This window comes from Primulina eburnea, chromosome 17 (genome assembly GCF_022965805.1).
Source record: "Primulina eburnea isolate SZY01 chromosome 17, ASM2296580v1, whole genome shotgun sequence".
Lineage (NCBI taxonomy): Eukaryota > Viridiplantae > Streptophyta > Magnoliopsida > Lamiales > Gesneriaceae > Primulina > Primulina eburnea.
The window spans coordinates 5421782-5493870 of NC_133117.1; the positions used below are offsets into that span (position 1 = coordinate 5421782).

At 34.9% G+C, this 72089-nt stretch overlaps 2 protein-coding genes and 1 long non-coding RNA gene across 5 annotated transcripts; all 3 read right to left on the reverse strand.

Annotated features, from left to right (window-relative positions):
* Window positions 1-2742: 2742 nt before the first annotated feature.
* LOC140818400 (uncharacterized) lies at window positions 2743-4229 on the reverse strand. The gene is made up of 3 exons (XR_012114975.1): window positions 3860-4229; window positions 3739-3762; window positions 2743-3373 (listed from the first exon to the last, which is right to left on the reverse strand). It is a non-coding gene; the product is annotated as an uncharacterized lncRNA (long non-coding RNA).
* Window positions 4230-5277: 1048 nt separating this feature from the next.
* Window positions 5278-30989, reverse strand: LOC140817710 (uncharacterized). Of its 2 annotated transcripts, none has more exons than XM_073177443.1 (6): window positions 30550-30989; window positions 29941-30429; window positions 29723-29869; window positions 29419-29538; window positions 6407-6843; window positions 5278-6252 (listed from the first exon to the last, which is right to left on the reverse strand). In XM_073177443.1, exons 1-6 carry the CDS (start codon window positions 30938-30940, stop codon window positions 5638-5640), a joined length of 2199 nt encoding a protein of 732 aa, XP_073033544.1. In that variant the 5' UTR covers window positions 30941-30989; the 3' UTR covers window positions 5278-5637. The 2 variants fall into 2 exon arrangements, with proteins under 2 accessions (XP_073033544.1, XP_073033543.1); XM_073177442.1 differs by having other exon boundaries at window positions 29419-29547.
* A 24573-nt stretch (window positions 30990-55562) lies between these two features.
* Window positions 55563-66906, reverse strand: LOC140817709 (uncharacterized). 2 transcript variants are annotated; one of them, XM_073177441.1, is made up of 6 exons: window positions 66414-66906; window positions 65810-66295; window positions 65568-65738; window positions 65182-65298; window positions 56358-56794; window positions 55563-56207 (listed from the first exon to the last, which is right to left on the reverse strand). In XM_073177441.1, the coding sequence occupies exons 1-6, from the start codon at window positions 66802-66804 to the stop codon at window positions 55593-55595; spliced, it is 2217 nt and encodes a 738-aa protein (XP_073033542.1). In that variant the 5' UTR covers window positions 66805-66906; the 3' UTR covers window positions 55563-55592. The 2 variants fall into 2 exon arrangements, with proteins under 2 accessions (XP_073033542.1, XP_073033541.1); XM_073177440.1 differs by having other exon boundaries at window positions 65182-65307.
* Window positions 66907-72089: the final 5183 nt, after the last annotated feature.

Consider the following 72089-nt stretch of genomic DNA (forward strand, 5'->3'; position numbering starts at 1 on the left):
AGAACGAGTAAACGGAGACCGGGAAGTTATCAGAAAAATATTTTTATTGAAATTATTTTTAATTATTTAATATGATGTGTTTTAAATTTTATTTTTAAAAATGGACCTTGGTTGGGTATTTTTACCCACCGGATTATAATTCTAGCCGGTACGCAAATTTTAACGATTCGGGGGATTTTTGAGGGCTCGGGCGATATTTTCAAAAATGTACCAAAACAAAATATTTTTTAGGCTTGATGGATTTGTTTTAAAGATTAATGGGCTCAAATCCCTTTAAAACCATTTAATTTTCAATGTAGACCCATTAGTGCATAATAACCCACTTAATTATCACCTAAACTAAAGATTAAACCTAATCTACAATCATTAGCCGCCCACTCCACCTATCAGCAACCTCTCCCACGTTATTTTCAGCAGCATACACCAGCAACCTACGGCCCTTCAGTTTTTTTTCAAGGAAAACTTCCTCCCCGCTTCTCCGGTTTACGTCTCGCACGTAGTTCTTCGGATTTTCGATCGCGTTATCGCTAAGGCACGCTTTGTATCATTCTTTTTCTCATCATTCACGTCATATATGTTCTGATATGTGTGCTGAATATGTTTATTTTTCGGTCCTTGCATGATAAAATGTTTATGCATTCGGTTTGACAAGAAATATGTATGGTTTGATTCATAACTCACGTTTTCAATGAATTTCATGTAAGGGGCTGCTAGGGTGTCGATTTTAGGAGCTGTACAACTGTATAAGGTGGCGTCTCGGGGGATGGAATTTGCTTAGTGTCGAAAGCATTGATGGCCGATCAATGCTTAACGTTTTTGGCTCGGTTTTGGTGAGTTTGAAGTCTATGGGTTGGGCAGCCGTGCACGGTTCAATCCTTGTCTAGAAGCTGACCCTCTTGGGTCCGTGACGGGGCTAGGAGAGAGCCGTGAGCCGCTGGCCTTGGTTCAGCAGCTGATCGAAGGGGTAAGTTGGGGGAGTGGCTCGGTTGGTTGTCGAGGGTTTTAGGGGTAACACGCCAGGTTAGTTGTTTGGGCAGTAGGGTGAGATAAGATGGTTCAAGGAGGGTCTCCTGAGTTCAGTCTTGGTTCTAGAATAGCTGTTTAGGCGCTGGCCACGTTGGATTTAACTAGAGTCGATAGAACCGCGGCTTGGTTGCATTAGGGTGCGGTCATGGCACTTGCTGGAAATTCCAGCAGCGTGTGGCCTCGTTTTCGTGGGTCATAGTATGCTGGAATATGAGGTTTAGGGGCTGATATGATGTATTTTAAGCATGGTTTGAGTTTGGAAAAATTTGGTTAAGTTTCGGTTCGATTCGGGTTAAAACCGGGACCCCGGTCCAAGTTTTAAAACGAATCGGTTAAGTTTTGAAACGAGCTCGAGTTTACGTCTAAGAAATATTTATAAATATGTTTTGGGATGTTTTAAGGAGTTTGGTAAGCTTCGGGTCAATTTTACAGGTCCAGAGGTGAAATGATAATTTTTGGGTTCCAGGGGCAAAATGGTCATTTTGCACCCGGGATGGGGTTTTGGTCCTGGCAGCGCCCTGAACACAAATATATGATATTTTAAATGTTTATGCATCATTTTTAAGATTTTTACGCAATTACGATAAATACGTTGCATGCTTGGTTTAAAGGAAAAGTTACGCATATGCATGTTTTTATTAAGTGATGAAAATAATGATATTTTTGAAGGATGTGAATTGGTTGTGACTGACGATGTATATGTATACGATGACATGAGATATGATGAGCTGAGGCCCGGGCTCAGTGGGCGGGTAATGCTGTCGCTGATGTCCCCCGCCGCCGGGTACCACGGTTTTTATAGATGGATCCATCGATAGAGCTGATACGATAGAGCTGATACGAAAGTCACAACTAATGAACTGAATTCAATTAAAAGAAAATGTTTAAGTTTATGATGACATGATGAGCTGTTTTGACACGTATATGATGATATGAGATGACATGATATGAGACGACATGAGTTGACACGACATGATTTTATACGACACGTTTACGTTATGCTTTTAAGTTCATGAAATATATGTTGAGTATGATATTTTTCACTGCTGTGTGCCATGTATATGTACTTGTTATTAACGGTACAGGTGTGTTGAGTCTTTAGACTCACTAGGCGTGTGTGATGCAGGTGAGCTTGTTATTGAAAGAACTGGAGGTGCTGAACACTGAGTAGACAGACCTGGTGGGGTGACACGACCCGAGGACCACATGTTTTCCGCATTTTGTTTTTATGAGATTTGAGATGATATGAACATTTTTATACGCTGGGTTTGATACGCTGCTGATTTTCATAATTTTTACTCGTTTATGTTTACGCACTATTTTTATTGTCAAATACTTAATATCATTTTCAAATGTTATTTCGAAAATGCGAGCTTTTATTTAAAAAAAAAATATTTCCGCGCTTTTAAAATTAGTAGATGTTTCATATATACTCGAAATAAAGTCAGAACATCAATTTACAACCTATAGCCGCACTGGCCAGGACTAAACACATGCAGAGCCGGCAAGGCTCGATCACACAACTATCCATTCAAAACATCGTAAAACAACAGTACAGCTACACGGGCATCTCCCCGGTAAATATATGACTCCATAATATAGTGTATATATATATCTGGGAAACTCTCAACCACGACTCGACGACTGGGCACCACTACCTGACGCTCCACCAGACGCGTCAAATCCTCCTGGATAACCTGCTATGGCATCAAAAACAACCACAGCATAAAAGAAACGAGGGGTCGGGCCCCAGTACTACGAACCAGTAATATTACGACAAATATAACTGACATGAAATAAAATCAAGTACAATACGATGCGATGCAATGTAATGCAATGCGTGAAAGGTAACAACAAAATAATGGATACCAAAGCGGAGTCCAAATGAAACGCATCAGCAACAAGAACAGTGGCCACCCGTGCCAGGACTGCAGCAACGTAATAGCATGCCGCCGCTCATCCATGCACGTAGCATCGAGGGTCCGGTAGCGACCCGGTCAGTCCTCGAGCAGTCATCAGGAGAGTGCTAATCCTATCACTCGTTCCATCGATAAGATGTCAGGAGTGATCTATCCTATCACGCGCTCCATAGATGACGCAACATCTCAACAGATCAGCAATGATAGCAATCAACGGAGTCAAGGCTCGAAATGCTATGTATCAACTCAAATAAAATGCATGAGTGCAATCACGTATTCACAGAAGCACATAAAGCACGCCACAACTCATTACAATATACTTAACGTCATTCCACATCGCTATAGACGTCATAAGAAAACGGTTCATACGTACCTCAACTGACTTTAATTTACCACAAAATCTTAAATATTTCTCGAAAACTCCAATCCTGTGGCAAATAATACATTTCATATCAAGTTCCATTTATTTTTCCAATATTCACTAATTTAGCCTAAAATTCCAAAAATCCATAATTTAGGCTTTACAATTTCTAAAACTCAACGCAAAGTCAAATATAATGATTTATTTAACTTAAATCTCTCAATACCGGACAACTTGAACTTTCGAAAATTCGATCATATCGAATCTGAAATTTTTCGATATTTACTAGGAATTTCCAAAATGTTCATTTTTTATTTCTAATGCTATAAACACATCCCAATAACGATTTAACATTCACAATTCATAAATTCCCAAATTAATAGGCTAAATTCGAAATATTATCTAAATAAATTTCGAAAATTAGCTTAATACCTCCAATCGGCTCCGATATAACACCTACAATCAATATTCCAATATATATTAATTATTGGAACTCGAATTATTCAAAATACCCAAAATTCGAAACCCTAAAATCTGAATTTTTTTTTTTTACCTCAAACACTTCAAATCTCGTGTACAACAATACAATCAGTTGTCCAAGCTCGAAATAACACTAAATAAAAGCGAAGAGCAAAAATTCGAACAAGCCACGACCGAAGGGTTCGAACAGGGTTGTGGAAAAACCTTGCAAAATGGGTATCAATAGGTAGCCCTTGTCGAGAGGAGTCCAAATATATATTTATTGAAATTTTTCGGCGACCGGTGAGGCCACAATCGGCGGTCGAAGTGACGAAAATGGTTGAAGAAATGAAGAACAGAAAGTCACGGGAGATGGCGCACGGTTTCCAAGGAAAAATTTGAGGATGATTATGGATTTTCATTTTTCCATTTTTTTTAAAATTGTTTTATATGATTTACTTAATTAATAAAACAAATGGGCTGGGCTTACCAATGGGTTGGACTCTCACAAATCTTTTAAACTCAAGCACCACGGTTCGATCACTCTACCAAACAGTAATAATTATTGCACCCAACACAGATTTTCCACCTCGCGCAATGAGATGTACAAATAGCAAAACCACAATTAAAAAATAATTCATTAAAAAATAATATGAGGAAATTATTGCCAAACTGCAATCACGGAATAATTCAATTAATATTTTATGTTAAAAAATATTCTTACAAATAATCTTTAACATATTTCAATATGTACATCATGTATGATGCTTCTTAATTCATATTTAAAAATCAACTTGTTTTAAAAATGATGTATTTATATGTAAAAATAAAAGAAAAGATAAGATAGAAATATTAAATATTCATTAACAACCATGAAGAAATCCACTAATTTATTAACCAATTTCAGTAACAAAAAAAAAATCATTGGTAAATTGATGAATTCAATAAACATTAATGTCCAAAAGTCATTTAATATGGATAATGAATTACAAAAGAACATATTTTAAAAAAACTATTGATTGAATTTACTAACTTAAATGAACAAAGATATATATTAGAAAATCACAATTAGAAGTCATATATTTATATGTATGCTAGATATTAATTTTGACCCGACACAAAATTTTTAGCTTCTATCTCTGTGTTTGTCATATCACATTGAAGCTAAAATACAATTCACCCTAATATAGGATCATTTGCAAAATTTGGAGTCAATAGAAGAATACAATAAGCAACAATATTCCAACAAGAATAGATTATTTTGGAATGTGCTAGTTTTCCTTCATCATCACGCTAATTACAAAATCGACATTCTTTATTGATTCGAATTACGCGGAGGCATTCGAGTTATATTCAGAAAACAATGGTTCTGGACTTGGTCTGAACAATTTAGAACAATGGTTTTCTATGATATGTTAATATTATATCTCACCACATCAAGATCAAAACAACAAGAATCGATATTCAATGTAAATTTCGACTCGGGGCAAATTGATATTCAAAAAAATTGGGTGATTAAAATTAATTTATAATATATGGAAAAATATAAATCTATAGATACATTTCAACTTTTTAGAAACAATTGTCTTGCCAATCCTCATTTGGCTCTGAGACCCAAATGGTTGATGAACCCACTGATCACAAGTGTATGTATTTCCCAACTCCCTAGTTTACGTATTACTGATAAAATTCCAAAACATGTTATTGCAATAAATAATCAAAATCTTTAATGTACCACAAGTCGATACATCCCTCACATTGATTAAAATCAGGCTGCGTAAAATATATTCATAGAAAAAACACACACACACACAACATATATCTTTGCTATCAAACTGAAGTGGAAAGCCCTTGCTTTTCTTGTTTCTTGTTTTAATACAATGTTCGATCACTCTTTTTTCCGAAAATGCCGGGTCCATAGGTGCAATACATCACATCGACGAGAAGTGGGAATTGCAATAATGCAAAGGATGTGACTGGAAGACAAGCCAATACGGTCATTGGTACAAGAAACAACTTAGATTTCTCCTTCAATGTAATAAATATAGCTGCACTGAAGGCGACCATCATGAACGTGATTGAAGTGAAGAGGGTAAGTAGACCGATGCATAATCTCTTGGGTAGAACGTAAAGAAAGTCTTGTTCGGCATAACGGGAAGTAAGGATCGATAGGAACATGAGCAGTGAAGTGGTGGATGTGAACAAGGAAACAGAGTCTGAGATAGCAAATAAAACGAATGAAGTTTTTCTTACGAAAATCGGTACTCCGGTGTCACTACGAAGTCCTCCTGGAACTGTGAAGGCTGCAGCAAATACGACTGTAGCAATCAATGCAGCGGCAATGGTACATGAGGTGGCAGTGTCTTTCATCCATTTCTCTCCTTGAGATTTTAACTCTTTGTGCTTTTCGGAAAACAACATTTGAGGAGTCTTGTCGTCATTGTTTAACCATGTCCTACGAGAAGGGTTAACAAAATTTTCCATTTCCTGTTCGGTGCATGTTGATGAAATTATCACCACAAAAATGTGATCAGGTAAACAAACAAGCTAGAATTGCCGAAGTGATCCGCCAAATTAATTATAATTGCTAGTGGTGGACATGCATATATTTAAGAAGAATGTTATGCAAGATGTCGAGTACCTTAAACCATTGTAACTCACGCTGCATCTGTAAAGCTGCACCAGAAACTAGATTGAGTTTATGAGGAGGTGCTAGTTCTCCGCATATGTGCATAAAGTTGTTACCCGAAGAGTCCGTCTTGTCGTAAAAATATTTTTTTCGTTCATTCATATGATAAATGAGATTGAAAATATTTTCAACGCGTTCTCTTGCTGCTATGTGAAAAATGGAACTTGTAGTTTCTGATTCTTCAGCATAAATGGCATCCGGAAACATCTCTATGATCACCTCCACAACCTCGTGTATGCCTTCCCCTGCAGCCTTAAGCATGGCACTATGATAGACAGGTGAAGCATCACTATAAGGCAAAGATTCCAGTGCCCTGCACAAGCATTTGACGAGTTCAAGTGTCTGTCGGTGCATTACTTTCTTTTTCTTGATGCTCTTCACTCCAGGAACTGTGTGTATATATTAATAGCCAAAAGTAAGAAGATAAACAAATACATGCATCGTATATTTTAACTTGTAATGATGACAAGGAGTAGAGTAGCTTCGATAGCTCATCTCAACATATATGTTCGTTCGGTAATCTTTGTATATTAAAAGAAATTTAATGGTGGCTGAGTTTAATATATTGATATAGCAGAGAAACAACGAACGACAAAAAGAAAACACAAAATATTATTGATAAACAGATCGAGTTACATGATTTTCAAAAATACTAGACTTTAGCTTTCATAGTCAATGACAGGTGTAGGATGACAATTAACTGAGTTTAAACCCGATCAGATTATCGGGTCTATAACTTGGTAGGAAGGTGTAACGGGTTTTAGTGAAACTGTCACACACACACACATATATATATATATATATATATATATATATAAATATATATTGACAATTCGTGTTAATTAGCATATGTAACTAATTTAAAAAAAAACATATTTTTTTAATTTTAAAAAATGATTTGGACTAATAAAAATTTTCTCATATCTTTTTTATCATATTGTTTTCTTTTGTTATTTGTCATATTCTCTCAATAATGCATATATTTTATTATAATATTCAATTATTACAATCTTTTTTGACAATCAATGATATGCAATTTTTTATATACAATGTTGTTTGATTATTATTCTCTTTCATGTAAATTGACAACAATTTCTACTAGATGCTTTTACTTTCCTAGTCACCTTTAATTTATTGGACATTTATACTTGAAAACATATAAACTAAACATTATTATTAGGGGTGAGCAAAATTTCGGTTAAACGGAATTAATCGATCGAACCGAGTCAATTCGAAAATTCGGTTCGCTTATTTCGGAAATTCGGTTTTCAAATAAAAAAATTCGTTTATATCGGTTAATTTGGTTCGGTTATGGTTTTCAAAATTTTGAAATCGACTAACTGAATTAACCGATATAATAAATACTATTATTTAACAAATTTTTATTATTTATCAATTTTAATATATTTTTTAATTTTTAATTTTAAAACCAGCCCTAATTCTAAAGAAAAATTTGTGATTTAATGTTTTTATGCATTTGTGTAGATTGTAGTGTTCAAAAAAAGTACATATATAATAAAAGTTAAATCACAATTTTTTTTTTAAAACTAATCGGTTAATTCGGTCACCGATTTTAATTTGGTTCGGTTTTACTCGGTTATGAAAATTAATTCGATCGGTTCGATTATTGCTAAATATTTCGGTTCGGTCCGGTTATGACTAATTTGGTTCGGTTGGTAACAGAACCAACCGAATGCTCACTGTTAGACTTAATTTTATTGTGGTGATGAGAATCAAAACCAGTAGGAATAGCACCAACCAGAAGATGATGCAAAGCAGAAAATATTGATTCGCCTAAACAGAAGCAGTACTTTAGTTAGTACTCAACGGCTTAGTAAAACAGAAGCAGAACTTAGCTTTACTGGATCAGTACGTAACGACATTTTACTCAATCGTTTCTATCTTAAATGTTACCGTTACTTTATCTAGTACTAAGCATTAATTGCACCATTAAATGCTGTACGAAGTCATTTAATTAGCTTTACCAGTTTTGGTATAAAACAAGACTGATTGTGTTGAAAGCTTTTTGCAGGATCCTCTTAGGAAATAAAGCTGTTTCTATCAGAAGTCAAAAAGAGCCGTTCGTTTATTGTAGACGTTGGATTCAAGTTATCTATATATATGGATCAAATCCATTTAGAGAACAAGAACGCTGAACATTTTACTACTCAACGTTATATTGAGCAACCGCGAACCACTCTTAATATTTTAGCTCAATTTGCAGAAAAGGAGTACACGCTTCATTTTTACATCTGATCTTTGGAGATCATTTTGTATCGCTGTTTCTTCGCCTCTTCAAACAAAACATGATTTCATATTTTTTGAAGAAGAGTTTGTAATCTAGAAAATAGTATTTTCCAGAAATCTTTGATATATTGAATCATACTGTGTTGAGATACTAAGAGTTTCAGTAGGCAAGGGATAAGTCCTGCTGAAGTGGGTGTGTACAAGTGTGTACTGTAAAATCCAAAGTCTTTTAGTGATACTTTCTAGAAACAGAAGAAGGGGATACGTAGAAGATTTTATCTTCGAACTTCCAGAAACAACTGCTGTTTTATTGCCTACTGTTAATACTATTTTCACCCTACTCCATCGGATCGTTTCCGCGCTTATTATTGTGATCTACTGGACTTACACTCGAACAAAGAAAAGCTATAATCTCTAACAGGATTATAGCACCCTTTGCAAAAACTATTATCAAAGGAAAGAGTTTATTCACCCCCCCCCCTCTAAACTCTACATCGATCCCCAACAAGTGGTATCACAGCAGGTTTCTATTATTCTGAAAATTTGCAACAGTTATGGCACATTTTAGCAAGGTTCCCATGTTCTCGAAAGAAGATTTTGATGACTGGAAGATCCGGATGCAAACTCATCTTGTAGCCCAAGATGATGACATGTGATATATCATCATAGACGGCCCATTAAAGATCTTAAAGCCAAATACAGCTATTGTTGTTACTGACGGTGCACCACAAATGGTTGAAAAACCAAAAAATGAATGGACTGGCGAAGATAAGAAGAAATCCAATCTTGATAATGTTGCGAAGGACATTCTTTATAAAACTCTTGATAAGAACATCGGGAAAAGCTCATTCAGATATGTGAATAAAATGAGTAGACAAAAGAAAATAAACTGTCTGTAGCAATGCAGAATTTTGAAAACCTAAAAATGAAGGCTGTGAAACTCTAAATGAGTTTGATGAATGTTTCAGCAGCTAAATCAATGAGCTAGCAGCTCTGGGTAAAGAGTACGGCAACCGAGAGATAGTGCTCAAAGTAATGAGAGCTTTACCCAGAGAGTGGGATGTGAAAACCATGGCTATGAGAGTATCTAAAGACCTGAACAAGTTAGAACTGCATGACTTGTTTGCAGACTTAAAAGCCTATGAGTTCGAACTGGAAGTGAGAAGCGAAGAAGAGCCCTCATCAAATCTACCTACCAAGGCTCTTGCTGCCACTACTACTGCTACTACTTCTTCTACTGCTGCTGTAGTTGTTCCACAAGCTTTACCTGCTGTCATCATTGATAGCACATCTGAAAAGACTGTTGAACAGATCAACATTGACGCAATGTCATTGTTCGTAAAGAAGTTTTCCAGATTTATGAAAAAGAATCATCGAGCCTACCAGGGTCCCAATCGTAATTTCAAGAAGGATTCACCATCTGCTGACATGGCGTGTTTTAACTGTGGAAAGATCGGTCATTTTATTGCTGATTGTCCAAAGCCAAAGAAGGATGATCAGAAGAAAAAGGATCACAAGAGGAATGACAAGAAGTCCAGAAGAGAGCGAAAAGCAATGATTGCCGAAGAGAGCAAATCAAAATGGGCGGACTCTAGTTCTAAATCTTCAGACTTAGAAAGTCATTCCAGTGACAACGATGCAGAAGAAGTCAAATGTATTATGGCAGATACTGATTCAACCTCGAAATCTGGAGAGGTATTTGACTTTGACTCTGACGAGTTTACACGAACTGATCTGATTAATGCATTGCATGATATGCTAAAAGAGTATTCATGACTTTCTCAATCATTCGAGGAATTTAAAACTGAAAATCAAAACCTAAAGGATCAAATCAGTAAGTTTGCTTGCTTGCAAGAAAACAGCTGTAATGATCTAAAGGTTGAGATTAATAGGTTGAGAACTGAGAAAATGATAGGATTAGACTTGTCAAAACGGGCTGGCCCGCCTCCCGCCACCCGCCGTAACCCACCAATAGGCAAGGCGAGGCGGGGCGGGGCGGGCCAGCCCGCGTTTTGGCGGGCCTGTAAATGGCCAACCCAGCCCAACCCACCTTGGGCCGCGGGTTATGCGAGCCGACCCGCTTGTTTTTTTAAGAAAAAAATATTAAACATTATTATAGTAAATATATAATAAAAATATACTTGGATCAAATAATTTCATAAAATATTTACAAACTTGTCCGGATGAATCCTGGCTGGACACGATCAACTATTGTAGGAGCAACCAGCCAGATCCGGAAGCAGATGTCAATAGCATAAGAGAGGCATTATCATTTTATCCAATACAATTTGTTAAAGAAATTAAGATTAGCTGCATATCTAAATATTCAGAAACTATTGATTATAATTGATACCCTTGTAAGAGCCCGGGTCATGGATGACCCGGAATATCAAATGGATTCCCAAATCCGAGTGAGTCTGCAGATGGATTCTTCTGGAGCCGGGCAGGTGAAGGCCCATGCTCTACTCTCCGGACAGTCATAGGCCCGGGCTCTTGTATAAATCTCCAGGGAGGCATTCTACCCGGCCACCTCGATATGAGCACCGCACTCGAGTATACTAGCAGAATAGGATGTGGGCGACTGTCCCATCTCTGACACCGTGCCGATGAGTTGACATGTCAGAATATAGGGTGTGCTCAGCCGTCCTACTATAATTAGTAGCTAGGTAGCACGGAGAACGAGGTCATCATTACTCCTCATATTATAAATACCAGGTTTTCTCTTTACATTTGAAGGGGATTCATTCATTCATTCACACCAATCACACAGCCATCACTTGGCTACATTGGTTTTATTGCTTGAGTACCCTGCTGACTTAAGCATCGGAGTGGCCACGCCGGGGACCCCCTCCGGCGCCCATTCACGTGGTTGTTTTTCTTATTGGCAGATCTTTCAAAGGTCAACGAAGAATCTTCTTCCCAGTCCGCCGTCTTAGCTCATATTTCTTCCCGTATTCTTGATAGCTTACCTGGTAGAGTTACCGACCCGACTCCACTGTTCGACCCGGGTGGCATCATTGGCGCCGTCTGTGGGAAACTTGAGCTCAAGACGTAGATATGGTTTCCATTCGAAGCAAGTCCGACCTTGCTCGGCACCACAGTAAGCCCAACTCTCCTTGGCAAACATAGAAGTCCGACCAGCTCGGCATTCAGATCTTATATGTGGATTTTATATGAGCTCGAAGCTCAGCAGCTATTCCGGATTGACGTGGAAGAGTATTTGCTATGTACTCAGTAGCATACAGCTGTAGTCTAGCTCAACTAGAGAATTTCACTCTACCGAAAATGAATTCGGATTCAGTATTTCTAGGTTAGTGATTTGGTTTTTAATAAAACTAATATAGCAGGAGAAACAAAATCTTTTAAGTCCGGGAGATACTAGGCCCCGGCACTCATATTCAGAGCCCGGGAGGTATGAGGCCCCGGCATCCGGCACTCATATTCAAAGTCCGGGAGATACTAGGCCCCGGCACTCATATTCAGAGCCCGGGAGGTATGAGGCCCCGGCATTCGGCACATTATATTAAGTCCAGGGATCCGTACTCTGGCTCGGGGCTCCGCACCTCGACCATTCCAAGTCCCGGGACCTGCTCCCCGGCCCAAGGCTCCGCACCTTGGTTATTGATAAGCCCAGGGCACTACACCCTGGCTCGGGGCTCCGTACCTCGACCATTTATGAAGGCCAGGGCTCCGCACCCTGGTTATCTATTAAGTCCAGGGATCCGTACCCTGGCTCGGGGCTCCGCACCTCGACCATTTATGAAGGCCAGGGCTCCGCACCCTGGTTATCTATTAAGTCCAGGGATCCGTACCCTGGCTCGGGGCTCCGCACCTCGACCATTCCAAGTCCCGGGACCTGCTCCCCGGCCCAAGGCTCCGCACCTTGGTTATTGATAAGCCCAGGGCACTACACCCTGGCTCGGGGCTCCGCACCTCGACCATTCCAAGTCCCGGGACCTGCTCCCCGGCCCAAGGCTCCGCACCTTGGTTATTGATAAGCCCAGGGCACTACACCCTGGCTCGGGGCTCCGCACCTCGACCATTCCAAGTCCCGGGACCTGCTCCCCGGCCCAAGGCTCCGCACCTTGGTTATTGATAAGCCCAGGGCACTACACCCTGGCTCGGGGCTCCGCACCTCGACCATTCAAAGTCCCGGGAACTGCTCCCCGGCCCAAGGCTCCGCACCTTGGTTATTGATAAGCCCAGGGCACTACACCCTGGCTCGGGGCTCCGCACCTCGACCATTCCAAGTCCCGGGACCTGCTCCCCGGCCCAAGGCTCCGCACCTTGGTTATTGATAAGCCCAGGGCACTACACCCTGGCTCGGGGCTCCGCACCTCGACCATTCCAAGTCTCGGGACATGCTCCCCGGCCCAAGGATCCGCACCTTGGATATTTATAAGCCCAGGGTTCTCAAACCTGGCTCGGGCTCCGCACCTCGACCATTCCTAAGTCTCGGGACATGCTCCCCGGCCCAAGGCTCCGCACCTTGGTTATTGATAAGCCCAGGGCACTACACCCTGGCTCGGGGCTCCGCACCTCGACCATTCCAAGTCCCGGGACCTGCTCCCCGGCCCAAGGCTCCGCACCTTGGTTATTCAGTAAGTCCGAGAGACAAAAGGCCTCGGCATCTTATCTCAAGTCCATGAGACACGATACTCCGGCATTTCTTCTCATTTCTGGGAGACATGAAGCCCCCGATGCTTTTATAGAACAAAATTGATTGTCTCTTTGGGAATCCAAGCATGACTGATCGGGACAGCGAGTATGACTCTAGCCCGACTATTTAAGGGATGTGTGATGATACCCTTGTAAGAGCCCGGGTCATGGATGACCCGGAATATCAAATGGATTCCCAAATCCGAGTGAGTCTGCAGATGGATTCTTCTGGAGCCGGGCAGGTGAAGGCCCATGCTCTACTCTCCGGACAGTCATAGGCCCGGGCTCTTGTATAAATCTCCAGGGAGGCATTCTACCCGGCCACCTCGATATGAGCACCGCACTCGAGTATACTAGCAGAATAGGATGTGGGCGACTGTCCCATCTCTGACACCGTGCCGATGAGTTGACATGTCAGAATATAGGGTGTGCTCAGCCGTCCTACTATAATTAGTAGCTAGGTAGCACGGAGAACGAGGTCATCATTACTCCTCATATTATAAATACCAGGTTTTCTCTTTACATTTGAAGGGGATTCATTCATTCATTCACACCAATCACACAGCCATCACTTGGCTACATTGGTTTTATTGCTTGAGTACCCTGCTGACTTAAGCATCGGAGTGGCCACGCCGGGGACCCCCTCCGGCGCCCATTCACGTGGTTGTTTTTCTTATTGGCAGATCTTTCAAAGGTCAACGAAGAATCTTCTTCCCAGTCCGCCGTCTTAGCTCATATTTCTTCCCGTATTCTTGATAGCTTACCTGGTAGAGTTACCGACCCGACTCCACTGTTCGACCCGGGTGGCATCAATAATAAAAAATTAAGATAATTTTAATTCTAACATATGAGGTAGATGGGCTTAAATTTATTCTAAAATGAAAACTGTCCAAATTTGGCGGGCCAACCCGCCCTGTCTAGGCCCGCCCCCCAAACGGTCAGCCCGTTTGGCCCCCCTCCAAATGGGCTGATATTTTATCAACCCAACCCGCTCAATTTTTATAGCGGGGTGGGCTGGCCCAACGGGCCTGACCCAATTTGACAAGTCTAGATAGGATGAACACAGATTACTAGACGCTGAAGTCTGAAAACCAGAGGCTATCTGTTCTGGTAAATGCTTGGAATAAGTCCTCAGTTTCATTAGAGAAGATGCAGAAATTGCAAAAGCAATCTGGAGACAGAAGTGGTCTCGGATTCAGCAATAATGAAAGCACTTCTGGAACCAGTACTAAGCCAGAACTGGATACAAGCAAAGAGAAATACATTCGTTTTGTAAAATCCAGTTTGGTATATGAACCGGAACTACCAAGTGTTCGAGTTAAAAGGAATGTAGATCAGATGAACAAAAGAAAGCATTATGGTCTGGGTTATGTTGAACCTAAGGGAAGAGTTCACCAGAGTTCTGGATCCAGTAGAAGATTCAACTCAGGAGGACAACCCCCTATGAAGGTTAAAAACTACCAATACTATAATTCTAGACTTGTTCAGAAGAGATACATGCCAGACAACAAAAACAGAAGGGAAGAACAACACTCTAAAATGAATACTGTTACAAATAACAGACCTTCTGTTGTACACACATCTTTGGATACCCGAAGTACAAGGTCACCAAGAATTGTACAAATATGGGTCCCCAAAGGACTGATAAGGCTTGGACCCAAATAGATTTGGGTACCAGATACTAAAATTTATGTTTGCTGGAATAGGAGAAGAAAACCAAAATCAGTAACTCCACATGGTATCTGGACAGTGGATGTTCCAGACACATGATTGGACAGAAAAATCTACTTTCAGAAATAATGAGTTGTACTGGACCAAAGATAAATTTTGGGATAACTCAAAAAGTAAAATCGTGGGTAAGGGTAAGATTATCCATGGTAACATCACTATTAATGATGTACTCCTGGTTGAGAATCTCTGTTATAATTTAATTAGCATTAGTCAGCTATGTGATAATGGTTACTTTGTAGCTTTTCAAAAGCACACATGCACAGTGAAAGATTCTGCTGAGTCTAGTGTATTGACTGGAAAGAGAGAAGGCAACACTTACAAAGTTTCATGGAACTTAGATTATGTTAATGTTCCTACATGTTCAGTTGCCTCTCTTAGTGATAAGCATTGGCTATGGCACAAGAGATTGAATCATCTGAATTTTAAGTCAATCAACAATCTCAAGAAGCAGAACATAGTTGATGGTTTGCCTGATATAAAGTTTGTTAAAGATCGTGTATGTTCTGCATGCCAACTTGGGAAGAAAATCAGATCTAGCTTCAAGAACAAAGGAAGTAAGTCAACTTCAAGGTGTTTGGAATTATTGCATATGGATTTATTCGGTACAATCCCTATCATGAGCTTAGGGAGAATGAAATACACCCTTGTTGTTATTAATGATTTTTCTAGATTTACGTGGGTAATATTTCTTACTGGAAAAGATCAAACCAGTAGCCTTTTGATCAAGCTTCTGAAAAAGATTCAAAATGAAAAATCTGTTTCATCATTAAATCAGAAGTGATCGGGGTACTGAGTTTACTAACAAAACTATTGAGTTATATTTAGATGAACATGGCATTCATCATGAATATTCAGCAGCCAGGACGCCTCAACAAAACGGAGTAGCTGAGAGGAGCAACATAACTCTTAAAGAAGCTGCTAGAACAATGCTAGCAGATGCAGACATATCTCAGCGCTTCTGGGCAGAAGCAATCAATACAGAATGCTACACGGAGAACAGAACAATGGTCAACAAAAGGCAAAATCAAACTCCATATGAGATATGGAAAGGGAGTAAGCCTGATGTATTTTATTTTCATGTATTTGGTTGCAATTGCTTTGTGCTTAATAATGGTAAAAACTATTTGTCTGCATTGGATTCAAAATCAGATGCTGGACTCTTTCTTGGTTATTCAGCAGTAAGCAAAGCTTTCAGAATCTTCAATAATAGAACTCTTAATGTTGAAGAATCTCTTCATATTGTCTTCGATGAAGACAGCAGTGCTCCTGAAGTTTCTAATATGCCAAATTTGAGTAACAGGTTAGACAGGATTCATCTGGAATTGGATAGTGAAGACGATGCAGAACCAAGGATCAAATATGTCCAAAATCCAGAACCAGACATTCCAATAGTGGAACCAGCAGTACAGACACCAGATATACTAGTACCAGCAGCTGACATTCAAGAACCTGCTACTGGTTCAGCTGAGATTAATCCAAATATGTCGAACCAGCAAGAAATCCCTCTAAACCCTTTTATTTGGAAAAAATCTCATCCTCTATCTTTAATTATTGGAAATCCAGCAGCGCCTTTGAGAACCAGAAGACAAATGATTTATGAATATATGCATGCTGCATTTATTTCTCAAGAAGAACCGAAGAAAATTGAAGAAGCTCTTCTAGATCCAAGCTGGATTGAAGCAATGCAAGAAGAACTAAATCAATTTAAAAAGAATGAAGTTTGGTTCCTAGTGCCTAGACCATCTCACCAAGCTGTTATTGGAACCCAGTGTGTATTTAGGAACAAATTAAATGAATAAGGCACTGTGATCAGAAATAAAGCAAGACTGGTGGCCCAAGGTTTCCGACAAGAAGAATGAATAGACTATCATGAAACCTATGCACTAGTGGCAAGGCTTGAAGCTATCAGAATATGTTTAGCCTTTGCTGCTTTTAAGAATTTCAAAGTCTATCAAATGGATGTGAAGAGTGCCTTCCTAAATGGTCTACTACAAGAAGAGGTCTACGTCGAACAACCTCCATGTTTTACTGATCATTTCTTACCACATCATGTATTCAAATTACACAAAGCCCTGTATGATCTAAAACAGGCACCTAGAGCGTGGTATGACACCCTCTCACAATTCTTGTCAATCATGATTTCACAATTGGCACAGTGGACAAGACTTTGTTCACTTTAGTCAAGAATAAGCACATTCTATTAGTACAGATTTATGTTGATGACATTATATTTGGGTGAACTAACCCCAAGCTATGTGAAAAGTTTGCTAAATTGATGCATGATCAAATCGAAATGAGTGTGATGGGAGAATTAACATTCTTCCTAGGACTGCAAATCAAACAACTTGATACTGGAATTTTCATAAATCAAGCTAAGTATACTAAGGAGCTACTGAAATAGTTTGGTATGGAAGCATGCTCTGCTGTTTCCACTCCAATGAGCTCATCTACCAAGCTTGATAAGGATGAAAGTGGGATTCTAGTAGAGGTAACCCAGTATCGTGGTCTGTTGGCTCACTATTATATCTTACTGCCAGTAGACCTGATATTTTATTTGCTGTTTGCATTTGTGCAAGATTTCAACCTAACCCCAGCAATCACATTATATTGCTGCAAAACGTATACTGAAGTACTTAAAAAGAACTCAAAATGTCGGCTTATGGTATCCCAATGATTCATCTTTTAATCTTATTGGATATTCAGATGATGATTATGCAGGTTGCAAATTAGACAGAAAAAGCACAAGTGGTTTTTGTCAGTTCCTCGGTGATAGGCTAATCTCCTGGTTTAGCGAAAAGCAGACTTCCATAGCTATGTCTACTGCAGAAGAAGAATACCTTGCTGCTGGAAGTTGCTGCTCTCAAACACTATGGATACAACAACAACTCAAAGATTATGGAATTCAAGCCTCTGAATCACCCATCTTCTGTGACAATACCAGTGCTATTGCAATCACGCAAAATCCAGTACTTCATTCCAGAATGAAGCACATCGACATTAGACACCATTTCATTAGAGATCATGTGCAGAAAAAGGATATTCGTCTGGAATACGTTTCTACTGATTTACAGGCAGCAGACATCTTTACAAAACCACTGCCTGAGAATAAGTTTTCATACTTTTGGAATATATTGGGTTTAATTGATTTAACTTGATTATATATTATCAGTTATTTGAATAACATTGATTTATTTGCAGAGGAGTAAGGAGACAACTTGTGACAATCATTGTTATTTCATTAAGTATTTAATCGAAACTAGGTTACACGAGCCAGTTCAGACCCTACAGAATCTTGCCACTCAGAAATCCATTTGTTCAAATCATGACTCCTAATATTTTTAAAGGACTCTGTGCTGGAAATCTTCTCTAGCTGATGTCATTCCTTCCAGAGTATCACATGAAGCAGAACTCTATCAGAAGCAAGTTCAGAAATATGATCAACTTCAAACTGCCGTTTGTACTTCCTTGATGTTGCTCTCTGTGCAGCAGTAGGAGTCACACCATCTCGTTGCATATTCTGAAGATCTTGCACTTTGAACCATGAAGACATTACTTTTATCCAGACATACTCCTCAATGGTTTTCTTCAAGGCTTCCAGATGAGGAAGTGTTTCTGGTGTTATTAGAAAAAAAGGGTACTACTACAAGCATCTGAATTACTTGAATCAGACATAGTGAACTACTGTTGTTTAACATGTGTTGTTGTCTTATTTATAGACAGGTTACATTTAATGATGAAGAAGTTGAAGAGTCTCAAGCCAACCGAAACGTATTCTGATTTACACAGACTGAGTTTTTCTTACTCGAACTGTTTTATCATTCATTCAATGAAAGCAGTAGATAAACAAAATATGACAAAATGAGCAGTAAGATCTACTACATTTGTTGATATCAGCAGCTTAAAGTACTTTTATGGTACAAAGTACTTCAGCAGGAACCTAACTAAGGACTGCTGGGATTCCCTCAATCTGAATGATTGTGGTTGTGGAAGAGGTTATTCCACAGATTAGTCCTAATAAGAACAGACAATCTAACTGATTGTTCATATTATAGGCTAAGGAATTTCTTCCAAGTCTTCGTATCTTGAAAAAGGATGTCTTCAAACATCTTCTTACGAGACGCTGGAAATTGTCTTTGGGAATCCTCTGCTGATTCAGACTCTGGAGAAGACTCCGAGAGAATTCTTGTACTATCCATTTGTTCTGATTTGATAAAGTGTAAATGACTTTGTTTGTAAACTTGCAGTCACTTATATAGAGTCTCAGGAAGCTGAAGAGACGGCTATCTGATTTCACGACTACCAAGATTCATCTGTCTTTCCCTCAAATATCGTATCTTCGCATTTATTAATTGCATTAATTTAGGGGGAACAATATCTTTTTCAGACTATTATTTTCGTGTTTTGTCAGAAGCAGAATGGATGTTTGTCTTTTCGATAAAACAATGTGTCTACTGATTTTCATAAAAATTCTGGAAATATATAAGTACTTTATGACTTCCAGTAGATATTATCATAAAACAACAAATCCCCTTATGGTTATTTTCAGTAACCAATTGGACAGCCCGCTCTTTTCGAAATTTTAAATCATTATTCTCTTTGACACCATCTGTTTAACTTTTCAAATACTCAACCGCAAACATATTGACACGTGTCCTTATGTTTCACTGACGGCTGTACCTTTTTTGAATATTAACCGCCTCTTTCATCTCATTTTACTATTTACGCTTCAGAATTTTTGCCTACCTGCTACTGATTTCTCTTGCACTCATTTCACTCACAGATCTTACTTCAATTTATCTTGATTATAGAAATGGCCGAAGCTTACACCTTGAACGCCTATCAAGTTAACTTTTCATCCGTCCTCACTATCAAGGATGAAAATCTTCTCAAGATGTTTCAAGCTATTGAGAAATCTGGTCTCACAAAATTTTTGGAAGTACCTGATGTGATTTACAAAACTGCTCTTCTGGAATTTTATGTCAAGGCAACTGTGGAAGAAGGGAAAATCATGTATTTCCATGGTGATGTATTTATTTCCATCGATGCTGCTTTATTGGGATCGACATTCTTTCTCCCATTTTCAGGCATCCATTAATTTTGTGGAATCTCCAAGGAGGACATGTCTACTGCTCTACTGAATTTCTCAGCTTCTGGAGAAGAACTGTCTCCATCTTGTTTTAAGAAGCTGTTGAAAATGGAATTTCAAGTGCTCGCTGATATCGTTGCCAAAGCACTGCTGGTCAAAACCGGAACATTTGATCGGCTGACAAAAGAAAAGGTTCAAGTGATGATTGCCATCACTTCTGAGTATAAAGTGGACTGGAGTCGATTTCTATTCAAAGTAATGAAGGATATGGTGGTAAGGAAGATATCTGGATTTGCTGTGCAGATCAGTCAAATGCTGAAGGATGCTGGTTTTCCTTTCACTTCTGATCAGGACGCTTCGTACGTCACAATGGTAGATGCTGACAACGTGGTTGCTCTAAGGCCAAAGCCAATTGTGCCAGAGTTTATTGCTTTGAAAAAGGAAGTGGGAGATGCTCAAACTGAAGCTTCAGGTCCTCAGAAGAAAATTAAGAGAAAAAGAGTGGTTATATCTACTGATTCTGATAAGACCGTTTCTGAGGAGTTTGCTGCTCCTATTCAGGTTTCTCTGCCACCCACTCTCAGCAAGAAGAAAACTCGTACTGTTCTTCGAATCAAGAAGACATCAGCCATCTATGAGTTGGACACGGTTCCGTTGAGACAAGTGTTTCCAGAAGCCGTTCCTTCTGCACCAGCAACCACCTCTGTCACAAAACCAATTGCTGCCTCTGCTGCAACAACATCTACTGCAACAACTTTCAGACCCGCGTTTGGAGTTGTTATTCGTGAATCTACTGTAGGATCTTCTGCTTTTCGACCCGTAATGACTGCCTCATCTTCAGGAAAATACAAAGGTAAATTGATTGAAGAACCGCAATTTCAAGCCATCAAATCATCTGTCTCTACTGGTATTGATCTTCATTTGGAGGAAATTGAGAATTCTGCCAATGAGGAATTGAATTTCTTTGATGAATTGCATAAGGTTTGGTTATTCCATCCCCTCACGTTTTTCAGAACAGAAGGTGTTTTTGGAAGAATGGTGAAATATGATAGAAATGTCTTTGAATTTGCAAAGACTGAAAATGTGATTGATGCGATGAGACGCCGCAGCTTCATTTTTGAGCAACTTAAACGCAAGAAGCTGGAATCAGTATTGAAGACTCTTCAATCCAATTTGATGCCTTGATTCCCATTGCTGCTCAGGATCAGAATGTGATCCTTGCACTGACTGATCGTTTAAGGATGATGGATGAGCAACTTCTTGCTCAGGAACAGACTTTTGGAGATTCTGAACCATATTCAGTAGGCTTCGTTCCAGACCTTGATCAAACTAAGCGAGTTGAGGAAAGACCCATAGCTCCTCCAGAATCTAAGGTTTCTAGTACTCCTGCATCACCCAAGTTGCCTACTCAATCCTCGTCTCTCATCTCTGTTCGTGAACTGGCTTCAGTGGATGAAGTCATTCAATCTATTGCTCGTGATGTCTCTGCTGCACCAGAAGCAAATCAGGCTGATGACATGGTTCCACAGGAAACTTCTCCAGCAGCCCAACCATTAGCAGAATCGGATACTGCCAAATCTCCTTCACTGCTAAATTTGGAGATTTTCTCCACTGAACATCAAGAGGAGATGGTCACAATCTTGAATGATCCGATTCCACCCGCTGAACAATTGGAGGCCATGGAAGCTGAGAGACCAGAAGAAAGAGCACTTTCTGAACCCTCTGCTGCTGCTGTTGATGAAAGACTCTCTGCTGAACCATCTACTGCTATCGTTACTGCTCCCACAGATCCTGCTTCTTCTACTGCATTAATTTTCCTTACTCTTGATTCACCCTCTCAAATTTCTCGCATTGTGAATATTGCTGAAGTCAGAAAACGTTTGCGTCCCAGAAGCCCTTCCTCGCACGAAGAAAAATTCAATCTTGAATCTGAGATTGATAATCTTAGACGGACTATTGATAGCCTCTCAGAAACTGTCAAGAGTTTATCTCATGAACATGCTGGTGAGGTCTATGCCCCCACGAACTTCAGAGAATGAGTCATGAAGTATGTCAGCAACATCGCAGAATCTTTGGCAAAAATTAAGGTTGGAACTGACCTCTTCAGGAAAAATGTCCTGAAAAGCCATGCTGATCTTGTACTCGGACAATCTGATGTTCTTCAGAGGATCTCTGCTCATGATGCGTATCTTCAAAAAGTTGAACCTATGGACTCCAGACTCGAAACGATCAATGCTCAGATTGCGTCGCAATCTCAATCGATTCAGGCCTTGAATGAACATGTTTCGAGTCACACACCGACTCTGGAGATTCTGCATAATAGCTACACTTACTGGACGAGTGGATCTTTTACTCACTTGAGCTCAAATTGCTGATGCCAAAAAGGAGGAAACAGAAGGCATGATGGAAGCAGAAGTAAGAAGACAAGAAGAAGGAAGGATTGGAGGAAATCAAGCAGAACCATCCCACAGAAATCAAGATCCTCAGGATGAGGAAACTCTGTTCCGAGATATTGGAACAGATGACTAAAATTTCTTGCTGGTCTACAAACTCTGTTCAGACTGATTATTTAATTATTAATCATCTGGGTTGCTTTATTATTTATCGTTACTAACTTCCAGGTTTTGGCATCACCGCAAAAGGGGAAATTGTTAGACTTAATTTTATTGTGGTGATGAGAATCAAAACCAGTAGGAATAGCACCAACCAAAAGATAATGCAAAGCAGAAAAAATTGATTCGCCTAAACAGAAGCAGTACTTTAGTTAGTACTCAACGGTTTAGTAAAACAGAAGCAGAACTTAGTTTTACTGGATCAGTAGTTAACGACATTTTACTCAATCGTTTCTATCTTAAATGTTACCATTACTTTATCTAGTACTAAGCATTAATTGCACCATTAAATGATGTACGAAGTCATTTAATTAGCTTTACCAGTTTTGGTATAAAACAAGACTGATTGTGTTGAAAGCTTTTTGCAGAATCCTCTTTAGAAAATAAAGTTGTTTCTATCAGAAGTCAAAAAGAGCCGTTCATTTATTGTAGACGTTGGATTCAAGTTTATCTATATATATGGATCAAATCCATTTAGAGAACAAGAACGCTGAACATTTTACTACTCAACGTTATATTGAGCAACCGCGAACCACTCTTAATATTTTATCTCAATTTGCAGAAAAGCAGTACACGCTTCATTGTTACATCTGATATTTGGAGATCATTTTGTACTGCTGTTTCTTCGCCTCTTCAAGCAAAACATAATTTCATATTTTTTGAAGAAGAGTTTGTAATCTGGAAAAGAGTTTTTCCAGAAATCTCTGATATATTGAATCATATTGTGTTGAGATACTAAGAGTTTCAGTAGGCAAGGGATAAGTCTTGCTGAAGTGGGTGTGTACAAGTGTGTACTGTAAAATCCAAAGTCTTTTAGTGATACCTTCTGGAAACAGAAGAAGGGGAGACGTAGAAAATTTTATCTTCGAACTTCCAGAAACAACTGCTGTTTTATTGCCTGCTGTTATTACTATTTTCACCCTACTCCATCGGATCGTTTTCGCACTTATTATTGTGATCTGTTAGAGATGGATTGATTTAAAAAAATATTGATTAAATGTTGTCATTTATTTGCAATTTATAATAATAATATTTTTGATAATAAATCATCTTTTTACTGACTCTTATGACACTTATTTTAATATTTCATATTGACTCATAAGTATAATTAGCACAATCAAATTATTAATGTCATATTGGTATTAACTTCAGAAAAATAATATATTTAATTTTTCTAATTGTTTAAATATCTTAACGATAACATTTGTGTACCCTTATCTTGAGAAGAATTCATTGTATTTATAAAGTTTGAACGATAAATATAACTTTATAGTATACATTTTATTTGGAAACAGAATTCATTGTATGACAAACACTTCTTCCATTTCTATTTTTTTGTGTAACCCAAAAGAGTTAATATTTTTTCTCTTTTATCTTCTCCAACTCATTGTAAAAAGTTATAATATATATATATATATATATATATATATATATATATAGAAAAATATTTTTATTTATTGTTTTTCTTGTCTATATATTTTGTTATATGTGAACATATATTCTATTTCATTGTCTTAATTTTCATATATCTTTACTATATAATTTGTGTACATTGAAGATGAATAAGTTCATTTTGTAGTTTTTTGTTACCTGGACTTAGGTTGATATATTAATATGTGATATACATAGATATAAGAATTTTCAAATTCAATTTATTCACAGTGATTTTTCATAACAAATGCCAACTCAAAATAATAAAAATTAGGATTCATAATTATTTTAAATATGATATAAAAATAATATATGGAAACGTTTTTTGACATTTTAGTTGCAAAATAAAGTGATAAATGCATATAGGTGCACTATTTCATTGTGGCAATTATAACTTTATTTAAATATTTTATTTCTCACTCAAGGATCAAAATTTGTTTATTTCTTATTTTGATTATCGACAAATCCAATATTTCATTTAAATGTTTTTGTTAATAATATTTACATGAATTTTAGTACATAGTGGCATCCACTCTCACCGACTTCAATCTTTAGAAGTCGGTATTAGTAGTTTATAAGTAATAGACAATTATTTATTTTTTATTTTCTGTCTTTTGATTAATTGTGTAATTTTTTTATGTTTTACCTAATTCATTTTTAGAATTTTTATTGAATTTTTATAATCATGATTAGAAGTGTTGCACGCACACAATATAAAATTAATATATTTTAAAATGTTAATATTGAAGTGTCGAATAAATGTATTAAATCATTATATAAGAACTTTTAGAAAAACAATATACATTATAATTCAGATTTAAAGATTAACATACAAATAAAGAATTGCGATGAATATCTTATAAAATAAATGGTGTTAGCCCAAAAAGATTAAATATGATTATTGTAAATTAATTTTTCATAATTAATTAGAAAATTTTCTCCAAATGCGCTGAATTAATTAGAATGTTTTCAATATAGTATGTCGATAAATGTTTTTTCATATGAGTTAGTGATTGAGTCCTTATGAACATTTTAAAAAAATATATCTTTAGTTATAGTAACGGTGTCTTATAATTTAAAATATTAAATGAAACAAATTATCAAGATAAAAAATTAATTAGGAAATTCAAGAATATGTGATTACTCAATTAATTTAATTGACACGCTCTTTAATTTGCTGATTTAATAGATGTTAAATTCACAATCATTGAGTTTGACAAGAATTCTTGTGAATAAAATACAATTATAATAAATTACTTGATTGTATATGTAATAAAATTTTGTATATTTCATATATGTTTGATTTATTTCATTTATAAGGTTGAAATTTTATATATTATTATATATGATTTGTTATACATCTTAACATTATATATTAATTTCTGCTACCATATAATTCTGGTTTCGCCCAGACTTTTGTGTATCCTTTTGTTTGAATTTATTATTCCTCATTTTACCAAGACCCATAATATGTCAAACATGAAAATATGGTATTTATATATTGTAATAAACATATTTACCCCTCACAATACTGATAAAATTAACTTAAAAATAATATGTTGACGAACATATTGTCAGGAATTCAAAAATACAACTCAAATGTTGTTGGGTGCAATAATTGTCCCTGTTTAGTAGATCGAACCGTGGTGCTTGAGCTGCTGTGTGGTTTAAAAGATTTGAGTTGCACCATTACCACTAGCTATAGCTTTTGGTAAAGCGACAAACGCTCGGTCCTACAAATGTCAACTTTGACACTCAATTTTGAGTGACTACCAAAATGTCTCAACAACCCACAATTATTGGACAAGATAGTAACATCACAATTTTGAAATCAAACTGATATTTTCCATTTTATATCAAGAATTCATGATTGAAAATTGATAATATTGAATATATAGATATTTAATATAAACTCGTGCGAGCTCATTTAGGCTCACCTTTAAATGAGTCGACAAAATTTCAACCCAACTCACTTACGCTGTTTGGCGGTGCAGGCCAAACCGACAGACCCAACCCAAATTGACAGCTCAAATCACAACGATCTTTAATTTAAACATATAAATTCTAGCAAACTGTCACACGAGGACATGGAAAAAAATTAATAAGACACCAAAGAAAAATCACAATTCGATAATGAGTTATTTCTAAACTTTAATTAGTTTAATTTACATAATGAAAAGATAAATAAAAAATCTAAATCATTGGATTAAAAATAACATATTATAATGTGGGTAGGCATAAAAAAACCAAATACTAATTTACATAATGAAAAGATATCATTGGATAAAATAACATATTATAATGTGGGTAGACATAAAAAATTAAATACTAATAATCACACACATTTAAAATATGAATAAGGAGAAAGAAAAAACACATTTAAAGTAAGAAATTAATGTAAAGCAAGCAATTAATAAGGAGATAAATGGAAATTCACATATAATAGGGAGATAATGGAAATTCACATATAAAGTCACATATATATATATACACACTAATAATAATATATTTATATTTTATATTATATTAAATAATAAATATTTTAATATAAAATTTTATTTAACAATATTATATTGTCGTCTTTAGTCACATATATAAGAAAAGACACATTTAAAGTAAGCAATTAAAGTAAAGCAAGCAATTAATAAGGAGATAAATGGAAATTCACATATAAAGTCACATATATGTATATACAAATAATAATATATATATATTTTATATTATATTAAATAATAAATATTTTAATATAAAATTTCATTTCACAATATTACATTGTCGTCTTTAGTCACATATATAAAAAAAGACACATTTAAAGTAAGCAATTAATGTAAAGCAAGCAATTAATAAGGAGATAAATGAAAATTCACATATAAAGTCACATATTTATACAGATAATAGATATACTAATAATAATATATTTATATTTTATATTATATTAAATAATAAATATTTTAATATAAAATTTTATTTCACAATATTATATTGTCGTCTTTAGTCACATATATAAGAAAAGACACATTTAAAGTAAGCAATTAATGTAAAACAAGCAATTAATAAGGAGATAAATGGAAATTCACATATAAAGTTACACACACACACACACACACACATATATATATATATATATATATATATATATATATTTATATATAAGAAAAGACACATTTAAAGTAAGCAATTAATGTAAAACAAGCAATTAATAAGGAGATAATGGAAATTCACATATAAAGTCACATATTTATATAGATAATAGATATATATATATATATACACTAATAATAATATATTTATATTTTATATTATATTAAATAATAAATATTTTAATATAAAATTTTATTTCACAATATTATATTGTCGTCTTTAGTCAAATATATAAGAAAAGTCACATTTAAAGTAAGCAATTAATGTAAAGCAAGCAATTAATAAGGAGATAAATGGAAATTCACATATAAAGTCACACACACACATATATATATATATACACTAATAATAATATATTTATATTTTATATTATATTAAATAGTTAATATTTTAATATAAAATTTTATTTCACAATATTATATTGTCGTCTTTTATACCAAATTATTATTAAATATTATGATTTGGAAATAAGTTTGATGGGTTTATTAATTTTTGGATATTTCTATTATATATTTGCTAGAATTAAATTCGTTTTTAATACTTAATGGATTAACGAGTCCAACCCGGATTTTTGTGTCTCGCTTGGGTTAAAAACTAAAGTTTAAAATATTTTATAAGGGCTTTCAATGGATTTCTTTGACAACTTTGGTTAACCATTTTCATAAAGCGAAGGTGAATATGAATTTGGAATAGGAGCTCATTGTGCAGGTCGCATTTGTGCGAGTTTGGGTACGCGGTGCGACAAAATGATATCAAAGACGCGCGGTCACCAGCAAGAACACCAGTAGCCATCTCTTAAACATGTGGGCAAAATGCTACATCACGGGAACCACATCTTGAACTAGTAGGAGACACCTTTACATTTTTGGAGCTGGTGGATTGATGAGTCAGCCCATGACAAAGACGCCGTGTTCTGAAGGATTGATGATTGTGAAACTCTTGTCTTACATGGGTTAAAAATCAAAAATTAAAATGTTTTGTGAGGATTCCTATAATAATTTGGGTTAACCATTTTCGAAAAACGAAGACAGATACCAAGTAGTTGGTACAAGGGTCTATTATGTAGTCGCACTTGCACAGGTTGGGGTTCAGGGCATGATAGAATGATATCAAATCCAGTGATTGTACCGATGGATTTTGGGACGGGAGGGTCTGAGTCCAATTTTTCTTTGCTGAGCGGGTCTTGAGATTGGTCAAACCTGCCCCGTTGTCATCCCTAGATGGGGGCTTTGTTAACTCAAAACTCTTGGAGTTGTTATTGTAATACTACTGTAATTTTTTATTTTATAATTTCAGAAAATTAATTACTAAAAATGTTGACATGATGACGAAAATACTAAAGTGACACAAGAAATTATTAATCTGACACTGAGAAATTGTTGATGTGTCAATAAATTACGAGTATATTCCTCACGTCGATATTCTGACAAAACATGACCAAAAGCCAAGGAAAACCCATCTTAATGAACTAGCACCCAAATTTAAACTACTTAGAGGACCAAAACTTAAAACAGGTAATCTTAGATAATCATTTTGGCCATATTTCCAAAAGAATAACACCATTAATACACATCATATGATTTATTTAATAAAATATTGGCCATATAACACAATTACTAAATTGAAAATTAAAACAGAAACTCCTTATATTAACTCATTTTCATGATAACAAGTGCTCCGTGATATGATATTCTACGTCGTCATTAATATTGTGTTATTTAATTTGCATCATATTTGTATGTTTTTACTATGAATTTAATGATTTATTTATGTATACTATTATTTAATTTATTATATAATACTTAATAAATTTGTGACAATTATGCTAATTGTTTAAATAAATTTAATTAATTATTTGAATTTCTTAAGCATGGACAAAAAATAATAAATTTGATAAAATAAAAAAAAATTACTCCCTATATATTCCTAGACTTTCAATATGATCAAACGCAAGGAGAGAATGACTATTTGGTAATATTATGTATTTAATCATCGATACTCGTTATAAAATTAAATAAGCCAAGTAAAATTTTTTATCTGGAAATGAAATTTCTTACCCACAAAAGAAATTATGTTGAACCAATCGAACTTCTTTGTCATGACTTGATCCATATCAAACCTTGGGTTTTCAATATCAGTTGTGATCTTTGTCTTTTCCAATGATGTCAAAGGAACACCTTCAAAATCTATATATATATATATATATATATAAAATAAGCAAAAAAAAAATTTGACGATATATCTTATAGGAGTTGGAAATCATAATCCCATACTTCGTCGGTCATTTAAAAAAAATGTAGCCTAATGATCCTATTATGAAAGTAAGCAATTAAAAAATTTTCTATAAGAAAGATCACTTACAAGAGTAGATCCAATTTTGCCACCAACTTAATCTCTTTCCGCTTGGAAACACAGATTTCATTCCGGCTATCACTTGCAACATATAATTATCATAGTAGCTTAACGTAGCTAATTCTGGGTATTTCTGCACCAAATATAAGGCCACATCTGCCCAAAGAAAAATATATCATCTTTATATTTCACAATTATCAATCAATAAATTAATATTTCCTACTAACCGATAAACTCAGAAGATATGGCAAGTGTCAGCAGCAAAGCCCCCAACTTTCCCGCAAATGGGCTATTCTGCACTTCTTTCTCGGAGACGGATATGAGATACATAAGCGTATCTTTTTGGTTATTCCTCGCTGCACAATGAATCGGTAACATATTACTGCCATTTGTAATATATAGCAAGTCGGGTTTTTCTTTCACCAATAGTATCGCAGCTTCCTTGTTTCCAGCCAAAGCGGCTGTGTGTAGAGCAGTGTCCCCCAAACTATCTCTCGAGAGCATTGCTTCATTTGGCATCGGCCGGTATTCTAACAACTTTCTCACGAAATCTTTTGATTTTCCAGTCTCCACCGCTACGTGCAGAGCTGTCTGCGAGTATATATTGATGATGGCCGTGATTGCATCTTCATATTTGTCCAAGAACTTCTTTCCTTCATTCCAATCATCTCTTAATATTGCTCTATGCCATGGCAAGTACCTGTGAAAATCCGTACCTGCATATTTCTTAAAATTACAAGCCTTGTACCAGAAAAAAATACATTCGAATTCGTTAAACACTTTCTTTTTATTTTTTATTTTTTCAGTTTTAGTTACCGAGTTCTCATTTGATTTACCACTAGAACTGCTCGTTTGAATTTCATTATCATCTGATTTGAAAAGTTTTTCCAATTCCAACCAAACTTCCCTGGAACTGTCCAATCCCACCACTGCATCAAGCACCTCGGTCCCAGTAATGGAACCCAGAATCCATCCTGTGATAAGCTGGTCGGTTCTTCTCCAGAGTTTCTGCTCATCCATGGATTCTTTAGGAGCCGGGATCTGGCCGTCAACGAAGCCCAGCAAATCTTGGCTCTCGAACAGACAGATCATCTGTTTTTTCCATATCTTGTAATCTTTAGTGCTTCTGTTCTTTTTGTCTTCATCAAGACATAGCTTGACTGATATGAAGTTCGCAGCATTAACAGTTGATGGCCATGGATAGTTTGCTAATTTTGAGGAAGACATTGAAACGATTCAGAGTTTAATCAAATGAAGGGTGTGGAAGATAATTAGATATGATGCAGCTTTCATACATTTGTAGTGTCTTTGATTCATAAATTAATATTTTTTAAAACAGAAACATATTTAAAAAAAAAACAATAGTACATCATTCTTATTTTTTTGTTAAAAACACCTAAATTTTTTTTTAATAAGCAACTTCTTAAGCTTTTTTAAATTTATATCCAAGTTGATCATTCATGTGTGATGCAGGGTTAGTTAATCTATTCATTGTTTACATTAGAAAAAATAATAATATATGAATCTTGCTCTATTGTTTAAGATTTTTGAAGTCTTTTTTTTAAAAAAAAATTATTGGATCGGAATCTCACTTAGCGGGTCAGTTTTGATAAACAAGTATTTATTTTTGAATTATTTTTGTGCATCGATCTTTGGGAAAAAAGGAAAATAATTTTTTGATCTAATAACTTTGTCTTTTTTTTTTGTTTTGGTCCACTAACTTTTCAATTTTCGGTCTTAGTACAATGACTTCTGAATTTCAGTTATTTTAGTCTATCTATCATCAAAATGTTCAGAAAACTTTTCAAATGCTATGTATTTTACCTGAAAAATCGATGATCGTGATACCAAAATATGCTTTGGCCAACACCAAATCAAGGTTTTATGGCAAAAATTTAACATTTCGTTGGAAGATGAACCAAAACAACCTAAATTCATAAGTTATTATATCAAGACCAAAAATTGAAAAGTTAATGAACAAAAACCAAAAAAGAGATAAGTTACTGGGCAAAAAAAAATTCCCAAAAAAACACCTAAAATATTTGTTTAAGAAGCAATTTTTTAAAGTTTAATTAATTAATTTTGGATGCAAGTTGATATCATTCGTGAGTGGTTTAGCTAAATAATTAGTCATTATTTTTCAATAAAAAAATTCTTTTTTGCTCACGATTTGATCTGTTACAAACTGAATAATTGAATTATAATTCTTATATAATATATGACATTTATATCATGATCTTGTTATATCGTTTAACATTTTTTAAAATCTTTTTTAATTTGAAGAAAACTTCCATGGATATCACATGAAAGAGTCCAATTTGATAAACAAGTAGTCCTAGGTGACTTTTATTTTACTGTTATTTTAATAACATGTTGAAGTTTCCAATATTAATTTTTTAATCTAGTACAATGGGAAAACATTGACTAAACTAAGATAAGTCGAAAATATTAATACAAGAAATTTAATTAAGAGAATATTAACATTCGTTAATTACACCGACATTATGAGAGAAACATTCCTTCGCCATTAAGAGCTTGACGTCAATTGGGTTAATTTTGTGCAAAGAGTTTTATAAATCAAATATCTTAATTAAATCCTTCCATTCGTAGAAGAACGGAAGACGCGAAAAAAAAATTCATTCGAGTTACCATAAAAATCTCTTATGTTAATTAATTTATGAAATTTGTTATTTTTTCTAACCATAATTTTTTTTATCAATTCTGTTACACATCAGTTCAAAGTATACTTGGATGTTCATCAGTTCGCCAACACACATACATTAACCGTATATGTTTGAACATCTTCTGCACTTGTAATCATTCTTAGGAGTTGAACTGATCCCTTCAGATTAAGAAAGATACTCAAAAGATTTGCAAAAATCGATAACATGCAGTTTATGTAAAACCCTAAAAATATAAGTAGTAACTGTATTAAAACAAAAAAAAAAAAACAAAGCAAGGGCTTTCCAGTTCAGTTTGATAGTAAAAAAGGCAACTTAATCAATAATTGCATAGGTAATTCATATTGGACAAGTTTGGAATTCTTGGAGTTTCAAATTTTAGTTCTAAATATTTTTTTTTAACAAAGAAAAAAATTTAGTGGAGTTTAAATAAGAAGACGAAAAGAATGAGAAAGTTATACCATTTGATAAAAATTGAGATTTTGAGAAGCAACGCGTGCGTCGCAGCGTGCAACTTTACAGCATGCATCGCAGTGTGCAATGCACGCGGCGGATACCTTTCCGCGGCCAGTGGCGGAGCCAGGAATTCGATTATATCCGGGCTAGAATTTTAAACTCTAAAATCCTTTAATATTTTAAATTGATCTACCCGGGCTAATATCAAATTTATCCAAAATTATAAAAAAAAATTACATATAATTTTTTTAATTTTTTTTGGAACACCGACTTCAGCCCGGGTGAAAATGGGTGTGGCTCCGCCCTTGTCCGCGGCGCATATTGCACGCCGCGGAAACCCTTTTCTTGTAGTGACGTGATTGGTGTAGTTAAGGAAATGCTGAAAAAGTTTAAAAAAGAACCGAAAATTATTAATGAACCAATAAAAAAAATTGCAACCACCTATTTAAAAAATCTAATTATAGCATTGACTTATGGTGGAATAAACAAACATGACTCAAATGGAAGAATAAAAGACAACCAGAATTATAAACTCTGTCATAATTTAGGCATCCCATGTTTCAACTTGATTGTAGATATTAGACATACTTGGGCTAATAACATTTCTTTTGAAATAAATAAATTTTCAAAAGTATCAAAATTAATAATTTAAATTAATTACTGTAAACAAATAAATATCAATTAAAAAAATTGGGTCAACGCCCTCTTAATTAAGTCGAATATGTATCTGCATTGAATCAGTCTCCTTCCATTTTTTTTCTTTTTTTTACGTTGGAATCCGAAAGTTGCTACTTTTTGATACATGTTGGCATAAATTATTGGGCTAATAGAATAGTCTACAAATCATGCTAACCAAGAAAAAAAAGCATTGGACATGACATTTGCCATAGGCTTGTCCTAAAATGGGTAGGTAGGAGAAATCGAATTCATAATTATTGATCAAACGCTCATCTATTTCACATAATCAGATACCTCATTAGAGGCATCAACCTCCCTCCTTCATTCATTAATAAAGTGGTGGTATAAAAAACTAAACATATGGATTGAAGATTTGAAGTTATAAAATATTGATAGTATCATAATTACTTTTTTTTATTTAAAAAGGAAAATTTTAATTTTAATCTTATATATTCTTTTTTTACAACATTTATTCTCTATATTGTTAAATTTCAATTTACCATATCGATTCTCAATGTTGTCAAATTTTTCAATCTTTATTACCTTCAAATTTTTCACAATTTTGGCATTTTTTCATATGTGACAGAGATGTGAATCTTTCGTGCTTAATATCTTATCAGCACTCTGTGTTAAAATAAACTAAATCACCAAAATTTAAAAACTTCGGAATAAGATACAGTGGAAAACTGCAACTTTCCATAAAAAACACTTCAAATGCATAAAAAGAGCATCATATCGCTTACACCATTCCTCAAACGAAACTTAGCACAACTTCAATGTATTCTTCCAAACAAGCAAAATATCCATGCTCGTCGTTGAGGCCATAAGTTAATAAAGATAATCTGGAAAGAAGCATTAAGATTACATGATCTGGAAATAACATATGGTTGGCTTGATGAAGAGCCAAGATAACTATGTTTCATCGACGGCCAAATCTCGTCGCTGTTTAGATATAAAAAAACAATATTGACATCCTTTGATGCCAAATTATTATTAAAATATTATGATTTGGGAATAAGTTTGATGGATTCATTAATTTTTGGACATTTTTATTATGCATTTGCTAGAATTAAAGTCGTTTTTAATACTTAATGAATGGATGAGTCCAAACCGGTTTTTTGTGTCCCACGTGAGTTAAAAACCAAGTTTAAAATGTCTTATAAGAGCTTACAATGGATTTCTATAATAATTTGGGTTAAACATTTTCATAAAGCGAGGGTGAATATGTAGTATTTTGTATAAGGACTCATTGTCCAATCGCAATTACGCGAGTCTGGGTACGTGGTGCGACAGAATGACATCAGAGACTGCCACTAGAAAGAACATCAGAATGTTACCTGAAGTATTCCCAGATATTCCAACAACTGGTATCAGAGCGATGTTATCAAATATTATAGGAAGTTCTCATATGCTCTGTGGTTTCAGTTTAGTCTGAACTTTCACATCAGAAAAGTCTTTTTAGACAATATTAGAGAAGTGGTTCTTTTGTGTTCAGGATTTGACGATTAATTTGTTGGCAGTAGTCACAAAAGATGGAGGTCCACACAAGCAAGATGATTAGCCTTAATGACTCTAATTATCAACTTTGGAAAGTAAAATGAAAGATCTTCTATTATTCACCAAGATGCACCAATGATGTTCAACAAGTCTAAACCAAATGATAAATCAGATGCCAAATGGAACTTCGATCACGAGCAAGTCACTGGGTACATCCGACATTTTTTCAATGACAACGTGTATAGACACATGCTCATACGTCTTGGACGAAGTTGGAGACATATAGTGGAAACAACAAATTGTTTTATTTGAGAAACCTTGTTCAAGTTCGATACAAAGAAGGAATTCTGGCCGCAGATCATCTGAACGAGATTCAAGGATTTGTGGAGAAGCTATTAAGTATGGACATAAAACATGATAATGAGGTGATAGATCTTATTGTGCAAGCTTCATTACCAGAGTGTTGGGAGACTCTCAAGGTATCACTCACGAACACATCACTAGGAGGAGTCGTGTCTGTGTTCGTGAGAATGGACTTCACCAAGAGTGATATCTTGAATGAAGAGATGAGGCAAAGATCTCAAAGAGTTTCTACCTCATAGTCAGATGTTTTGGCTGCTAAGTCAAGGGGGGAAAACAAGATAAAAAAAAACACAAATAAAAAATAAGCCACGGAGAAGCAAGTCCTCAGGGAGATATGCCAACATAAAATGTAATCGTTGTGTAGAAAACATACATATTAAAAAAATACTGCCGACAACCGAAAGAAAAACATGAAACCTATGGCGAGCAAACAAACACCATTGACGAATTCAATGTCGTTCACGAGCTAGAGCATGAGTCCGTAAATTTTGGCAACTGAAGGAACATTTTGGGTGATCGATAGTAGAGCAACAGTCCACGTCATATCTCGAAGAGAATGATTTACATATTACATATAAGGGGACTTTGGTGTGGTCAAGATGGATAATAACAAACTATTCAGAGTCGTGGGAAAGTGAGATGTGAGCTTCACTACGTTGATGGCTCTAAACTGACCCTGAAAGGTATCAGGCATGTGCTAGATATTCGTCTGAGTCTGATATCAGTCAAGATACTCGATGAAGAAGGATTTTTCACAACCTTCCGAAATGAGGTATGCAAGATTTCAAGAGGATCACTTGTGGTGACAAAGTGATTAAAGATGTTGAAGATGTATGTAGTTCAGGAAATCATTCTAAAGTGTGAACTACGTAGGAGAAGAAAACTCAACAGAGTTGTGGCATCATTGTATTGTTTACATAAGTGAAAAGAATATTTACACACCTTGTGAGCAAGCAAGTTTTACTCGGTATAAAGCAGGTTCATATGAAACAATGCAGGAACTTCTTAGCCGGAAAACAAAACATGATATCATTTAAAAGATCACCTCATAACAGAGCCGATAAAATTCTAGATCTGGTGTACTCATATCTATGTGGGCCAATGCCATTGTCGCTTTGAGGAGCGAGGTGAGCGAAGTACTGAGTAACTTTTATCAATGATCATTCTCGAAAAATTTGGGTGTGGATATTCAAAACCAAGGACCAAGTAGCCAAAACATTCAACAATTTTCTAAACTTTGTTGAATGAGAAACAAACATAAAACTCAAATGTATCCGAATAGATAATGAAATAGAATACATTGGATCTTTCGATGAGATATGCAAAAGAAATGTAATCAGATATCAAACGACACCACCAACCACAACTCAACGGATTAGCTGAAAGTATTAATAGAATTTTTGCAAAAATAGTAAAAAGCATGCTCACATGCAAAGCTGAATAAGGAATTTTGGGATGAGGCCGTGGTTGCTGCTGAATATATATTGAATCACTCACCTTGTTTTACTCTCAATTATGATGTCTTGGAGCAGGTGTGACAAGACAAAGAAGTTTCCTATAATCATTTGTGTGCATCTGACTGTGTTGATTATGTTCATATACCAAATGAGGAAAGATATAAGTTTGATGACAAAACCAGGAAGTGCATATATATAGGCTATGGCGATGGTCAACTTTGTTACAAGTTTTACAATACAGATCTCAAAAATCCTATAAGAAGTTGTTGTGATATATTTCAGAAAAATGAAGTTTTGGAGACTGCGGGAAATAATAATTATGGATAAGAACAAGAGTTCGAATGGTGGCCTTCAATGGTAAATCCACAATTGGTTGAAGATGAAGAATTGCAGAACGATCATGATAATGATGATGAAATCCATGTTCAAAGTAAACCACCAGTAGAAAGTTCTCGTGGTACAATGACAACACGTTCTGGAAGAGAAATGCGACCCTCAACCAGATATTCCTCAAATGAATATATCTTGTTAACTGACGGGGGAGAACCAGAGTGCTTCGAGGAATCTATTACTAGTTAACACAAGGATAAATGGATGGTGGCCATGCAAGATGAAATGCAATCCTTACATGAGAATGAGACATTTAAGCTGGTTAAGTTGCCGAAAGGCAAGAAAGATTTGAATAATAAATGGGTTTTCAGGTTGAAGCACGAAGAACACAGTAGTCAAACAAGATTTAAAGCTAGAATTTTCGTCAAATGTTTCAGATATAAACATGTGATCAACTTTGATGAAATATTTTCACCAGTGATGAAGATGACATCCATCCGGAGTGTGCTATGGTTAGCAGTTGAGCTTTATCTAAAGGTGGAACAAATTGATGTCAAGACCGCGTTCCTTCATTGGTATTTGGAGGAAGAAATCTACATCTGATGATGATTTGATGGTCCTTCTGCTCTATGTAGATGACATGTTGATTGTTGGAAAAAATCCTTCTAAAATCAAAGGCTTAAAAAATCAATTAAGCAAGCCTTTTTTTATGAAGGACACAAAAAAAACTTATTGACATGGAAATCCATCGAGCATCTATGACATGAAGACCTGGTTGTCATAAGATAAGTATATTGAGAAGATACTTCAGAGGTCCAACATGGACCAGACCAAAGAAGTTGGATGTCTTCTTGTCATCCACTTCAAGTTGAACTCAAACAGAGTCTTATTACAGAGGATGAAGAAGAAGAAATGAAAAGTGTACCATATGCTTCAGCAGTAAGAAATCTGTTGTTTGTCATGGTATGTACTTGGCCGGATTTAGCTCATTCTGTAGGTGTAGTGAGTAGATTCATTTCAAAATCGGTAAAGGATCATTGAAATTAAATAAAATATATATTTAGATATCTACGGAGCACCTCTAAACATAGATTGAGTTTTGAAGGATCTAGACTTGAATTTTAGGTTACACAAATGCAGACATGGCAGGAGATGTTGACTTTAGAAATTCAGTATCAGGACACCTGATTAAGGGGTGCTGTGTCATGATAGTCAAAGTAGAAAAAATGTGTAGAATTGTTAACCACTAAAGCAGAGTTCATTGCAGCAACTGAGGCAAACAAAGAGTTGTTATGGATGAAAGGGTTTTTGGGGGAATTAAGTTTGTGCAAAATCAATACTAATTATTCTGTAAAAGTCAGAGTGCAATTCATCTCGGAAAAAATCATTTAATGCATTCAAGATCAAAGCATATTGATGTCTGCTATCATTGAATACGAGATGTATTGGAGAAAAAATTGTTAAAGTTTCAGAAGATTCACACAGATGAAAATGGAATTGATATGATGATCTTGACATTGCCAACCTGGAAGTTGGAATGCTCCAGAGCTGTTGCAGGTATGATTGAATTCACAAAATGTGTCTGAGGAGGAGAATTGCTAATATTCAAGCCACCATTATGGAATTCAACAATACACTTTGACAAATAATTAACACATGGTTTGAGTTAGTAAAAAATAGTTAGTTTGATTATGTAAGTAATGATGTTTTATTTTTTGTTTTCTTCCCTAAACTTCATCTATAAATACTTATTCATTTTTAGTTTCAAAATCACGCCAAAAACACAAAATCCTCAAACTTCACAAAATGGTTAGGCGCCTAGAAGATATACATCGAAGCAATAAATAAGTGGCTCTTAAGGTGTGATTTGATTCCACAGAACACTTCCGTACGTATTTTTTCCATCTAAAAAATGTGATCTCAATATCTCATGTTGTTTCTAAAGTTAATAGATAAAGCAGCTTTTAATTTTTTTTAAAGTTTAAATATTTATATTCTCCATTGAGCATGAGTCATTTTTTCCACACATGAAAAGGAATAATTGATAGATGTGGCTGAAATTTTGAACACTCGATTTAATTTTTTGGAACTAAGGACACTTTTTTTTCCATTGACTTATCATAAGAAAAACATGGCATTATTTAAAAATTTATTATATATAGTTATAATATTATAAAAAATTTATATTATTAAGTTTAAGGCATATAGAGTAATGCATTTTAGTGTTATGATTATTTTTTATAAAATACACAAATTACTCATCTAAAATTATTAAAGTTTTATATTTTATTTAGAATAGGTTTCTTGTGAGATGGTCTCACATATCTTTATTCGTGCGACATGTCAACATTGATATTTACAATAAAAAATAATATTTTTGGCATAAAAAGTAATACTTTTTTATGGATGACCCAAATAGATACTCGTATCACAAAATTGACTCCTAAGACAATTTCACAAGAATTTTTGTGTTTATTTAATAAAAAATATTATAAAAATCTATTTTAGTAAATTTGTACATTTCCTTATCAAACATATCTATTTTCCAAACATTTTAAAAATACTAAAAATTTTATATGCTTCCCTCATATTGTGCCTTGAATAAATTTTTATTTTTTTTGGTAAAAAAGCGTGTGCTATGTCGGTGCTGGTTAAGTCGATGCTACCTAAGGAGACACCGCCTCCACATGATTTGGATAGACAAAATTCACACACATATGTGATTTTAAAAAAATTAGTGGACCCCATGTATGTGTGGCTAAATTTGGGCTCTTGATTTTATCATGTGGGTAGTGTCCCTACATGTAGGATGGAATCAACCGTCGGTGCTTATGAGTGTTTTGACTTGTTTCTCACTTCAAATATATTTTGAAACTTTAAATTATTTTTCAAGTCATAATATTGTTTTCCTTTTTATTCTAAAAACTACTTTAATGTGTTTTCAAAAACTACGTACGAGAAAAATATGTATACATAAATCAAAAGTTTAGCTAAATAAAAAATATAATTCTATATTTATAAATTTATTAATTAAAATGATTTAAATACAAAATGGTATAATCTATTTAATCTATATATATATAATAAAAACCATGTATAAATCAACTTTAAGCAAATTTTATTTTCTTTGCAAAATATAATATACAAATATGCTAGTTTAAAATAAAAACCAAATATGTATTTTCTTTTCATGTCAGTACTGAATGAGCGTCACACTAACGTCATGTTGAAGAAAGAACAAAAATTGCAAAATAATAAAAGACAAAAACAAAGATAGAGAAACAAAAGCAGACATAAAATAACAAAACCTGCAATTTTCCCTCACAAAATTTCTTGATGAATCATTACTCGAATTATGACAAATGAATGTATCACATTGGAATGCAAAAGAATGTATCAATTCTGAACGAAACAAACATATCAAATCAGAGCGAAACTTAGCAAAAGATGCATAACAGAGCATATATACAATGATTCAAAATGGAGCATAACAAAACAAACATTAATCGATCGAATTTTTAAATCATACATAAGTCTTTAAAATAATACGTAAGCCGACTTACACTTGGTTTAGAAACGTGCTGAACTTTGTTTGCAAAAGGTCGAACTAGTGTGGCTCGATTGTCGCCTGCCTTCTACGACCGAACTTTGGATGGTCTTGGCTCAAAAGTAGGTAAAAGTGGGTAAAATGACGCCTTAATCACTGTGTGGTTGTAGTCTCAAAACCGACGGACAATTCTAGGATTCGGCAGCACGATGGTGCTCGAGTTCTTGGGTGAGTTGCATGGCTTTTTGGTGTGTTATTGTCCAGCACCTAGTGGAGTATTATGGGCTTAGAAATGGCTATAGACATTCCCTCATTTAATCCATTTCTTTTGCCCCAAGTCTACCCCATTCGATGGTCCAAGTTCCTCCAAACCAAAGGTCATCTTGGTTTCCTAAAGGCGCATTTCTTACTCCATAATGATTTCCAACTTTTAGCTCCTCCTATAGCTGAAATTTGAGTCATTTAGGACAACATGTACTGAGATTTTTTGAGATGAAGTTTCAGGTTTATGAGCTGGGGGTTTGCATCCATGAGCTGAAACACTTTGGCCCCTGCGAGTTTTGCAACACTTTCGAGCTCCCTCAAGCTAAATCTTGAATACTTTGAGGTGAAAATTCGAGCTCAACACTTGGCTTTGGATTTGATAAGCTTTGAACTAATAGCTTCAAGTTTATCGCTTACTTGTTTCGTGCTTTAAAATTAGAGTCATTACAGTCTCAATAGGTAATTTGAAAACAGATCTCTATCTTAATTTTGAACAAAAAAAAAATGATGATGCAAAAATCATCCTGTGAAGTGGACACGTACCTGAAGCAGTATATCCTTGATCTGCATCATTGGCAGATGACTCAGATTTATCGTCCATAGTCTCTCCAACCAATTCTAACCAAACTTCCCTGGAACTGTCCAATCCCACCGCTGCATCAAGCACATCGGTCCCAGTTATAGAACCTAGAATCCATCCTTTGATCAGCTCATCAGTTCTTTCCCACAGTTTCTGCTCCTCCATGAATTCTTGATCGGGCGACGGGATTTGGCCGTCGATGAAACCTAGTAATCTTGGCTTTTCAACAAGCCAACCATCTGTTATTTCTAGATCCTGTAATCTTAATGCTTCTTTCCAGATTATCTTTATTAACTTACGGCCTCAACGACGGGCTTGGAACTTTTACTGGTTTGGAAGAGCCATTGAAGTTGTGCTAAGTTTCGTTTGAGGAATGGTGTGAGCGATGTGATGCTCTTTTTATGCATTTGAAGTGTTTTTTTATGGAAAGATGCTGTTTTCCGTTGCATCTTATTCCAGAGTTTTAAACTTTTGGTGATTTTAGTTTATTTTAACACATAGTGCTGGGTGTTACTTCTATACTAGGCACGAATGCGTCACCTCTCCCTTACATCTGAAAAAACTATCAAAATTGTGAAAAAATTAAAGATTGAAATTTGGCAATATTGAGAATCGATATGATAAAGAAAAGTAAATATAAGATTAAAATTAAAATTTTCCTTTTTAAAATAAAAAATTAATTCTATTCTATCAATATTTACTTCAAATTTGCAATCCATATAATTAGTTTTTTTTATACCACCACTTTATTAACGAACGAAGGAGTGAGGCTGATGCCCCTAATGAGGTATCCAATAATGTGGAATATATTTTTTAGGGCAAGCCTATCGCAAATAGCATGTTCAGTGCATTTTTTCTTGACTAACATGATTTGTAGACTATTATATTATCTCAATAATTTATGTAAGTATGTATGAAAAAGTAGAAACTTTCGGATTCCTACATAAAAAATGAAAAAAAAAAGATGGAGGGAGACTGATTCAATGCGGATACATATCGGACTTAATTAAGAGGGCGTTAACCCATTTTTTTAATAGATATTTATTTATTTGTTTACATACTTTTGACAATTTATTTATTTCAAAAGAAATGTTATTAGCCCAAGTATGTCTGGTATCTACAATCAAGTTGAAACATGGGATATGCCTAAATGACAGAGTTTATCTTTTATTCTTCAATTTGAGTCATGTTTGTTTATTCCACCATAAGTCAATGCTATTATAATAAGATTTCTTGAATACGTGATTGCAATTTTTTTAGAGTGTGTTTGGTTGGTGTGATTAACTAATGATAAATAAATAATCACACTTTTATCTAATGTTTGGTTCAACTTTTAAGATATATTAATAATTCTTTTGACTTGGTTTAAAATCTAATTTTATGATTAATTGTTTGAGTATTAATCTAATAAATTAGGTGTGATAAATTATCATCACATCACAAATGACCTTTTTCTCCTTCTCTTAAAAAACAATAATATTATAATTATTACTAAACTTTATTTAACATTAACATTCAATATATTATTATTATTTTAATTATTAAAGTAAATGCATATTCACATATTTATTTCTAATAAATATATTTAAATTAATTTTAATAAATGTAAATTATAATTAAAAATACTTAATTAGCTATCCAATTATTTTAAAAATATATATTTAATTAGCATTTGGGGCATTTTGGTCATTACAATAAAATTTACAAAATTAATCCATCATTTTAAAATTATACCAAACACCATGTTATTTATCTCACCATACTATTAACCCATATATCTCATTTTTTAATCACTCTAATTATTAATCATTTACTTATCCTATCACACCAACCAAACACACCCTTAGAGTAATGCTACATGTACAACCAAATTTGTACAACAATTCTTACAACAACAAAAAAATTCAATACAAAAATTCTATTTATCAACATCTCATGATAAATTCAATGCAAAATCTCACGATATAATTAAAAATCTCACGGTTTAATTGTTGTAAATATCGTTGTAAGATATTTTAATTGTACCTTTAGTATTATTCATTTTGTTATTGGTTCATTAATAATTTTCGGTTCTTTTTTTAACTTTTTCAGCATTTCCTTAACTGCACCAATCACGTTGCTTCTCAAAATCACAATTTTTATCAAATGGTATAACTTTCTCATTCTTTTCGTCTGCTTATTTAAACTCCATTCTCCACCACTAAATTTTTATCTTTGTTAAAAAAATATTTAGAACTAAAATTTGAAACTCCAAGAATTCCAAACTTGTCAAATATGAATTACCTATGCAATTATTGATTAAGTTGCCTTTTTTACTATCAAACTGAACTGGAAAGCCCTTTGCTTTGTTTGTTTTTTTTTTTTAATACAGTTACTACTTATATTTTTAGGGTTTTACATAAACTGCATGTTATCGATTTTTGCAAGTCTTTTGAGTATCTTTCTTAATCTGAACGGTTACAAGTGCAGAAGATGTTCATGTCGGCAGAAAGTTGGGGGGAGGGGACCAATTAAAGAAAAGAATCAAAAACGTGTATTAATTTGCAGCCGCAGGAAAATTCGTAAAGAAATAGAATACGCGTTTTTAACGCGTGTTCACACGGTCAAGAGGCTCTATAAATAGAGCTCCCCTCTTCATTCTGAAATCATCATTTCTTCGAGTTTTCTCTCATCTTATAAGCATTTGAGTGCTTAGTTCTATAATATTTGTGAGGTGTTTTGTTCTCCTGTATTAAGAGAGTGTGTGTTCTCTTTGGAAACACAGTGAGTGAGTTGTACACCACAAAATATTATAGTGGAATTCTTTTCATCTTGCCCGTGGTTTTTACCCTAATAATTTTTAGGGGTTTTCCACGTAAATCTCGGTGTCCATTTTATTCTTTATTTTCGGTTTTTATTATCTCAAATTCCGCACGTGGGACCAACAAGTGGTATCAGAGCCTTGGTTTAAAATTTCTTAAAATTCTGAGTATGCTCTGTGGTTGCAGCCTAGACTGATCTTCCACATCAGAAAAGATTTTTTGAGATTTTTTATTTAAGGCGGGATTATTTTGTCCAGTCTACTAAAATTGTTGTAGACATAATGACGGGAAGGTACGAGATAGCAAAATTCAACGGAAGCAATTTTATGCTGTGGAAAATAAAGATACAAGCAGTTTTAAGAAAAGAGAACTGCTTGGCGGCTATTGGAGATAGACCGGTGGAGATTACGGATGAAGAAAATGTGGCCAGTACTTCAGGCAGTGGTGAAATATTATTCAGCGAAGCAGCAACTGTTGCGAAAGGCAGATACAAATTTTGTGACACATGATTATGGATTCAGGTGCGACGTGGCACATGACGTCTCGGAGAGAATGATTTGATCATTATGAACCAGTCTCAGGAGGATCTGTATTCATGGGAAATGATCATGCCTTGGAAATCGCTGGGGTCGGTACTATCAAAATTAAAATGTTTGATGGCACCATTCGCACCATACAGGAGGTACGACATGTGAAAGGACTGACGAAAAATCTTTTGTCCTTGGGGCAATTGGATGACATCGGGTGCAAAACTCGGATCGAGAAAGGGATCATGAAAATTGTGAAGGGCGCGCTTGTGATTATGAAGGCGGAAAAGGTTGCTGCAAATCTGTATGTACTTTTGGGAGAAACACACAAAGAGGCAGAATTAGCTGTTGCATCAAATGGTTCATGAGAAGAATTAACAGTGTTATGGCATAGAAAGCTCGGGCATATGTCAGAACGGGGTTTGAAAATTCTCTTAGAACGGAAGCTGCTGCCGGGACTTACAAAAGTGTCACTACCCTTTTGTGAGCATTGTGTTACCAGTAAACAACACAGATTAAAGTTTGGCACTTCTACTGCCAGGAGAAAAAGCATATTGGAGCTGATTCATTCGGATGTTTGGCAAGCACCGGTTGTATCCCTAGGAGGAGCGAGATACTTTGTCTCGTTCATTGATGATTTCTCTAGGAGATGTTGGGTGTATCCAATCAAGAAGAAATCAGATGTTTTCCAAGTCTTCAAAGATTTCAAAGCACGGGTTGAACTTGATTCTGAAAAGAAAATCAAGTGTCTGAGGACTGACAATGGAGGAGAATATACCAGTGACGAGTTTGATGCATTTTGTCAACATGAGGACATCAAGAGACAGTTCACGACGGCTTACACACCTCAACAGAATGGAGTGGCGGAGCGGATTAACAGGACCTTGTTGGACAGAACAAGAGCTATGTTGAGGACTGCGGGTCTAGAAAAAACATTTTGGGCGGAAGCAGTCAAAACCGCTTGTTATATTATCAATCGTTCTCCTTCAGTGGCGATTGATCTGAAGACTCCGATGGAGATGTGGACCGGGAAGCTGACAGATTATTCTCATTTGCATACATTTGGAAGTCCGGTGTACGTTCTGTACAATGAGCAAGAAAGATCAAAGTTGGATTCGAAATCCAGAAAATGTATCTTCTTGGGTTATGCTGATGGAGTAAAGGAGTTTCGCTTGTGGGATCCTACTGTTCACAAGCTTGTCATCAGCATGGATGTTATCTTCGAGGAAGATAAAGTAAAGGGAGACAAAGGCACACCGAATTCAGAAACTACTATTTTTCAGGTGGAGAATAAGACAGACGAAAGTCAAGTTTCTTGTGAAGCAGTACCAGAGCACGAAGAACAAGAACATGTTGAGTCTGAGGTTTCCAATGTGAGGCAGTCAACTCGAGACAGAAGACCACCAGGTTGGCTTTCAGATTATGTCACTGAAAGCAATATTGCATATTGTCTATTATCAGAGGATGGTGAGCCATCGAGTTTCCACGAGGCTACTCAAAGCTCGGATGTATCCTTGTGGATGATAGCAATGCAAGAAGAGTTGGAGGCATTAGACAGGAATAAAACTTGGGATCTTGTTACACTACCACGAGGTAGGAAAGCCATTGGAAACAGATGGGTCTATAAGATCAAGCGTGATGGCAATAACCAAGTGGAGCGGTATCGTGCTAGATTGGTGGTAAAAGGGTATGCTCAAAAAGAAGGCATTGACTTCAATGAGATATTTTCTCCTGTGGTTCGGCTTACAACAGTCAGAGTAGTGTTGGCATTGTGTGCGGTGTTTGACCTACATCTAGAACAGCTAGATGTGAAAACGGCGTTTCTTCATGGAGATCTTGAAGAAGAAATCTATATGCTCCAGCCAGAAGGTTTTGCGGAAAAAGGCAAAGAGAACTTGGTTTGCAGGTTGAACAAATCTCTGTACGGTCTCAAACGCCCGAGGTGTTGGTACAAGAGATTTGATTCCTATATCATGAGCCTTGGATACAACAGATTGAGTGCAGACCCTTGTACGTATTTCAAGAGGTCTGGTGATGATTATATCATTTTGCTGTTGTATGTGGACGACATGTTGGTAGCAGGCCCCAACAAAGATCAGGTCCAAAGATTGAAGGCACAGTTGGCTAGGGAATTTGATATGAAGGACTTGGGACCAGCAAACAAGATTCTAGGGATGCAAGTTCACCGAGACAGAAGTAACAGAAAGATTTGGCTTTCCCAGAAAAATTATTTGAAGAAAGTCTTGCAACGCTTCAACATGCAAGATAGTAAGCCAATATCGACCCCTCTTCCTGTTAACTTCAAGTTATCCTCCGAGATGTGTCCTAGCAGTGAAGCAGAGAGGATGGAGATGTCTCGAGTAACGTATGCATCAACAGTGGGGAGTTTGATGTTCGCCATGATATGTACAAGACCGGACATTGCTCAAGCAGTGGGAGCAGTTAGTCGAAATATGGCGAATCCTGAAGAGAGCATTGGAGCACTGTTAAGAGGATCCTTAGATACATTAAGGGTACCTCGAATGCTGCATTATGTTATGGAGGATCGGATTTTACACTCAGGGGCTTTGTCGATTCAGATTATGCAGGTGATCCTGATAAGAAGAAATCTACTACTGGTTATGTGTTTACACTTGCAGGAGGAGCAGTAAGCTGGGTTTCAAAACTGCAGATAGTTGTGGCGTTATCTACAACGGAGGCAGAATACATGGCAGCTACTCAAGGTTGCAATGAGGCAATATGGATTAAAAGGTTATTGGAGGAGATCAGACACAAACAAGAGAATATCCCTTTGTTTTGTGACAGTCAGAGTGCCTTGCACATCGCAAGGAATCCAGCCTTTCATTCCAGGACGAAACACATTGGAGTCCAATTCACTTTGTGAGGGAAGTAGTAGAAGAAGGAAGTGTGGATATGCAGAAGATCCATACGAAGGACAACATAGCTGATTTTCTGACCAAGCCAGTGAACACTGAAAAGTTTGAGTGGTGTAGATCCTCAAGTGGTCTAGCGGAAACGTAAGCAGCAGGGAATGGCAAGATTGAAAGGATGTGTGGAGATGTGTTTGATTCTCAATCAAATCTCCAAGTGGGAGAAATGTCGGCAGAAAGTTGGGGGGAGGGGACCAATTAAAGAAAAGAATAAAAAACGTGTATTAATTTGTAGCCGCAGGAAAATTCGTAAAGAAATAGAATACGCGTTTTTAACGCGTGTTCACACGGTCAAGAGGCTCTATAAATAGAGCTCCCCTCTTCATTCTGAAATCATTCCTTCTTCGAGTTTTCTCTCATCTTATAAGCATTTGAGTGCTTAGTTCTATAATATTTGTGAGGTGTTTTGTTCTCCTGTATTAAGAGAGTGTGTGTTCTCTTTGGAAACACAGTGAGTGAGTTGTACACCACAAAATATTATAGTGGAATTCTTTTCATCTTGCCCGTGGTTTTTACCCTAATAATTTTTAGGAGTTTTCCACGTAAATCTCGGTGTCCATTTTATTCTTTATTTTCGGTTTTTATTATCTCAAATTCCGCACGTGGGACCAACAGTTCAAACATATACGGTTAATGTATGTGTGTTGGTGAACTGATGAACATGCAAGTATACTTTGAACTGATGTGTAACAGAATTGATAAAAAAAAATTATGGTTACAAATAACAAATTTCATAAATTAATAAACATAAGAGATATTTATGGTAACTCGAATGAATTTTTTTTTTTTCGCGCCTTCCGTTCTTCTACGAATGAAAGGATTTAATTAAGATATTTGATTTATAAAACTCTTAGCTCAAAATTAACCCCAATTGACGTCACGCTCTTAAATTGAGACTCCTAGTAACAACTATTTTATTTAGTTTACGACAACATGTTGTTAAAATAACAGTAAAATAAAAGTCACATAGGAGTACTACTTGTTTATCAAATTAAAAAAGATTTTAAAAATTGTTAAATGATATAACAAGATCATGATATAAATGTCATATTATATAAGAATTATAATTCAATTATTAAGTTTTTAATAGATCAAATCGTGAGCAAAAAAGAATTTTTTTATTGCAAATAATGAATAATTATCTAGCTAAACCCCTCCATGATCTCAACTTGCATACAAAATTAATTCATAAACTTATGCTTCTTAAACAAATATTTTAGGTGTTTTTTCATCAACTTTCAATTTTTGGTCTTGTTATAATAACTACTGAATTTAGGTTGTTATATTATCTAGCTATAATATTTTAGGTGTTTGTTCATTAACTTTCAATTTTTTGATCTCAATTTTTTTTACGGAATTTTTTTTATTCTAATAACTTATCTCTTTTTTGGTAATTGTTCATTAACTTTCAATTTTTGGTCTTGTTATAATAACTACTGTATTTAGGTTGTTTTGTTCCATCTTCCACCGAAATGTTAAATTTTTGCCAAAATGGCTCGGATAAGTTCTCTACACCTCAGATCGTCAATCCTCGCTAGGGATGTAAATGAGCCGAGTCGAACCTAGCCGAACAGTATCAGGCTCGGGCTCGGCTCGTTAAACTATTTTCTCGGCTCGGGCTCGTTACGAGCCTTTGGTTTGAAGCTCGGGCTCGGCTCGTTCGGAAGTTTTGAAGCTCGGGCTCGGCTCGAGCTCGGCTCGTTAAAACCAGCGACGGCTTTTTGATACTCCGTCGCTTTTAGCGACAGTTTTTGGAACACCGTCGCTATTAGCGACAGCTTTTTGGAATACCGTCGCTAATTTCTGTCGCTGATTTTAATCAGCGACGGTTTTTAGCGACAAACCGTCGCTAATTATTCAGTATAGTTTAGTTTCCTTTGTTAAAAAGGAAATACAATATTTAATTAATTTGTTTAAATTTTCTAAAAATAAAATTGGTTGAGTGTTAAAAGTTATCATTACAACAAAATTTTCCGATTGACATTAATTTACTATTTAATAATCATAAATTTTTTTATCTCAAATATATTTTATTTCGAAATTACCTTAATTTGAAAGAATTAATGCATTGTAGTTTTCTTTCAAAAACATATGTATATTGTATATCTTGAATTTTTTTCTTAAAAATTCAAATAAGAGAGCACAAGAAAATTAAAAGAGATAGATTCAAAAGAGTTTCAAATGATAATTAAATTACTCTAAATAAATATTTATATTACCCTCAATAATAAGAAATGTTTGACACTCAATGCATGCAATTTGGGATTTTCATAATTTGAAAGAGTTAATGTATGATATAATTCTGTAAAAAACATCCAATGTATACTTTTTTCCCTTGGGATTTCTTATTTGAATTTTAAATTATAAATAATGCAATATTGCTTATTATATTAGAAACCAATTTTATTTTATTTATCTTATTAAATTTATCTATTCCAAAATTGAATTCTGAAATGACTCTTCTTTTCAGCACCATATATGAGTTGAATCCTTACAAGATGTAATGTTCGTTTAAATTTAGATTTGTTCTTTGTTATGAAATACCTACATATAAAAATAACGAGACATTAAGTTTGAAATCTATCTTTTATTATCAAGAAGTAAAAAATATTATTCTTATATTTGTACAAAATTTTAATTATTACTTATTACTAATGTGATAATTTTCTTCTATATTAAAAAGTTCATGGATATATGATAATATAATGTCCCGTAATGGAAATGATTAAATCAATTCTAAAGAAAGCAAGCATCTTATTAGAAGACACATTATAAAATTTGTTGACAATGTTAATAAAAATAACTTTTTTGATTTATACATAATTTACTTATGATCACGTGTTTCATTTTTCTTTCGGAATAATAGACTGATGTATATATTACGAAGAGATTTTGTAAATTAAATCATAACTCATTTGGATAAAGATATTGATGAAAATATTATTGTGATCATTCAAATTTGTCAAACACGTGTCATGTCACAAAATTGTTTGTGAATGTGGATTTAGACGGAATTACTGAATTTTTTAAAAAATATTTCTCATTAATTTTATTGAATGTGATTTAAAAATATTTTATTATCATATGTTAAAAAATAATAATATATAAATTCTCGAAAAGTAAAGAATTAAATATGTAATAAGGTTGATGGCCGACATCAATACGCTAAACACGATAACCATCATGTCTTGCCTTAGGCTAACACGATCTAAGATTTTGATATATGATAGTGATTAGCCAAAAAAATTAATCAACATGCGTTGTATTTAAGAAACCTTTTAAAATTAGCGAAAAAATAGTTTTTATTTTTATTTTTATAAATGTATTATTTTTTACATTTAAATATCTATTCATTTTTCACTAATTTTTAATAATATCATCCCGTGCATCGCACGGTTTAAATACTAGTATAATAAAAAAAATATAGTGAAACCCGTGTTTTTAAACATCCGAAGTAAAATATATTATTTTACTTCACTTGTGTTATTACTAAAGTTATTGGTAATGTATTACTTCGTAATTTATTATTGTCGAAGTAAAGCATACGGAAGTAAAATCCGATTTTTCTACTAGTGATTATTGCCATAACATTCACATTTTTAATATAATTTTTAATTTTTAATTTATTATTATTTATCATACATAATTATTTTAATATTATAACTCATTAATTATCTCAAATTCGAGCTCGCGATCTACCTAAACGAGCCGAGCTCGAACCCGAGCTCGTGAACCACTTAAACGAGCCGAGCTCGAGCTCGAGCTCACGAGTCAGCTAAACGAGCCGAGCTCAATTTTGAGCTCACGAAACTATTATCGAACATGTTCACGAGCTAACGAGCCGAACATCATTAATCTCAAGCTCGGCTCAACAAAATTATTGAGCCCAAAATAAAGCTCGGCTCGATAAGCTTAACGAACGAGCCCGAACGAGCTTTTTAACGAGCCGAGATCCGAAAAACTCGCGAACAGCTCGGCTCATTTACATCCCTAATCCTCGCCAACCATCACTACATCTGTATTCCTCCTTTGCATCAATGAAAACTAGTGAGTTTAGAAGTCTATCAAGTTATTTCAATAATAACAAGCATCCTATAATAAAAATAAGATATCATTAAACATTTTTCCTCAAATTTTAAAATATAAAAATACATTTGTCATAACATCATATTTTTGTAAATCGACATAACATTCAAACAATCAACATATTTCCTTAAATTTTCCTCAACCTCAAATCCTCAATAAAAATTCCCAACATATTTTACGAAGTATGACTCATAAATTTATGTCTGGATCTGATTATCTGGCTTAACTCGCGGGCCCCGACCCGAGAAGCCGAGATCCACACGCCATAATATCTGTCACAACTTGGCCAAATATTTAAATTTTTTAAAAAATAATTTACGCATGCTGCTGCCCAAAATTTTCTTCACCACTTTTAAAAAAAAAAATGAAAAAAAACTCTGTACGCACCAGATTTTTATTTTCTTTAATTCTAAATAGTCCCTTTTCTTTAAAAATAATTCCTCACATATACACTAACGGATAGTTCCTAAAAAATGAACTTTCTGAAATTTCTAAACTGGTAAGACTTGCCTCGTACCAGTTTCTTGAAGTATCGATGAATTCCTAATACATTTCCAATTGATGGCCGTGATATGAAAAAGTTTTAAGCGAATCTATGAAATCTTTTTGGCTTTTTGTCACGGTTTGTGAGGATTTCACACCTTTATATATATATATATACACACACACACATTTTGAAGATGGTTAGGAGACGATTCCGGGTAGGAAACGATACCACGAGCATGATCGAATTCTTCGACAATCGCTTCAAATTTTCGGCCCTTCCTCACAAACCCTAGCCGACCCCTAGTTTTTTTTATTCCTGAAAATCTTTTCTGCTTCTATACGTGAAGTTGGAGATAGGGAGGGGTTTTCTATATTTAATATTTTAGAAATAAAAAATGTCAACCCATAATTAAAAGTGCTACAACTTATTAAAAGTGTTAGTTTTACTCAAAATTTTAATTTTTATTTATAAAATAAAGCCTATCAATTAAACCCCCTTCAAATACAAATTCCACTATTTTAATTCATTTTCTAGGGTCGAAAGCTGAATTTTTTCTTTTTAAAAATTTTTTTCCTGAATTAAATCAAAAATAAAAGTTTTGCCATGCTCGGGTATATTCCTGCTAAATCTTCACTCTGCAACCAAAATTCCTGAAAACTTAACATAAATCCATGTAAAATCAGTTCAAATAAATTTCTCACTTTTAGATAATTTATTTTACCAGTTAAATAATTTTGACTCATAAAATATAATTTAGGACGCTTTAAGTGGTCATTAGAAATTTTCGGGAGTTACATATTATTTCTTTGTGTTTATGCTGAAGTAATTCAAATAATTAAATTAATTTTACGTGCAATATCTATTCTATTTTATTAAAGTTAAGGAAATGATAGTAACCACCTAGGAAGGACATCAACTTTTTCTTCCAACTTTACCCTTATGTGATACTAATATTATATTTTTGTTTTTGTTTTTGTTTTAAAATTTCAACACACACTTTTACTTTTTATTTTTTTATTTCAACAATTCAAATATCAATTTAGTCCCTCCATAATTTGTCAAATTCCATTTTAGTCCATCGATAATGATAAAAAAGACTGTACATACACGCCTCGCGTGTGTAGAGCAACTAGTGTAAAATAATGATTCTACTAAGAAAATGGTTGTTAGAAAAATTAAAAAAAAAAACATTGTAAAGTAATAATGTAGATATGCATGTATATACTTTGTATTTCTTGGAAATCAAAATATTTCCAAAAAATAAACACACATACACATTGCCGAAAAAATTTCCCAGAAACCATAAACAAAAATCGATCAAATTATTCGGAAAATTTTGATAAATTAATCAATATGATTAATTAACTTAATGTGAAAAGAAGACATCGCACTCCATAAAATTGGTTATTCAAACTCCGCTCGACTATTTTAGAGACAAGACGACATTCCCCTCTATTTCAGAGCCCAAATAAATTTGGATGCAGTCATGATTTATTCACCCACAATGTAACCGTTCGTGGTAAAAAAAAAAAGAAAAAGAAAAAGAAAGTTGATTTAAATATCAATTATTTTTCTCAAAGAGGTTGGAAACATATAATTCCATGGCAGATGTTAGTTAATTTTGTAATAAAAGACAAATTAGGAGTTATGCATGCAATCAATTGCTTCTAACCAAACGACAAATCAAAGAGAGCGAAATCTCTAAGCACACCAAAATATTTGACCCTTCATATTTAATTTGTTAAGTTTGCTGAACATCTACCTTAAAAATATCAACTTGTAATAAATTGAAGATTTTGACTACGTATTGCAATAACATGTTTTGGAATTTTATCAGTAACACATAAACTAGGGAGTTGGGAAATACGTACACTTGTGATCAGTGGATTCATCAACCATTTGGGCAAGAAAATTGTTTATAAAGAGTTGAAATGTGTCTATAGATTTATATTTTTCCATATATTATAAATTAATTTTTAATAACACAATTTTATTGAATATCAATTTTCTCGAGTCGAATTTTGCATTGAATATTGATTTCTCTTATGCTTTCACCTTGATCTGGTGAGATATAATATTAATATATCATGATATCATAGAAAACCATTGTTCTAAATTGTTCATACCAGAACCATTGTTTTCTGAATATAACTCGAATGCCTCCGCGTAATTTAATTTGAATCAATAAAATAGATCGGCTGCTCAAGTTTATGTACTATTGAGACAGACAAATGGCAATCCAATTTTAAAATTAGTGTGATGAAAAAGGAAAACTTGTACATTCCAAAATGATCTATTTTGTTGGAATATTGTTGCTTATTGTATTCTTATGTGACGCCAAAGATAGAAGCTATAAATTTTGTGTGGGGGCAAAATTAATATTCAATAAATTGGGTCGTTTAAAATATATAGTATATGAAAATACATAAATCTATAGATATATTTCAACTCTATTGAAACAATTGTCTTGTCAATCCTCGTTTGGCTATGCGACTCAAATGACTTATTACATGATGTCGGCAATAGTTATTGTATTGTATTTTGTTAAAAGCAACATGTAGCCCTCTTGAAAAAATTGTTTGTAGGTCGGCTTTGTTTTTGTTTTTATTATTATTATTATTTTTTGAATAAAAGGAAAATTCGATAGTTACGAAGGTTTTGACTGACCCTTATCAATATATAAGTCAAAACGAGGAGTGAGACAAGCCAAAATGTCCATAGAGTAACAAGTTATAGGCATTTTTACAACATAAATACGGAAAACAATTTATATCGAATTTCATGCTACATCATGCATATCTATAATTAGGTCGCGGATTACCCGGCTCTTGAGACTCGTGTTCATAAATCTTTTATCTTTGATGTAAATACACATTTTCAGCTGTATAAATATGGATAATTCCTAACTCTCTAGTTTATGTTATAATAGATAAATTCCAAACATGTCACTGCAATACATTGTCAAATCTTTATTACAGTTGATACAACCCTCATATTGATTGCATTCAAGATAAAGATAATTTATTTCATATATATATATATATATATATATATATATATATATATATATATATATATATATATATATATATATATATATATATAAACACGCACACACACACACACACTCACACACACACAAAACAAATATCTTTGCTATCAAACTGAAGTGGAAAGCCCTTGCTTTGCTTTGTTTTAATACAATGTTCGATCACTCTTTTTTCCGAAAATGCCGGGTCCATAGGTGGAATACATCACATCGATGAGAAGTGGGAATTGCAAGAATGCAAAGGATGTGACTGGAAGACAAGCCAATACGGTCATTGGTACAAGAAACAAATTAGATTTCTCCTTCAATGTAATATATATAGCTGCACTGAAGGCGACCATCATGAACGTGATTGAAGTGAAGAGGGTAAGTAGGCCGATGCATAATCTCTTGGGTAGAACATAAAGAAAGTCTTGTTCGGCATAACGGGAAGTCAGGATCGATAGGAACATGAGCAGTGAAGTGGTGGATGTGAACAAAGAAACAGAGTCTGAGATGGCAAATAAAACGAATGAAGTTTTTCTTACGAAAATCGGTACTCCGGTGTCACCATGAAGACCTCCTGGAACTGTGAAGGCTGCAGCAAATACGACTGTAGCAATCAATGCAGCGGCAATGGTACATGAGGTGGCAGTGTCTTTCATCCATTTCTCTCCTTGAGATTTTAACTCTTGGTGCTTTTCGGAAAACAACATTTGAGGAGTCTTTTTGTCATTGTTTGGCCATGTCCTACGAGAAGGGTTGACAAAATTTTCCATTTCCTGTACGGTGAACGTTGATGAAATTATCACCACAAAAATGTGCTCAGGAAAACAAACAAGAATTGCCGAAGTGATCCGCCAAATTAATTATAATTGCTAGTGGTGGACATGCATATAATTAAGAAGAATGTTATGCAAGATGTCGAGTACCTTAAACCATTGTAACTCACGCTGCATCTGTAAAGCTGCACCAGAAACTAGATTGAGTTTATGAGGAGGCGCTAGTTCTCCGCATATGTGCATAAAGTTGTTACCCGAAGAGTCCGTCGTGTCGTAAAAATATTGTTTTCGTTCATTCATATTATAAATGAGATTGAAAATATTTTCATCGCGTTCTCTTGCTGCTATGTGAAAAATGGTACATTCAGTTTTTGATTCTTCAGCATAAATGACATTCGGAAACATCTCTATGATCACCTCCACAACCTCGTGTATGCCTTCATCTGCAGCCTTAACTATGGCACTTTCATAGATAGGTGAAGCATCACTAAAAGGCAAAGATTCCAGTGCCCTGCACAAGCATTTGACGAGTTCAAGTGTCTGTCGGTGCATTACTTTCTTTTTCTTGATGTTCTTCACCTCAGGAACTGTGTATATATTAATTTCCAGAAGTAAGAAGATAAACAAATATATGCATCATATATTTTAACTTGTAATGATGACAAGGAGTAGTAGAGTAGCTTCGATAGCTCATCTCAACATTATATGTTCGTTCGGCCATCTTTGTATATTAAAAGAAATTTAATGGTGGCGTGGGACCTGAGTTTAATATATTGATATAGCAGAGAAACAACAAACGACCAAAAGAAAACACAAAATATTATTGATAAACTGATCGAGTTACATGATTTTAAAAAATACTAGACTTTAGCTTTCATAGTCAATGACAGGTGTAGGATGACAATTAACCGAGTTTAAACCTGATCAGATCATCGAGTCTATAACTTGGTAGGAAGGAGTAACGGGTTTTAGTGAAGCTGTCATATAAAATTTTTATACAATTTTTATACATACTAATAATAAAATATTTTAATATAAAATTTTAATTCATAATATTGTCGTCTTTTATACAAAATTATTATTAAATGTTATGATTTGGAAATAAGTTTAATGGGTTTACTAATTTTTGGATATTTCTATTATATATTTGCTAGGATTAAATTCGTTTTTAATACTTAATGCATTGACGAGTCCAACCAGGATTTTTGTGTCTCGCTTGGGTTAAAAACTAAACTTTAAAATATTTTATAAGGGCTTACAATGAATTTCTGTAGTGACCCGTTCCAGAATCACCTACTAATTGAGAACTAAGCATGCAACTAACTTAATTAATAACAATCAGAGATAACAGCGGAAAATACCAACAAATGATAGTTATACAACCCAATCGAAATCAGAACAACTCAAAATATATTCGGTACAACCATATCGAAATAGAATAGTACTGAAAACTAAACCAACCAGATACTCACTGTCCTCCTCCTGCTCTTCCCGAGCTGTCCAACCTGAGGCCTGCCCCGTGGAAATGGGGTGTCCAAGATAAACAAAACCGAGGACGTGAGCGATAAGAACGCCCAGTACAAAAGCATGAGTATACAAACCTATATGAAATGCACATGCTATGATATGATACCAGGGTAGTCAAGAAACAGGAGTAACAAAGGATCTCAAAATGCTCAGTCTAGAGGCGCCAAGTGGATAGTGCCGCGCGGTCCAACCTCTGGGTCACTGCATCCACTGCAAGAACAGACGTGGACCTAAAATGTCCCGGACCACCGAAGCCCTCCCGACCCGTCGGCCACTGTGTACTCTCGGTGTCCATGCGTCCACAAGACAAGACAGGGCTGAGCGGTCCCACAAGATATAGCTTATCTCGAAAGAGATACAGCTCAACAGTAAAGGCTATCTCGAAGGAGATACGGCTCAACATGAAATGCAACGTGCAGTAATAAACGTGACATAATAGCATGCATCATATGACATATATCAATGCACCACATAATCATGCAACACATATAAGAATGTATACTCAACCAGGATATCTCGGATAGTACTTTCGTACCTCTATCACAGCAAGCCTAGCCTTACGCAGCACCGCTAATCAGGTCTAGAACAAGCCTATGCATCAAAAGCATACCCAATGAACAATACTACCATGCTCAACTAGCAAAACCAGTACTCCCTAGTACTACCAAAGGTTTAGGGTTTACCTTCGTCCGTCGACAGCCCTTTGATGTCGATTGCCTCGTAACTCAGGCGTCGCTACACTACCAATCCTGGTAGCTCTTGGCTATCGCTCGACCGACAACTAACCCTAGAAACCTTCCAAATCTCTCAAATATGAGACACAACTCAAGGTTTGTCAATACAAAATGAGGAAATCCGAGCACTATTTATAGGCTATGTTCGGATCCACCGAACCCACTTCGGAACGTCCGAACTCCTACGTGTCCATCAGCTCTTGACACCTCACGATCGGATCCACCGAACCTACACTTCGGAACGTCCGAACTCCCACGTGTCCATCAGCTCTTGACACATCATGATCGGATCCACCGAACTCACTTCGGATCGTCCGAACTCCCACGTGTCCATCAGCTCTTGACACATCATGATCGGATCCACCGAACTCACTTCGGATCGTCCGAACTCTTAGGTGCTACCGAACCATCTTCGGTCCGTCCGATCATGACCACGGTCAAAATTACACATTAAACCTTCTTAATCACCATTAATCCGTTGATTACCCAATTTGGAATTCGGGCTACTACATTCTCCCCCCCTTAAAACGATTTCGTCCTCGAAATCAAGTTTAGAGGATGAACAAAACGAAATAACAACATCGTTACCCTCAAAATCTAAGGGACAACCCATCACTAGACGCTTCGCTAACACCGAATGACCCATCGGAGTAGAAACGGAAAGAATGACGTCTAGAGAAACATACGGTAACTTATGACGCTTAACAAATCGTGCAGAAATGAATGAATGCGATGCTCCGGTATCAATAAGAACAAAAGCAGGAATATCGCATAAACGAAAAGTACCTGCTATGACTCTCTCAGTCATCCGCAGCCTGATCCTGGTTCAGCGCAAATACCTGACCTTGGGCACGAGGTCGAAGATTCGAACTACCCACTGCCTGACCCTGCCTCCTCTGCTGAACAGTCGTCTGTGATCCGGAACCAGATCCTGCTCCACCTCGCAACTGAGGACAATACTTCTTAATATGCCCCATCTCTCCGCACTGAAAACAAGCTCCCGCGACTGATCGGCATTGTTCCGAGGGATGGTTCTTCCCACAATGCACACAAGCATCCTTCTTATCACCAAAGCGGAAAACACCGCTAGACCGTGATCCAGATCCAGAAGAAGAAGAACCAGATTTCTTGAACGACTGAGACCTAGGGCTCAAAGTACTCGGAGGTCTAGAAGAAAAAATAGCCCTACCACGCTGGAGACTGATCTCTGCCTGGCGACACCGGTTCACTAACCCATCGTAAGAAGTAGGATTATCACAGACAGTGACTCGATCAAAGATCTCCTGGTTAAGACCCTGGAGGAAATGATCATACTTGGCCTCAGAACTGCCACTGATATGAGGAGCGAAGGGTAACAACTCGAAGAATTTCTGCTGATACTCATCAACAGACATACTCCCCTGCTTAAGATTCAGGAGCTCAATCGTCTTCGCCTGGCGAAGGGCTGGAGGAAAATACAGCTGTATGAAAGCCGCACGGAAATCGGCCCAGGTCACCCTACCCTGAGACTGGACTATCGGCGCAGAAGTCGATCGCCACCACTTGCGCGCACGGCCCTCGAGAAGAAAACTAAGGGTCTCTATCTTCTGCTCCTCGGTGCACTGGAATGCACGGAAACAACTCTCCATGCGCTCTAACCAATCCTCAGCATCATCGGGAGTCTCACCACCAACTAAAGGCTTAGGCCCCATCTGAATAAAACGATGCAAATCAAAACGCCTAGGACCATCCCGACGATGACGATGTTCACGGTGACGCCTACGATCGTCCTGATCACCCCAACGACCTACACTTCCCTGACTACTCTCATCACCAAAGTGGTCAGCCATCGCTACAAGATAGAATGGGGAAAATGGTAAAATGGTCCACAAAAATCCCAAAACAGAAATCTATATCCCAAAATCGTATGCATGCTCTGATACCATAAATGTAGTGACCCGTTCCAGAATCACCTACTAATTGAGAACTAAGCATGCAACTAACTTAATTAATAACAATCAGAGATAACAGCGGAAAATACCAACAAATGATAGTTATACAACCCAATCGAAATCAGAACAACTCAAAATATATTCGGTACAACCATATCGAAATAGAATAGTACTGAAAACTAAACCAACCAGATACTCACTGTCCTCCTCCTGCTCTTCCCGAGCTGTCCAACCTGAGGCCTGCCCCGTGGAAATGGGGTGTCCAAGATAAACAAAACCGAGGACGTGAGCGATAAGAACGCCCAGTACAAAAGCATGAGTATACAAACCTATATGAAATGCACATGCTATGATATGATACCAGGGTAGTCAAGAAACAGGAGTAACAAAGGATCTCAAAATGCTCAGTCTAGAGGCGCCAAGTGGATAGTGCCGCGCGGTCCAACCTCTGGGTCACTGCATCCACTGCAAGAACAGACGTGGACCTAAAATGTCCCGGACCACCGAAGCCCTCCCGACCCGTCGGCCACTGTGTACTCTCGGTGTCCATGCGTCCACAAGACAAGACAGCTGAGCGGTCCCACAAGATATAGCTTATCTCGAAAGAGATACAGCTCAACAGTAAAGGCTATCTCGAAGGAGATACGGCTCAACATGAAATGCAACGTGCAGTAATAAACGTGACATAATAGCATGCATCATATGACATATATCAATGCACCACATAATCATGCAACACATATAAGAATGTATACTCAACCAGGATATCTCGGATAGTACTTTCGTTCCTCTATCACAGCAAGCCTAGCCTTACGCAGCACCGCTAATCAGGTCTAGAACAAGCCTATGCATCAAAAGCATATCCAATGAACAATACTATCATGCTCAACTAGCAAAACCAGTACTCCCTAGTACTACCAAAGGTTTAGGGTTTACCTTCGTCCGTCGACAGCCCTTTGATGTCGATTGCCTCGTAACTCAGGCGTCGCTACACTACCAATCCTGGCAGCTCTTGGCTATCGCTCGACCGACAACTAACCCTAGAAACCTTCCAAATCTCTCAAATATGAGACACAACTCAAGGTTTGTCAATACAAAATGAGGAAATCCGAGCACTATTTATAGGCTATGTTCGGATCCACCGAACCCACTTCGGAACGTCCGAACTCCTACGTGTCCATCAGCTCTTGACACCTCACGATCGGATCCACCGAACCTACACTTCGGAACGTCCGAACTCCCACGTGTCCATCAGCTCTTGACACATCATGATCGGATCCACCGAACTCACTTCGGATCGTCCGAACTCCCACGTGTCCATCAGCTCTTGACACATCATGATCGGATCCACCGAACTCACTTCGGATCGTCCGAACTCTTCGGTTCGCTTGGGTTAAAAACTAACTTTAATAACATAATCCGGTGATAAGGGCTACGGTACTACAATTTCTCTGACAACTTTGGTTAACCATTTCGTAAACCGACGGTGAATATGAAGTATTTGGAATAGGAGCTCATGTGCAGGTCGCACTAGCGCGAGTTTGGGTACGCGATGCGACAAAATGATATCAGAGACGGTCACCAGCAAGAAGACCAGTATCCATCTCTTAACATGTGGGCAAAGTGCTACATCATGGGAACCACATCTTGAACTAGTAGGAGACACCTTTACATTTTCGGAGCTGGTGGATCGATGGGTCAGCCCATGACAAAGACACCGTGTTATGAAGGATTGATGATTATGACACCCTTGTCTTACATGGGTTAAAAATAAAAATTAAATGTTTTGTGAGGATTCCTATAGTAATTTGGGTTAACCATTTTCGTAAAGTGAAGACAGATACCAAGTAGTTGGTATAAGGGTCTATTATGTATTCGCACTTGTGCAGGTTGGGGTTCAGGACATGATAGAATGATATCAAATCCAGTGATTGGACCGCTGGATTTTGGGACGGGCGGGTTTGAGTCTAATTTTTCTTTGCTGAGCGTGTCTTGAGATTGGTCAAACATGCCCTGTTGTCATCCCTAGATAGGGGCTTTGTTAACTCAAAACTCTTGGAGTTGTTATTATAATACTACTGTAATTTTTTATTTTATAATTTCAGAAAATTAATTACTGAAAATGTTGACATGATGACGAAAATACTGAAGTGACACAGGAAATTATTAATCCGACACCGAAAATGTAAGGACTTTGTTTCGTATTATCGTAAATCATATTATGATTATGGATAATTCATGAAATTATCATGTGATTACGTATATGATGGATATCATGACAATGGAATGAGAAAATAGATGGTGATAATGAAAGATTGTATTAGAAATTGATTTGTGTTTGAAAAGTATGCTGAACCCCAACGAAAAAGTGACACATGTTACGATTTTTGGCATAATTATCTGAGTATTAGTCCAAATGAAATGAGACCAATTCCATTAGAAATATAATACATAGTACTAAAACCTTCATGTTTTTAGTTTTGTCCAAATCCATTTGGAAATAGGGGTAAAATCATCCTGAAGTGTATCGTGTGCGTTGTAGTTCCTGCACTGACACATGTTGGGAGAATGAGTATAACTCTTGCGTCTGATATCCAAATTCAGTGAGGTCGGTGGAAAATAAAATCCAAGACCTAGATCTACAACTTTTTTGTTGACCACTTTTGCTAATTCGGAACCTAAAATAGCATTTCAGATAGAGAAAGGCGCGCACCCGCGCAGAACCGCGCACGCGAGCAGAACCAGGCGCGCGCCCGCCTCAGCTGCACATGTTTTAAGGAAGATCAGCTTGAATTTTGCTGCAAATTCCTTGGAGGCTTCGAGAGTTGAGAGAGAGAAACGAGGGAATTCAAGTTCTATCAGTCGAATCTACCTCGAAACGCTATCAGAACTTGAAACAAATTATATATTCGGAATCCTCGTGTCGAGAGCTTTCTTTTGAGGTAAGATTCTTTTGGTTTCAGCAGCTTTAATTATTGAAATACTGGAATATCATGTATTTGAAGTCGAGATCCATATATGTGGTAGAATAACCAACAAGAAATTAGTTTTCAAATTCGGAATTGAATTATGTTATGATTTCAATTTGATATGAATTTTCGAAGTTTCAAAAGATATTTGAAACTTATATTGATGATTTTGAATGATGTTATTGATTGAAATGAATGTGTTATTTATGTAGATAGAGCTTTTATACTGATATTCTTCAAGCTACATTAACTGAAAACGAAGAATTGAGGTTTGTTGCGACCGAGTAACATATGATATATGTTTGATTGATTTGATTGAGAATATATGTCTATATGCCTTATTTGTTGGGTTGATGTGGCATACATGGCATACACGTTGAGCTATGATCCTTGGATACCTATTATGATTGGATTCGATTCTGGGGTTTGTGAACACGATGCTATGTTTGGCATTATGTGGTCCTTAAAGCATAGTCATTAGTGGCCTCGATGATTGATTGAGATTTGGGATTTGATGGCGCTTTGCCGACGCTATCATACGAGTATCCCTGATTGAGGCCAGTATGCCAGCTCGAGCATTGATTTGATAGCGATTCGATTGATTCTGAGATATGCTAAGTGGATGGGCATTTGACCTGATAACTCCACGACATACATGCATTGCATATCATATATCATTGTTTAGATATATGTGATATATATTGTGGTTGTTTCATACGGAGCTTTGCTCACCCCAGAGGGGGCTGTTGTTGTCTTTGTATGTTGATAATGACAAGTACTCCAGGATATTAAGAGACCAGAGAGGGTGCTTCTGGAGGGAGTCACAATTTAAGATGAGGTTTAGTGGTCTTTCCCAATGTATATATGTATCTATATACCGGGGCATGTCCCGAAGATATGAGTTTGTTTGTATGTAGCTGATCTGGATTATGTGTGGGCATATTTTATGATGTGACTATATTATATACTATTTTCAGTATCATAATTATAGTTGACACGTTTTTGGCTCATTGTAAAGAAAACTTTTAACCATTTTCCGCTGTAATTAATTAACTCTAATCAAATTGCATTATAATAACGATTAGGAGTTAAGGGCCGCACAGAAAAATTGTTGATGTGTCAAAATAAATTACGAGTATACCTGAAGTCACGTCGGTATTCCGACAAAACAAGACCAAAAGCCAAGGAAAACCCATCTTAATGAACCAGCACCCAAATTTAAACTACTTAGAGGACCAAAACTTAAAACAGGTAATCTTAGATAATCATTTTGGCCATATTTCCAAAAGAATAACACCATTAATACACATCATATGATTTATTTAATAAAATATTGGTCATATAACACATTTACTAATTACAACTACTAAATTGAAAATTAAAACAGAAACTCCTTATATTAACTCATTTTCATGATGACAAGTGCTCCGTGATATTCTACGTCGTCATTATTAATATTGTGTTATTTAATTTGCATCATATTTGTATGTTTTTACTATGAATTTAATGATTTATTTATGTATACTATTATTTAATTTATTATATAATACTTAATAAATTTGTGACAATTATGCTAATTGTTTAAATAAATTTAATTAATTATTTGAATTTCTTAACCATGGACAAAAGGAGATAATATATTTGATAAAATCAAAAAAATTTACTCCCTATATATTCCTAGACTTTCAATATGATCAAATGCAAGGAGAGAATGACTATTTGGTAATATTATGTATTTAATCATCGATGATACTCGTGATAAAATTAAATAAGCCAAGTAAAAATTTTTATCTGAAAATAAAATTTTACTTACCCACAAAAGAAATTATGTTGAACCAATCGAACTTCTTTGTCACTTGATCCATATCAGACCCTGGGTTCTCAATATCAGTTGTGATCTTTGTCTTTTCCAATGATGTCAAAGGAACACCTTCAAAATCTATATATATATATATATATATATATATATATATATATATATATATTTTGAATCTACTCTTATAAGTGATCTTTCTTAGAATTTTTTTTAATTGCTTATATATATATAAATAATAAGCAAAAAAAAATTTGATGATATATCTTATAGGAGTTGGAAATCATAATCCCATACTTCGTCGGTCATTTAAAAAAAAATGTAGCTTAATGATCTGATTATGAAAGTAAGTAATTAAAACATTTTCTCTAAGAAAGATCACTTACAAGAGTAGATCCAATTTTGCCACCAACTGAATCTCTTTCCGCTTGGAAACACAGATTTTATTTCGGCTATCACTTCCAACGCATAAGCACCACCATCATCATCATCATCATCATCATCATCGCTCAACGTAGCTAATTCTGGGTATTTCTGCACCAAATATAAAGCCACATCTGCCCAAAGAAAAATATATTATCTTTATATTTCACAATTAACTATCAATAAATTAATATTTCCTACGAACCAATAAATTCAGAAGCTATGGCAATTGTCAACAGCAAAGCCCCCAACTTTCCCACAAATGGGCTATTCTGCACTTCTTTCTTGGAGACGGATATGAGATACGTAAGCGTATCTTTATGGCTATTCCTCCCTGCTAAATGAATCGGCAACAAATTATTGTCATTTGTAATATATAGCAAGTCGGGTTTTTTGTTCACCAATAGTATCGCAGCTTCCTTGTTTCCAGCCAAAGCGGCTGTGTGTAAAGCAGTGTCCCCCGTACTATCTTTCGAGAGCATCGCTTCATTTGGCATCGGGTATTCTAACAACTTTCTCACGAAATCATTTGATTTTCCAGTCTCCACCGCTACGTGCAGAGCTGTCTCCGAGGAATCATTGATGCAGGCCGTGATTGCATCTTCATCTTTGTCCAAGAACTTCTTGCCTTCCTTCCAATCACCTCTTAATATTGCTCTATGCAATGGCAAGTACCTGTGAAAATCCGTACCTGCATATTTCTTAAAATTACAAGCCTTGTACCAGAAAAAATACATTCGAGTTCGTTAAACCCTTTCTTTTATTTTTTATTTTTTCAGTTTTAGTTACTGAGTTCTCATTTGATTTACCACTAGAACTGCTCGTTTGAATTTCATTATCATCTGATTTGAAAAGTTTTTCCAATTCCAACCAAACTTCCCTGGAACTGTCCAATCCCACCACTTCATCAAGCACCTCGGTCCCAGTAATGGAACCCAGAATCCATCCTGTGATAAGCTGGTCGGTTCTTCTCCATAGTTTCTGCTCATCCATGGGTTCTTTAGGCGGCGGGATCTGGCCGTCTACGAAGCCCAACAAATCTTGGCTCTCGAACAGACAGATCATCTGTTTTTTCCATATCCTGTAATCATTAATGCTTCTTTCCTTATTGTCTTTGTTAAGAAATAGCTTCACTGATATAAAGTTCACAGCATTAACAGTTGACGGCCATGGATAGTTTGCTAATTTTGAGGAAGACATTGAAACGATGCTGAGTTTTAGTCAAATGATTGGTTCGGAAGATTTGATGCAGAATTTATGCATTTGAAGTATTTTCTTGCTCATAATTTTTTTTTAAAAAAAGAAAAGTTTTTCCAACAATCACATTTTATAATTTCATATATATTTTTTTTATCCTACCGCTTGATGTGAGAACTAAGAAATGTTGTATATAATTTACAACTGATTCACATGGTTTGTATGTTATTAATCAAGTAGCCTACACATGTGCACAACATGATAATTGCTGCTGTTTTCATAAAAATTAAAAAAAAAAAGTAAGAAGGGAGGTAGGCCAATTAAATTAAATGCCAATAAATATGGGGCAAGGAGTCTGGTGAGACTTGAGAGGACGTTGACCCAACTTTTTTTTATTATACGGAGCCCTTCACTTGAAAAAGTCCTCTCAACTTTTGGTATAAGTTCAAATCTTATTGGATGTAATTTATTTTTATTTATTTTTTATTTTGATAGTAATAAATACTTTTTACAGATTTTATGAGAAAAGTGAGTAATTTTCTTATACATGTTCTTGAAATAGATATCGGTCTCTATGTTCCTGGATTGTTTCTTTCGGAAGGACTTCTGATTCCTCCGTAAATGTTTTAGTAGAAGATATTATTTCTTCGAACCGAGGTTTATTTGTTTTTTGATCTAACTTAAAATGTTTCAATCAGTTGGATCGGTTCAATTAGAAGGTCATATTTTAAAAATTTTAAAAATATTAAATGTATATACAAATTATAATAAAAATATATTTATCAATGTTTAAAATCTAAACAACATATATATAATCAAATATAATTATATCTAAATTTTTTAAATAAAAAAAACAAAACAAGCTATAATTTTATTAAAATAATATTTTTAATAAGATTAAAATCGAAATATGTGTGTGCGCGTGGGCTCTAGCCCTGGCTAAAAAAAAATTAATATAGTTATAATGAATTTGGTACAACCCACTTTTAGCCAAAATAATTATTTAGCCATCTTCAACCACAAAATCTATTTTGATGAAAATTTTATACTAAAATAGTATGATTTCTGCACCAAATACAACGTCGATCTACAATTCATTTACTTCAAATCTTACACCAAAAAGAATATTATCAAAATATTTTTTTATTTTACATATATTAATTAATATATTTTATCTAATATATTTTTAATTATGACTAATATTTTATTATTAATAAATTTAAATAATTATTTACATTTGTATTTGAATTATATGTTTCAAGTTGCATTTATATTTTAATTATCTTTTTCAATTTATTTATGAATTGTATTGTTATATTAATTTTTTACATTTGTATTAAATTATATTAATTATAAATCATTAAATCAAATTAGTCCTTAATTATTAATAATTAACATAAATAAATAAATATTTAAAAAATCAATAATCATTATTTTTAAATTTTTATGATTAAATATCTAATTATTAAAATAAAAAATAAATATTATACTATTATTTAAATAATATTTATAATTTTTAATACAATACAAATAAAAAAAATTTAAAAAAAAGAGACATCTCCGCCGAATTTGATGCAGAAGGCCCCCCCATTGGAGGAAATTGGCTGCACTAAAAAGGTGTTTTACACCATTTAACTTCATTTTGGTGTAGCATTGGAGATGGCCTTAAGGACAGTGACCCAAGTCCACTAACCATTTTAAGAAACCAAATGGTTTTTTTTTTTGTCGTCTTTTTTTTTTTTTTTTTACGTGTTAGCTATCTTCCTGGAAGAGATTGTTCTAAAATATTTTTGCAGCCTCCGAGGAAGAAGAGAAAAAAACATGTAATTTACGATGTGTAAATTCGCATCGACTGATACAAGATTTCCTTCTAGCTCTATTTTTTTTCTCAGTTCTAGTTGTCACATTTGTTATGTTAATTTTTATATTTTTAGATTGAATGTGTTGTTTTCGACTGAGATGCGAGCATTTTTTATGTCAGTCTCTTAATTTTCTTATGCATTCTATGGACGGTATTTTTAAATAGATTTAATTTTTAATGCTTCATGCGTTTATTACAACAATAGAACGATCATTCTCAACCCATGGTCAAAAAATTTATGTCTACATACCGCAAGGATTCTGAAGACTATTTTAAAATTCCTAACAAATCATATCTATAAAATACTCACTTAGTTTGGTTGATTTTTTTAAAAATAAGTAGCGAATTATTTAGTACTATGAATAATAAAATAATATAATTATTAATCCATAAGGTAAGAAGGAAGGTAGGTCAATTAAATTTAATGCCAATAAATATGGGACAAGAGTCTGGTGAGACTTGAGAGGACGTTGACCCAACTTTTTTTTATTTGTCCGGAGTCCTTCACTTGAAAAAGTATTCTAAACTTTTGGTATAGGTTTAAATCTTATTGGATGTAATTTATTTCTATTTATTTTTTATTTAAATAGTAATAAATACTTTTTACAGATTTTATGAGAAAAGTGAGTAATTTTTTTATACATGTTCTTGACGTAGAAACCGGTCTATATGTTCCTGGATATATAGTTTCTTTCAAAAGAACTTCTGCTTCCTCAGTAAATGTCTTAGTAGAAGATATTATTTCTTCGAACCGACGTTTATTTGTTTTTTGATCTAACTTAGAATGTTTCAATCAGTTGGATCGGCTCAATCAGAGGTCATATTTTAAATTTTAAAAATATTAAACGTATATACAAATTATAATAAAAATATATTTATCAATGTTTAAAATCTAAATAACATGCATATAATCAAATATAATTATATCTAAATTTTTTAAATTAAAAAAATCAAAATAAGCTATAATTTTATTAAAATAATATTTTTAATAAAATTAAAATCTAAATATGTGTGTGTGTGGGGGCTCTATATTAATATAGTTATTGTTGAAAATAAAAAGTTGAAATTATTGAATGTTGAAATAAGAGTTGTAAATATTGAAAATTAGTGTGTGATGATGTATGTAATGATGTATTTATTTTTGGATTATTTCCAAAGAAATTTTATAAATATGTCTCTCAATTTGTGAAGAAGAACACAATTGGGTAGACAAAATTTTATAAAGTGTGTAGTTTAATATATTTGTGAGTTTGAGATTTTTACTTTTAACACGTTATCAGCACGATACTCGAAGGTTCGGTTCTCCATATTTTTCCAAGCTCCAAAACACAAGAAAAAGGCTACAATATTCAAAAGTAAGAATATTTATTTTACTGTTTATTTATTTTTATTGTGTATATATTTAATATATAATATCATGTTATTATATAAAAGGAGTCTATGACACCTCGTTATAATAACGTGATGTAATTATATTATTACACTGTTTATATAATTTTATTGTGTTACTGTTTATTTATTGTATATATATATATTTGAATAATATCATTTTATTATATAAAAAGAGTTTATGACATCTCATTATAATAATGTAATATGATTATTTCATTGTTTATATATTTTTATTATGTTATATAACAATTATATATATATTTGTATAATGTCACAGTATTATATAAAAAGAGTTTCTGACACCTCATTATAATATTGTGATGTAATATATATAATTATTTAAACATGATTAACATTATATACATCATATTATTACCTTAAAATTTACATATACATACATTTATTTTTTTTAAGATTATGTAAGGGTCATAAACGGCTAGTTTTTACCCTATAAATATGATTTTACAAACACATTCAATCACTCTTTCGAAGAACCCTATAAATATGATTTTACAAACACATTCAATCACTCTTTCGAAGAAGAAGAAGATGGTTCTTTCAAGGTTATTTTGTATAATTATTTTGTGTAACGCCCAGAAAATTCGAAGGTCCACGACGTGCATGCAATTATTAAATTCTTTTGTATTTGAATTAAATGTTTTAATTGCATTAATTATTTATGTGGTGCATATTGATATGTTTAAAAAAAATATTTTTTTCTACATGGTTGTATTAAAATGTATTTTTAAAGGTTATTCGAGTTGCGATCGAGGAACGAGGACCGATGGCTGAAAAATGTAAAATGTTTTTATTGAATGATCATTTTTAATTATTTAAAAATATGGTCGATGCTCTTTAGTATTTTTGAAAATAAAGGGTTTTGATGTGATTTTATACGTCGGGACGTAAATTTTATCGGTGTTAGTTTTTCAACTAAAATACGAACTTTTTGGCAACCCGGCTAATAAATTCACATGTTTAATTAATCAAAACTTTGGTTAAAATTTTATTAATCCTAATTAAAACTAATGGGCTTGAATTTTGTGGTTTAATAGGCCTAAAGCCTACTTAGTAAATAAATTAGTATAAAAAGTGTAAATTGAGCACTAAAACCCTATTCTCCTAGCAAACCATCGGCCACCTAAAGTTGTATCTGAAAATTTCCCTCCCCACACCCACACACACACGGCAGCACACACTAGCAAATAGGAAGGGATTTTCGAAGGTTTAACAAGAGCAAGCCATAGTCGTCCCTCCGTTCTTCGTTGTCAACGATTATTCGAGCGTACTATACGCAAAGTCACACCCTAATCTCCCTTTTCTCATCCATCATATCATATTAATGTTTAAATTATTGGATGCATGAAAAACATGAAAGAAAAACAAGTGCCGCTTTTCTAGATTTTCGTTTTGGATCATAGCATGATATGTTAAGCAAGGTTTTTGATTCTTAAATCATGATTGTATGTTGTTTAAGGACTGCCATGATCTAGGCCATGATTTACAAGGGTTTACACATGAGTTAGGGTCCTGTAAGCGCACCACACACGCTGGAAATTGAAGAGCACCAAATAAAACGTAAGTTGCTGTCATGGGAAGAACATGGGTTCGGTTAGGGGTCCTCACGGCCGGGCTTGGTGCGGCTCTTGTCCAGGGGCTAGCCAGGGGCGTGGGGGAGACCAGGGAAGAGTCCTAGCCATGCTAGGACTCGAGTTGAGAGGCGGCGAGGAGTCCTTTGCATGAGGGACTCCTACCCGAGAATCCAGGAAATCGCGTGCAGGGTTCTGCACTTCGCACCAGCTTGGGCGCGCGGTTCAGGGGGTCTGGGCTGGGTCAGGTCTGGTCCTTAGGGGGTGCACATCAGGTTGGTTTGTGACTAGAGTCATCGGCTAGGTCCCTGCATGCGTAAATCTTAGAGTCCATGTGATAGAAATGAATTAATTGTGGCGATGAAAATAAAAACCAGCAGACCAGCAGCACTCTTTAAGAAAACAGTAGACAAAAACAAAATCAGAAGCTACTGGTCTAGTAAAAC

Coding starts and splice junctions, on each gene's coding strand:
- LOC140817710 (XM_073177442.1), bottom strand. CDS start 30,940: ATGTCTTCCTCAAAATTAGCAAACTATCCATGGCCATCAACTGTTAAT. Junction 29,870..29,940: donor CATATCTTCTGAGTTTATCG/GTTAGTAGGAAA, acceptor TTCTTTGGGCAG/ATGTGGCCTTATATTTGGTG. Junction 29,548..29,722: donor GCAAAATTGGATCTACTCTT/GTAAGTGATCTT, acceptor ATATATATATAG/ATTTTGAAGGTGTTCCTTTG.
- LOC140817709 (XM_073177440.1), bottom strand. CDS start 66,804: ATGTCTTCCTCAAAATTAGCAAACTATCCATGGCCGTCAACTGTTAAT. Junction 66,296..66,413: donor TCAAACGAGCAGTTCTAGTG/GTAAATCAAATG, acceptor AGAAATATGCAG/GTACGGATTTTCACAGGTAC. Junction 56,208..56,357: donor GTGAGTTACAATGGTTTAAG/GTACTCGACATC, acceptor TTCACCGTACAG/GAAATGGAAAATTTTGTCAA.